Source organism: Eleutherodactylus coqui, chromosome 8 (genome assembly GCF_035609145.1).
Source record: "Eleutherodactylus coqui strain aEleCoq1 chromosome 8, aEleCoq1.hap1, whole genome shotgun sequence".
Lineage (NCBI taxonomy): Eukaryota > Metazoa > Chordata > Amphibia > Anura > Eleutherodactylidae > Eleutherodactylus > Eleutherodactylus coqui.
This window is the reverse complement of record NC_089844.1, coordinates 18,400,497-18,472,585: the sequence shown is the minus strand read 5'-3', so window position 1 is coordinate 18,472,585 and position 72,089 is coordinate 18,400,497. Positions and strand designations below refer to the sequence as shown.

At 46.3% G+C, this 72,089-nt stretch overlaps 1 protein-coding gene across 1 annotated transcript; it reads right to left on the bottom strand.

The window, feature by feature from the left end:
• Positions 1-40,534: 40,534 nt before the first annotated feature.
• LOC136576165 (angio-associated migratory cell protein-like) lies at positions 40,535-56,630 on the bottom strand. Its single transcript, XM_066575236.1, has 10 exons — positions 56,446-56,630; positions 54,607-54,726; positions 54,190-54,329; positions 53,464-53,608; positions 53,219-53,302; positions 52,865-52,980; positions 50,915-51,018; positions 48,339-48,429; positions 45,389-45,543; positions 40,535-42,915 (listed from the first exon to the last, which is right to left on the bottom strand). Exons 1-10 carry the CDS (start codon positions 56,579-56,581, stop codon positions 42,840-42,842), a joined length of 1,167 nt encoding a protein of 388 aa, XP_066431333.1. The 5' UTR covers positions 56,582-56,630; the 3' UTR covers positions 40,535-42,839.
• Between the last annotated feature and the right edge of the window lie 15,459 nt (positions 56,631-72,089).

The window sequence follows — 72,089 nt, the reverse complement described above, 5'->3', positions numbered from 1 at the left end:
ATTCATATCTCTATTATATTGGAAATGTTTACGTTCTTTTAGATAACATGTATATTTCTCAATCGTCAGCTTTAATGCATGTTCTTTCTTCTCATAATCGAAAATGTTTTCATATCTTTAATCATCTCCTCAAGAGCTTTACCATTCTTCACAAGATTTTGTTTTTCTTCTTCTAGCATCAAGTTTATAAGTCTGAAGGAACTCTCCATGACCTCCTTTTCCAATTTACTCATAAAGGGGCCATTTCTCAACTTCGGGGTGGCAATATTTGGAGCATTAGTCCACAGAGCACTATCTTACTATCCAAATAATTGGTGAGTCCCTGCACCTCCCACCATGAACGTACAAACTCTTTATAGACCTTAGTTAGATTCTTAAAGGCTTGATTAATAGACGTGACCTGAGTATGTGTGTCTAATTCTTTATTAGAGAATACCAATACCCTGTTAGCCAGGGTGCGGTGTCTATGCATCCTGACAGAAAACCTGCCATATAAAAAATTACAGTGTTCATTGTGGCAGTATAGTCCTTTAAACCTTCTTATTCTATCACCGAACATAACTGACTAATAACTAAAATATAACCTTTATTATAATTGATTAAAAGGCGTACACACAACAATCTAAAAAGATATGTATCAATTTCCTTTTAATATTAGGAACTAGATAGGTTGAATGATGTTATTCAGAATCTCATAAAGATGATGATATCCACCCAAATGAATTCTGTAAACTGTGTCCATCAGGCACTAGTGACCAATCTTCATTCAACCCACAATCTATATATATATAAAGACGAAAGCCCTTACTGACTCACTCACTCACTCACTCACTGACTCGCCACTAATTCTACAACTTCCCGATGTCGTAGAAACAGGAAATTTGGCACAAGCAAAGATTATGTCCAAAATAGGAAAAGTAAAAAGGTCCTAACTCGATTATTCAATTCTAGTGCAAAAGAATTAGCATCCAAATTTTACTTACGTAATCTAATTCTCTCACTTGCCGATGTCATAGAAACTTGAAATTTGGCACGGGAATTGATTATGTCATAAATAGGAAAAGTTAATGGGTCCCAACTCGCTTATTCAATTATAGCGCAAAAGAATTAGCATCCAAATTTTACTTACGTAATCTAATTCTCTCACTTGCTGATGTCATAGAAACTTGAAATTTGGCACGGGCATTGATTATGTCATAAATAGGAAAAGTTAATGGGTCCCAACTCGATTATTCATTTCTAAGCGCAAAAGAATTAGCGTCCAAATTTTACGTACGGAATCTAATTCTCTCACTTCCCAATATCATAGAAACTTGAAATTTGGCACGAGCATTGATTATGTCATAAATAGGAAAATCTAATTGGTCCCAACTCAATTATTCAATTTTAAGCAGAAAATAATTAGCGTCCTAATTTTACGTATGTAATCCAATTCTCTCACTTCCCAATGCAACAAATAATTACACAAATTTTTACTGCACAAATGTGAAAGTTGCCATGACCATTCTTTGCGTACTAAATATTGGAAATTTAAAGGGTTGCAACTTGATTATTCAATCCTATGCATAAAAGTAAGTGACCCCCTATGTAATGTAACTAATAACACACATCTATACTGCACAAACTTGAAATTTGGCATGACCATTTCTATGTTATATAACTAATAACATATCTGTACCCCGCAATATATGAGACCGTTATCTTCTCAGCAAAATAAAATGCATTTAGAAATATGAGTATATACTGACAGGAATAAAACTGACTGTCGTATGTATGGAAAGGCTGTAAAGTACAAAAGGAAGTGGACATGGACTGCTGGGATGGAGTATGCCTTTAAATATAACAAGGGGCTGCAACTTTTAGTCTGGGTAGGAAATTTGAATAAAAAGGGGTGTTACCTTTCAGGGTAAAAATGAGGAGCGTGTGTGAGATGGAACATTCTGTGGGGTGACATTATCACATACAGTCTGAGATAAATCTCTCTCCTATCAGCCTATACACTGAGAGGAATCTAACTGATCTGTGTGTAATGAGCAGCGTGTGAGAGGAGGACATTTTGTGGAGGGAAATTTTCACACACAGTCTGAGGAAAATCTCTCTCTTTTATCAGCCTATACACTGAAAGAATTTAACTGGCCTGCATGTAATAAACAGCGTGTGTGAGGTGGACATTTTCACATACAGTTTGAGGAAAATCTCTCTTTTATGCCTATACGCTGATAAAACTCTATCTTACCTGTGTGTAATAAACTGCGTGTGTAAGGTGGACATTTTTACATACAGTCTGACAAAAATCTCTTTTCTATTTGCTTACATACTGAGATAAATCTAACTGACCTGTGTGTAATAAATAGCGTGTGAGAGGTGGACATTCTGTGTATTGGCATTTTCACATACAGTCTGAGGAAAATCTCTCTTTTTTTCTGCCTATACACTGAGAAGAATCTGATCTGTGTGTAATGAGCAGCGTGTGAGGTGGACATTTGTGGAGGGAAATTTTTACACACAGTCTGAGGAAAATCTCTCTTTTATCAGCCTATACACTGAAAGAATCTAACTGGCCTGTATGTAATAAACAGTATGTGTGAGGTGGACATTTTCACATACAGTCTGACAAAAATCTCTTTTCTATCTGCTTAACCCCTTAACAACCAGCCCATAGTGTTTTTACGTCCTCCCGAAGTGGGCTTTATTCTCTGAGGATGTAAAAACACGCCTCCTGCAGAGATTAAAGCCCCTCGGGCTGTGGAAGTGACAGCTCCATGCTGTCGGTGCCCGCAGGTAGCCGAGAGCATGGAGCTGTCATCCCGGGCTGCCCCCCCCCGGCATTGCGATCGGCGCTATCCAATGGATATGATATATCCATTGGATATATCATAGACTGAGAAAAATCGTCTTTGCCGTTATACAATGGATAATGGCGATCACGTAAAAGTTTTTTTTTAAAATTGAAGTTTCATCTCCCCTCACCGATGCGATCAGTGAGAGGAGATGAAACTTTTTACTGGAGGCTTCTGTTTTTGCACCCCGATGCGATCCTCATCCGTGAACTTACTCGGATTCTGCATATGTGACTGCCGGCAAAATACCGGACACATGCGCAGGAGTCGGGGAGCCCAGGAAACTTAAAATCTCCTTGCTGGCGAGCCTGGAGCAGTGATGGGTGGCCTCGTTGAGCGGTCCCTGGTCACGTAATAAAAAAGTAGCGCTCTAACATAGGTCGGTCTCACATGACTGGATAGGAATTACGGATTCCGCATGTGTCTGATCCGCGCTAATACGCAGATCAATCGCATTGGATTACACAATTCCGCTCACATTAGTGGGTCGGAATTGCGTAATCCACTCGCAGAAAAGAGAACGCAGCAGGTTCTATTTTACCGTGGATATCCGTAACATAGAGCCCATTGTGCTCCATGGTCGTGGATGTACCCGCTGCCCATACGCAACTACGTTGTGTACGGGCTGCGAGTTCCCGCATCATCGCTAAGCGACAGTGTGGGAAATACAAACAAAAAAAAGGTGTACTGCGCATGACCGCCTGTGTAAATATGCAGTTATACGCAGTACATTACGCGGCCGTATGCAGGGTCACGGCCGGCTCACAGCTGGGATCCGCTGCGGGCCTCCGCAAGTGGATTCCGCCTACGGCTGCGTGAGCCCGGCGTTATTCAGACCGCTACCTGTAATACGTATTTTACAAGAAGCCCCGGGAACGCTCGCCTTCCTGCAGTTCCAGGAGCACCTTGTTTAGCGTCTTCTGTGTGAGAGCGCCGCACCTCATCAAGCTTACGGAGACTCACAGAGCGCCACTTTTCACACCCCATACTACACAGTTCACATTATTACTTTTATCTAAGATTTGCGAACGCCAAAAAGGGCGCGGAGGGGGGGGGGGATTTTTAGGGAATCAATTTTTATTCCGTACAAATAAGCAATGGGGCCTGGGATTTATTCAGTTGTGCCCTGAAATCCAACGGGTGTTCCCTCCTTTATAGGCCTTGCCATGGGTCCTGTAAGTAGATTGGGGCCACAATGGGTATGTTTTTGAACACGGGACAAACGGGGGATCCATTTTGGGGTGAATGTCTTCATTCCTATGTACACTGTACAAAAAAACTGTTTTTAAATTTAAAAAATTGCCAAAAAAATTGAAAATCGTAACTTTTTCCTTCTGCTTTGCTTAGATTCATTCAAATACTGTGGAGTCAAAATATGCAGTACACCCCTAGATGAATTTGTTAATGGGTCTAGTTTTCAAAATGGGGTCATTTGAGGGGATTCTTTATAGTTTAGGCTGCTCAATGGCTCTATAAGTGGGCAATTGGGCCTGGAATGTATTCAGTTGTACCCTGAAATCCAACGGGTATTCCTTTAATTGTAGGCCTAGCCATGTGTCCTGTAAGTCTATTAGGGCCACAATGGGTATGTTTCTGAACACGGGACAAACAGGGGTATCCATTTTGGGGTGAAAGTCTTCATTTATAGGTGTGCTGTACAAAAAAAAACCTGTTTTTAAATTGACGCAATAGCCCAAAAAATGAAAATTGTAATTTTTTCTTACTGCTTCGCTTAGATCTATTCAAAAATTGTAGGGTTAAAATACACAGTACACCCCTAGATAAATTCATTAAGGGGTCTAGTTTTCAAAATGGGGTCATTTGTGGGGGTTCTATATGGTTTTGGGCGCTCAAGAACTCTACAAGTGGGCAATGGGGCCTAAAAGGACTCCAAGCAAAATCTATGTTCTGAAAGCCACCGACTACGCCTTTCATTTTGGGCTCTGTTGTGCATCCAGACATAAGATTAGGGCCACAATGGGTATGTCACTGAACACGGGAAAAACAGGGGTATCCATTTTTGGGTGCAAGTCTTCATTCATATGTGTGCTGTACAAAAAAAGCTGTTTTTAAAATGACAGAAATGCCAAAAAAACGAAAATCACAATTTTTTCCTTCTGATTGGCTTGAATTCATTCAAAAACGGTGGGGTCAAAATATGCAGTACACCCCTAGATAAATTCCTTAAGGGGTCTGGTTTTCAAAATGGGGTCATTTGTGGGGGTTTTCTATGGTTTTGGGCGCTCAAGAACTCTACATGTGTGCTATGGGGTCTAAAAGGACTTCAAGCAAAATTTCTGTTTTGAAAGACACTGACTACTCCTTTCATTGTGGGCCCCGTTGTGGACTCAGATATAACATTAGGGCCACAATTGGTATATGTCTGAACACGGGAGAAACAGGGTATCCATTTTGGGGTGTAAATCCTCATTTTCATGTAAACTATAGGAAAAAAATATGTCTTTAAAATGATAGATTTGCAAAAATATGAAATTTTACTTTTTCTCCTCTAAATTAAATTAATTCCTGAAAAAAAACTGTGGGGTCAAAATACTCATGCACCCCTCAGTGAATACACTAAGGGGTGTAGTTTTTAAAATGGGGTCATTTGTGGGGGTTTCTATTATTCTGACACTCATGAGCCTTTCCAATCTTGGCTTGGTGTAGGAAAAAAAAGTGTTCCTCAAAATGCTAAAAAGTAATGTTAAATTTGTACGTCTCCTAAATGGTTAAAAAAAAAAAAACGAAAGTTTTTCCAATGTGCGCCCAAAATAAAGTAAATGGGTGGAAATATAAATCTTAGCAAAATTTTCTATATTATGTTTGCACATATTTAAGATATTGCAGTTGGAAATGTGAAAAAATGACGATTTTTTTCAAAATCTTCCCAATTTTGGCGCTTTTAATAAATAAACACAAATTCTATCGGTCTAATTTTTCCGCTTAAATGAAGTACAACATGTGGCGAAAAAACAATGTCAGAATCGCTTGGATATGCAAAACCTTTCTGGTGTTTTTCCATGTTAAAGTGACACATGTCAGATTTGCAAAATTTGGCCTGGTCATTAAGGCGCAAACAGGCTTGGTCACTAAGGGGTTAAAGACTGAGAAAAATCTAACTTACCTGTGTATGATAAACAGCGTGTGTGAGGTGGACAATTTGTGTGGAGAAATTTTTACATACAGTTTGAGAAAGATCTCTCTTCTGTCAGCCTATACACTGAGAGGAATCTAACTGGTCTGTATGTAATGAAAAAATCTCTCTTCTATCTGCCTATGCGCTGAAATTCAGCAAGAAATACAATTTATGAGAGAGGGTTTATTTTCAAAAATATATAAAGCCTAGGAAAGTTCTTTTTGGCACACACGCTACCTTTAGGCCTTTAACTTCAGGTAATAGGCAGGCGTTTTTGAGAAATTCATTGTCCATCCGTGATAATTTACAATAAAATTGTGAATCTTGAAAAAAATGTAATTTATTTCCCATTAAACTATTAAATCTATCTTATCTGAATTTATTTGTAAACATTGAATTCATGATTGTTGATGGGCGCGCTACCCCACACAAAGTAGTAAATATTCCTCCAGATGGTTCCTGTCTTTTCCACTCTATCTTATTTACTTTATGGAAATCCAACTAGAAGCAGCTACATCCGCTGTCTTATTGTCAACCATGTACTGTGCTGTTGGCAGAGGTTGAAAGTCTGGACGGATGATGGGAGAGGTAGTAATTATTTAACAGAAGAAGATTACAGGGAGGAAATGTTAAAACCCACTACCTATGGTTGTGCCTGCGAGTTGGTGGCAGCAGGAGAAATATTCCCTTTTTACTTTGAAATTTATTACAATAAAAAACAAACTATGTCATGCTTAAATGATAAGCTATGTCAAGTTATATGATTAAAGATTGCATTTTTAACTAAGTCCTAACTGTAAAGTTCAACTTCCTCCATTTACAGACCTACCCATACTTCTTAATTCCCTTTTCATAGGGGAACATCCTGAAAGTGAACACTTTTTGAATTCAATCCAAAAATACAACAGTGCTTTCCAAATGACTTCTTTTGGAGCTAAGCAGGTTGCGGAAGGAAATTTCATGCCTACCTTCAAAGTTCAAGGACAGGTTTACCACTTAATAGGTAGTTTATTGCCATCTCCTGTACATCAGCATACATGTTTACAAATTTATTTTGTCAGTGATGAAGAACAAATGAATATAAGATGTAAAAATGCATCTGTTGTCAATCCTAATTTGATTCAACAGCTTCAAAGAATGCTTCATGACTGCAACCTGTACATTAAAGACTTTAAATCTGCAGTGGAAAGTCTACCCAGTGATGACAAGGATCAGGTTTAGAGATGAGCGAGCACCAAAATGCTCGAGTGCTCGCTACTCGGGACGAAATCCTCGCGATGCTCGAGGGTTCGTTTCCAGTAACGAACCCCACTGAAGTCAACGGGCGACCCGAGCATTCCCGTATATCGCCGATGCTCGCTATGGTTTCCATTTGTGAAAATCTGGGCAATTCAAGAAAGTGATGGGAACGACACAGCAACGGATAGGGCAGGCGAGGGGCTACATGTTGGGCTGCACCTCAAGTTCCCAGGTCCCACCATTAAGCCACAATAGCGGCAAGAGTGGGCTCCCCCCCCCCGCCTCCCAACAATTTTTACTTCTGAAAAGCCCTCATTAGCAATGCATACCCTAGCCAAGCACCACACTACCTCCAACAAAGCACAACCACCGCCTGCATGACACTCCGCTGCCACTTCTCCCGGGCCACACGCTGCCCAACCCCCCCCCCCCCCCCCCGCACGACCCAGTGTTCACAGCGCACACCAAATCGTCCCTGCGCAGCCTTCAGCTGCCCTCATGCCACTCCACACTCATGTGTATTTATAAGTGCGTCTGCCATGAGAAGGAACTGCAGGCACACACCGCAGAGGGCTGGCACGGCCAGGCAGCGACCCTCCCCAAAAGGGGCGGGGCGATAGCCCACAATGCTGTACAGAAGCAATGAGAAATATAATCCTGTGCCACCGCCATCAGGAGCTGCACACGTGGGCATAGCAATGGGGAACCTATGTGCCACACACTATTCATTCTGTCAAGGTGTCTGCATGCCCCAGTCAGACCGCGTTTTTTTATAAATAGTCACAGGCAGGTAGAACTCCGCAATGGGAATTCCGTGTGCATCCACAGCATGGGTGGCTCCCTGGATCCCACCGGCGGTACATAAATATATCCCATTGCATTGCCCATTACAGCTGAGGTAACGTCAGGTTTAATGCAGGTGGGCTTCGGCCCACACTGCATGCCCCAGTCAGACTGGGGTTCTTTAGAAGTGGACACATGCAGTTACAACTCCGTATGGACCGACAGCATGGGTGGCTCCCTGGAACCCACCGGCTGTACATAAATGTATCCCATTGCAGTGCCCAGGACAGCAGAGCTAACGTCAGATTAAATGCAGGTGGGCTTCGGCCCACACTGCATGCCCCAACCTGACCGGGCTTTTTAATTCATAGACACAGGCAGGTACAACTCCCTATTGTGAAGTCCCTGTGGACCGACAGCATGGGTGGGTGCCAGGAAGCCACCAGCGGCACATAAATATATCCCATAGCATTGCCCATCACAGCTGAGGTAATGTCATGTTTAATGCAGGTGGGCTTCGGCCCACACTGCATGCCCCAGTCAGACTGGGGTTCTTTAGAAGTGGACACATGTAGTTACAACTCCGTGTGGACCGACAGCATGGGTGGCTCCCTGGAACCCACTGTCGGTACATAAATATATCCCCTTGCAGTGCCCAGCACAGCTGATGTAACGTCAGCTGTAATGCAGGTGGGCAAAAAATTAATTGGATTACACTGTAGGCGAGGGCCCAAAAAAATTGGTGTACCAACAGTACCAATGTACCTCAGAAAAATTGCCCATGCCCAACCAAGAGGGCAGGTGAAACCCATTAATCGCTTTGGTTAATGTGGCTTAATTGGTAACTAGGCCTGGAGGCAGCCCAGTTAAAATAAAAATTGGTTCAGGTGAAAGTTTCAACGCTTTAATGAGCATTGAAACGTATAAAAATTGTTTAGAAAAATTATATGACTGAGCCTTGTGGGCCTAAGAAAAATTGCCCGTTCGGCGTGAATATGTGAGGCTTCAGGAGGATGAATATTATACACAGATTGATGAAGCTAAAAGGTCCCCGTTTTTGATGGTGATAGAGAACGATGCTTCCATCCGCGGGTGCAGCCTACGTATTGTTTAGGTATCGCTGCTGTCCGCTGGTGGAGAAGAGAAGTCCGGGGAAACCCAGGCCCCGTTCATCTCGATGAGTGCAAGCCCGTCGGCACTGTCGGCCGACAGGCGGGCACGCCCATCCGTGATGACTCCCCCAGTCGCACCAAACACCCTCTCCGACAAGACGCCAGCCGCAGGACAAGCAAGCACCTCCAGGGCATACAGCGCGAGCCCAGGCCACGTGTCCAGCTTCGACACCCAGCAGCTGCAGGGGGCAGAGGCGCCACCGAGGACGGCCGCGCGATCGGCCACGCACTCCCCCACCATCCCCTCCACAGTGCTCCCGCCAACCCAGCCCCGACCGGGGAGCGGCGACACAGTCCCGCCGGGGAGCCACAAAGCCGGCAAAGGCCCTGGAGAATGCTCCCCCGCCCACGCCGTACACGCTGCCCGATCTCCGCGCCTCCCCCGCCGCCTGGCCCTCGGAACTGCGCCCTCGGCCACCAGCGCTGTCGGATGGGAAGTCCACCATCAGTTTGTCCACCAGCGCTCTGTGAAATAGCATCACTCCCGAACCCCCCCCCCCCTCTCCGGGAACGAGAGTGGAAAGGCCCTCCCCACACCGTGCGCCGAGCAGTGTGTACACCCAGCAATCCGTAGTGGCCAGAATGCGTGTAACGCGAGGGTCACGAGAAAGGCATCCCAACATGAAGTCAGCCATGTGCGCCAGGGTACCCGTATGCAACACATGGCCGTCCCCACTAGGAAGATCACCCCCAGGATCCTCCTCCTCCTCCTCCGGCCACACACGCCGAAAGGATGACAGGCAAGCAGCATGGGTACCCTCAGCAGTGGGCCAAGCCGTCTCTTCCCCCTCCTCCTCATGCTCCTCCCCCTCCTCCTCAACGCACTGAGATATAGACATGAGGGTGCTCCGACCATCCAGCGACACACCGTCCTCCCCCGCCTCCGTTTCCGAGCGCAAAGCGTCTGCCTTTATGCTTTGCAGGGAACCTCTCAAGAGGCACAGCAGAGGAATCGCGACGCCAATGATTGCAGCATCCCCGCTCACCACCTGGGCAGACCCCCCAAAGCCTCCAAGGACCCGGCAGACGTCCGCCAACCAGGCCCACCCCTCCGCAAAGAACCGAGGAGGCTGACTCCCACTACGCCGCCCATGCTGGAGCTAGCACTCCACTATAGCTCCACGCCGCTCATAGAGCCCGGCCAACACGTGGAGCGCAGAGCTCCACCGTGTGGGCACGCCACACAGCAGTCGGTGCACCGGCAGACCAAACCGATGTCGCAGGGTCCGCAGGGCGGCAGCGTCCACCTTGGACCCGCGGAAATGTGCGCCAAGCTGGCGCACCCCTCCGAGCAGGTCCGACAAGCGTGGGCAGCTTCCCAGAAAGCGCTGAACCACCAAACTAAAGACGCGGGCCAGGCATAGCACGTGCATGAGGCTGCCGAGCTGCAGAACCGCCACCAACCTATGGCCGCCGTCACACACGACCACGCCCGGCCGGAGGCCCAGCGGCGCAAGCCAGCGGCGGGTCCGCTCTGCCAGACCCCCCCCGCAGCAGCCCGCGGGCCGTGCGCCTCTTCCCTCCCAAGCTGAGTAGCCTCAGCACGGCCCGCCGACGCCCGGCCACCGCCGTACCGCCACGCCGCGCGACACCGACTGCCGGCGACGCGCTGCTGTTGACACATCCCGATTGCGAGACAGAGGCTGCGTGGGAGGAGGAGGAGGAGGGTGGCCCAGTGGAGGAAGCATACACTACCGCAGACACCAGCACCGAGCTGAGGCCCGCAACTCTGGGGGTGGGTAGGACGTGAGCGGCCCCAGGCTCCGACTCGGCCCCAGCCTCCACCAAATTCACCCAATGCGCCGCCAGGGAGATACAGTGGCCCTGCCCGCCCGCGCCCGTCCACGTGTCCGCCGCCAAGCGGACCCCGGCAGCAACCGCATCGGTGAGGGCGCGTACAATGCCGCGGGAGACGTGGTCGTGCAGGGCTGGGACGGCACACCGGGAAAAGCAGTGGCGACCGGGAACCGAGCAGCGCGGGGCCGCCGCCGCCATCACGCCCCTGAAAGCCTCCATCTCCACAAGCCTACACGGCAGCACCTCCAGGCCGATCACCTTGGCCATGTGCACGTTCAACGCCTGAGCGTGCGGGTGTGTGGCTGCGCACCTGCGCCTGCGCTCAAACACCTGCGCTAGCGACGGCTGGATGGGGCCGAGGACAGCGGAGGTGAGGGTGTGGGCGCAGGCCGGGAGACGGTAGTGCCCGTGTCCTGAGAGGGGGGTTGGATCTCAGTGGCAGGCCGGGGCACAGCGGGAGAGGCAGCGGTGCAAACCGGAGGTGGCGAACCGCCCCCGTCCCACCCCGTGGGGTGCTTGGCCATCACATGTCCGCGCACGCTGGTGGCGGTGAGGCCGGCGGTGGCGGCCCCACGGCCGATCCCGGCGCGACAAACCCTGCACACCACAGTTCGTCGGTCGTCCGCACTCTCAGTGAAAAACTGCCAGACCTTTGAGCACCTCGGTCTCTGCAGGGTGGCATGGCGCGAGGGGGCACCCTGGGAAACAGTTGGTGGACCACTTGGTCTGGCCCTGCCTCTACCCCTGGCCACCGCACCGCCTCCTCCAACCTGCCCCGCTGCCGCACCTGCCTCCCCCTCCGAAGACCCGTCCCCAGCAGGCCCAGCAAACCAGGTGGGGCCAGTCACCCCATCGCCCCGCTGCTCTCCCTCCGAATCCTCTGCGCGCTCCTCCCTCGGACCCACCGCAATCACTACCACCTGAGTGACAGACAACTGTGTCTCATCGTCGTTGTCCTCCTCACCCACCGAAAGCTCCCGAGACAGCCGCCGGAAGTCCCCAGCCCCATCCCCCGGACCCCGGGAACTTTCCAAAGGTTGGGCATCGGCCACGACAAACTCCTCCGGCGGGAGAGGAACCAATGCTGCCCATTCTGGGCAGGGGCCCGAGAACAGTTCCCGGGAGTCCGCCCGCTCCTCAGAATGCGTCACTGTAATGGAGTGAGGAGGCTGGGAGGAAGGAGGAGCAGCAGCCAGAGGACCCAGAGTTGCAGCAGTGGACGGCATAGAACTCTGGGCGGCCGACAGATTGCTGGACGCACCCTCTGCCATCCACGACAGGACCCGCTCACACCGCTCATTTCCCAACAAAGGTCTACCGCGCGGACCCATCAACTATGAGATTAATCTGGGGACGCCAGAAACGTGCCAATCTCCCAATCCCGAAGCAGTCGGCTGCGACACACCTGGATCAGGAGCTCGGCCTGTGCCCACACCCCGACCTGGGCCTCCGCGTCCTCGCCCGCGTCCACGTCCTCTAGGCCTACCCCTACCTCTCAGCATGGTGTATTACCAGTAGTGCAGAAACAGAACGCTGTAAATAAATGTGCCGCTTATTGGCCTGTGGTTGGAGGCTGACTTCGCTTACGGAACGCACAGCAGAGCCAGGAAAGAATTTTGCGCAAGCCTGTAGTGAGACGTAGGTGCGTATGACTGAGCTAGTGGAATTCACAGCGCAGAAGCAGTCAAGTGTCCAAAGGCCACTAGTAGGCCTTAAGTATTTTGCTTCTATTTTTTTAAAGGCTGAGCTAAGACAGCAGACAGATACTGTAGGCAGCGTATATATGTATAGTGTTTCCCTCTGGACGGGATGACGGCGGTGATGTAACGGGCAACACAGAGCCAGGAAAGAATTTTGCGCACGCCTGCTGTAACACTTAGCTGCGTAATAATTAGGACTACTACCCCCAGCAGAGACGCAGTACACTCAAGACGATCACAGGCAACCCAAAGATAGTATTTTTTCCAAATTTGCTTCAAAAAAAGCCCACTGCCTATATAGACAGTATATCTCTTTCCCTGCCTCACCAGTACTGGCCCTATACTATGTACAAGGACTGCAGACTGTTTCCCTCTGGACGGGATGACGGCGGTGATGTAACGGGCAACACAGAGCCAGGAAAGAATTTTGCGCAAGCCTGCTTTAACACTTAGCTGCGTAATAATTAGGACTACTACCCCCAGCAGAGACGCAGTACACTCAAGACGATCACAGGCAGCCCAAAGATAGTATTTTTCCCAAATTTGTTTGAAAAAGCCCACTGCCTATATAGACAGTATATTTCTTTCCCTGCTTCACCAGTACTGGCCCTATACTATGTACAAGGACTGCAGACTGTTTCCCTCTGGACGGGATGACGGCGGTGATGTAACGGGCAACGCAGAGCCAGGAAAGAATTTTGCGCACGCCTGCTGTAACACTTAACTGCGTAATAATTAGGACTACCACCCCCAGCAGGGATGCAGTACACTCAAGACGATCACAGGCAGCCCAAAGATAGTATTTTTCCCAAATTTGTTTGAAAAAGCCCACTGCCTATATAGACAGTATATCTCTTTCCCTGCCTCACCAGTACTGGCCCTATACTATGTACAAGGACTGCAGACTGTTTCCCTCTGGACGGGATGACGGCGGTGATGTAACGGGCAACGCAGAGCCAGGAAAGAATTTTGTGCAAGCCTGCTTTAACACTTAGCTGCGTAATAATTAGGACTACTACCCGCAGCAGAGACGCAGTACACTCAAGACGATCACAGGCAGCCCAAAGATAGTATTTTTCCCAAATTCGCTTGAAAAAGCCCACTGCCTATATAGACAGTATATCTCTTTCCCTGCCTCACCAGTACTGGCCCTATACTATGTACAAGGACTGCAGACTGTTTCCCTCTGGACGGGATGACGGCGGTGATGTAACGGGCAACGCAGAGCCAGGAAAGAACTTTGCGCAAGCCTGCTGTAACACTTAGCTGCTTAATAATTAGGACTACTACCCCCAGCAAAGACGCAGTACACTTAAGACGATCACAGGCAGCCCAAAGATAGTATTTTTCCCAAATTTGTTTGAAAAAGCCCACTGCCTATATAGACAGTATATCTCTTTCCCTGCCTCACCAGTACTGGCCCTATAGTATGTACAAGGACTGCAGACTGAGGACTCAATGCTCTGCACACCCAATATAAAAAATAAAAATAAAAAAAGTGCAACACTGCTCACAGCAGCTTTAACAGTACTGCACACGGTCAGATGTGGCCCCAAGAAGGACCGCCGGGATTCTTCAAGCCTAAAATAACTCCTAACGCTCTCCCTATAGCAGCAGCACCAGCAGCACCACTGTCCCTGATCTTTGTCAGAATGCATCTGTGGCGAGCCGCGGGCGGGGCAGATTTAAATACTCGGGTGACACCTGATCTCGCCAGCCACTCACTGCAGGGGGATGGTATAGGGCTGGAACATCACAGGAGGAAGTTGTAATGCCTTCCCTGTCTTTCTATTGGCCAGAAAAGCGCGCTAATGTCTCAGTGATGAAAGTGAAAGTAACTCGAACATCGCGTGGGGCTCGCCTCGAGCAACGAGCATCACGAACACCCCAACACTCGAACGAGCATCAAGCCCGGACGAGTACGCTCGCTCATCTCTAGTAGTCATGTGAAACATAACCCAACAGGCACTTCATGAGAAACTGATAAACAGTACATTTCTACACTAACACAAGACACAACAACTAAGATATACTTTATGAGAATTGCTGTGCTGGAGATGCTGGTTGCAAGAGAAAATCCATATTCCAACTTGCAAAAAGAATTAGGCTAAAGTTCATGAGATGGCTGACAGGAGACAAGAATGGAGGATAGAACCTGAATCTCAACAATTCCCATGGGAACAGATCTGGCAGGTTTTGGGGAATAGAGTTGCACTGTTTTCCAGATGGCCCAAACCAGGCAGCAAGTCCTTTCTTGAGAGTAGGGTAAAGAGCAGGTGCATGTGCACGCAAGTTTTCCATGTGCCAAAAAAAAAATGCTCACCTGAAAAGGGCTCACCCAATCTACCTGTGTGTTTACACTACCACTATTTGCTACAGTGTTCGGCAGCTTTGTTTAATCTTTTTTCCACGCCCACAGTGGCTGCTATTGTTAATCTAATGTGAATCTAATTGGAAGTCTATATATCTTGCAGTTGCGCATTTGTGGACACACCCAATTAAAGGGCTGCTGGTAATGCTGCCTCTAGTATTTAAATGACATTGTTCTTTTGAAAGTCTGCAGAGTCTGTTATCTGACCTTTCCTGCAAAAAAAAAAAGAGTATGAATCGGCTTCTCCTGGCTATTGAAGTCCAGCCAGCCCTGTAGGACACCAGCTGTCAGGTCTACAAAAATAAGTAATGGAAGGATGCCTTAAGGCTGGAAGTGGCAAAAGTAGTGCATGCTGCTGAGTGGGAAGCTGCTAGTCCTGTGGAGTGCAATGTGTTTGCTGGTATCTTTTGTTTTCTGTTTCACAATAATTAATGTGATAAATAGATAGACATCTATCAGTGCCTAGTCATCAGATAAAACAAAGATGTATAGTAAAGCAGACAAACACTCACCTGGTGCTCGGCGGAACTCCCTCATGTATGGGAATCCACCGACACCTAGTGTCCGGAATTGCCTATGATCCTATTTGGATCCCAAATTCAACCATCTGAAGAGGCATCTCATCTCCGTGCATAAAGCCCACTGGATAACCGAGGCTTAATAAGAACCAATTAAAAAAAAGGAAAAAAGTTTCCCCGTGCTCCTCGACTTGAAAAAGATTGTAATAGATCCTGTGGTCCGTCGGTTACATTAACCAAATTTTAATGGTGCAACGCTTTTCGGCATCTTAAACACGCCTTTCTCAAGCATAAAATACAATTATGACATCATAAACGTTTTTCCGTTTTTGAATAAATTGATATGACATGGCAATATGTAAGCCATATAAGTACAGCCACCTTCTGGGCTTCCTGGACCAGCAAATGGAGATGCCCCTGTAAATATAGTAAGGGTAGGTGTGGGTTGAAAATTGACTTGTTTTTTGCCGATAGAATTTACAGTTCATAGTCGAAATGTGACCTAATCTTGTATTCAGAATCTCCCACTGTATTCTCCACTTTTTTTATATCCCAAAAACTGGCTCTAGTTGCAACTATTATTGCTTTTTGTGTTGGCTTGGCGCTTGGTGTCTTGAAGTTTCTACATCCACAGAAAACGTAGGTGCCCACAAAATGCTCAACTATGGGGGATCCAAGTGCCTGGAGGAAAAATGGGTCATATAAAAGGCACACATCTGTCCCTTTTTGAACATATAGGTGTTTATGTCTGGCTGGAGTTTTTAACGCTAATTTTTGTGCCTGTGTGGTTGACAAAATTTATGTGATTGCACACAGGTAAAGTTGTGATCCCTTTGGGATTTTACAGCCAAAACAAATGTCCTCAATCAACACTGCGTGTTATTGTGGCGGTTGTCTCCAAAGCTCCATCAACTGCAAATTCAGGAAAATTCTGTGTTTTGACTGCTTTTTTCCCCCACAGAATTGCCCCTGTTCAGGACCCTAACCAAGGCTGAGACAGTTAAACTTACATGTATGTTAGGCTGAAGAGAGACAATGTCCAACTAGTTCAGCCTGTTTGCACTCCACCCTCTCCATTGTTGATCCAGAGGAAGGCAAAAACAACCCCAAAGGGCAGGAGCCAAGCTCCCCATTTGGGGGTAAATTGCTTCCCAACTCCATAATGGTTGAGCATAGGCGAGGTGTGAGTGGTTGCGCATAGGCGGCGAGGTGTGAACGGTTGCGCATAAGCGGCGAGGTGTGAGCGGTTGCGCACAGGCGGCAAGGTGTGAGCGGTTGCGCATGGGCGGCAAGGTGTGAATGGTTGCGCATGGGCGGCAAGGTGTGAACGGTTGCGCATGGGCGGCAAGGTGTGAACGGTTGCGCATGGGCGGCAAGGGGTGAACGGTTGCGCATGGGCGGCAAGGTGTGAACGGTTACGCATAGGCAGCGAGGTGTGAGCCGTTGCGCACGGGCGTCGAGGTGTGAGTGGAGTGTGAGCAAGTCTATCTTCACTACTTCCACAAGTAAATTGTAGATACCCATTAGGAGTGTTTAAACTAGGGACTGGGAGGGAGGGTAAAAAGAGAAATAAGGGGGTAGTCAGTGTAGCTAGCGACCTGGGTCTAAGCAATGGGAATGGGGGTCGAGCAGGAGGAGGGGTTAGTACAGTTAGAACTGTCAGATAAGTAAATAGTACTATTAGTAACAAAATGAATTTAATGAACAAAAAAAAACTGTATAAATTGTATGACAACGAATGCAAGAAGTCTGATTAGTAAAGTGGGTGAGCTTGAAGCGAGAAAGACCAATGAAAACTATGATATAGTCGGAATAACGGAAACATGGCTTGATGATAAGTGCGATTGATTGGTGAATTTGCAGGGTTACAGCCTCTTCAGACCGTGGAAACCAGAAAGCGGGAGGGATATGTCTGTACGTTAAAGCATACTTAATGCCGAGGCTGCGGGGGGATATAAGGGCAGGAGGTGTGGAATCTCTATTTGTAGAAATACAGGGAGGAAAAAATAAGAAAATCCTGATAGGGGTCTTCTATAGACCACCAAAAGCAACAGAAGAAACTGAAACCTTACTATTAAGCCAGATAGAAGAGGTGTCAAACCGCAATGAAGTAATTATCATGGGGGACTTTAATTATCCGGATATAACATGGGAAAACGAAACCTGCAAATCTCACAAGGGTGATAAGTTCTTGAGAACTATTTAAGATAACTACCTTATCCAACTTGTACAGGAGCCAACTAGAGGAAGGGCTACTCTGGACGTAGTACTAACTAACAAACCGGACCAAATAATGGGGGTACAGGTTGAGGGACACTTGGGGAACAGTGACCACAATATAATCAACTTCCAGCTGTCATTCAATAAGAAGCCTTATCAGGGAGCGACAAATAAACTAAACTTTAGTAAAGCAAAATTTTATCAGCTCAGAGCTACTATAGGTAACATTAATTGGGACAACATCCTCAAAAATATCAGTACAGAGGACAAATGGGAAAAAGTTTTAAAGCATCCTAATCACTTCATGTGAGCAGTTCATTCCTTTTAAAAATAAAAGAACTTCAAGTAAAAGGAAACCAATGTGGCTCGACAAGATGGCAAGGAGGGCAATAAACAAAAAAAGAAAGCGGTCAAACTACTAAAGCAACAAGGCAGCGAAGAAGCGCTAAAATCATACAGGGAAAAAAACAAAATATGTAAAGATAGGATCAAAATTGCTAAGGATGAGGCTGAAAGACTGATCACCAAAGACAGCGAAAACAGCCCAAAACTATTTTTCAACTATATTAACAGCAAAAGGATTTGCACCAAGAGCACTGGCCCTTTAACAAATAATGCAGGAGAAATCATTGAAGATGATGGAGGGAAGGCAAATCTATTAAATAGTTTATTTTCAAGCGTATTCACAAACGAAAAGGAAATGCCATATGAGATGCAGGGGAATAAAATGAGCCCCTCACAATATATCTCATACTTAACGCAGGAGAAAGTGTGGAACCAGTTAAAGAAGATTAAAATCAGGGGCGTGGCCTGGATGGTGCTAATGGCGGACGCATGTTAGTGTAGCTCCGTCTAACACTCACCTTTAGCGACTGTTAGCGACCTCAGAGGACCGAGTAACTCTTCTCCCTGATGTCAGAGGGCTCCTAGGCCCCTCGCCTCCTGCTGTACCACCTCTAGCTTGGATACAAGATGTGATACGGGGGGGCATGGAGGCTCTAGTGCCCTGTTGTACCGCCTCTAGCTTGGATACAAGATGTGATACTGTCGTCAGATCCCGGACGAGCCCCCACATGCTGAAAAAAAAAAAAAAAGAAGGGCTGTCGTAGAATTCCTTTGCGGAATCACGGCTTACTCAATTTGGAATGTTTACACCCTTCCATATTATTTCTGAATTGATAATGCGCATAAGAAGTTCCCACACTGACACGAAGTTCAGCATGCATAGCTTCCTCAATTCTAACTTTAATAATCGGCGTGTAGCCTATTTTAAGAGTTTAACAAATCCGCCCATCTGAGCAGGTCAAAGATTACATAGATACAACGTATTGTTTAATTATTGGATAAGCATCTTGCAATTCTTCCATCCTCCGGTCATCTGTGATTGGCCATCAGGTGGTGGATGAAATGAGTGGGTTGTCTTGGAGCCACGTGGGGTTCCTTCGATATGATTGGATGTTACATCATGAACTATAAATTGCACAAACCTCCCATGTTATTTGCATACGTTTCCAGTAAAATTGCTTGGGTAATTTCTGCGGTTGTCCATGTCTGATTCCTAGTTCCGTATTAGTGCATGCAGCTGGACAGTCAAATATATTTATACATGTTGGTTACGGGCTAAATTCCATCTTTGTCAGCAGAGTTATGAAAAACAGATATTTCATTGCCTAATAGTATTGTGTAATTGTACGTACACTTCTATAGTTGAATCAAAACAGATTTAAAGCATTTGAATTAACTAGTTTCCCCAAGGCCCACCAAATTCCAATACACAAAGATTTATATATTGGGATTGCCACCACAGACCCCCCTTGAAACTATCTGTTTCACCAGACTCGCCCTGCTCCATTCCACCCCCACCGCTGACTCTAGACTTGTAATGTGTTGTAGACTGGAGCCATTGCTCTCATGGGGGTATAGGATGGTTCGACATCATCACATTCTGGATCCATGATGACGACGGTTGCGCTGACAGTGGGCTTTTTGTTGGACGTCGTAGTGGGACAGGTGGACCAGGCAGTCATCAGGGTCGGAATACACTGTATGCAACAACAGACAGAAATTAGAATGACTATAAAGGTGACAACCATAATTAGGTTAGGAGAGGTGCGACTTTTACTATCTCAGGTAAACACTGCATAACTTGTATAGAACCCCGCCTTCTTGACGTTACCTCGATTCATCAACAAGAGTGCAAAATCAGGACTATCTAATTACTGATCAATATGACTGAACCCCTGTCTTATTAGTACGTGCATGATCATATATATTAGTCTGGAAGGAAAGAGCTACAAGCTGATTATTCCCACTTCCCTTTTCCAGAGGCGGCAAGGTAACAGGACCAGGGGCGTTGTAACACCGGCATGTTGCGTGGACATAAGCAGAGTGCACTGCAGATAAAATAAAGCAAAATCTTAGCGAAAACCTATCACAGTGTTCTAAATACACAATGTTTTAAAACTTATTTTCCTATATTTTTCCTTCTCCCGTTAGGTACCTAACTGAGGAAAACAGACTAAGGTTAGCTCTTTTTAGTTAGTGCGGTCAGCTTCTTAATGGCAACTGCGTCTTTACCTGCGGGTCACGTTTTGTCTGGGATGTAGGTACAAGTCTCCCCTATCATCTTACAGACACTCCCTTTTTTGGCTAAAATCGTACCTAGTGCCATTCTATTTTGAAAAGTCATAGTCGAGGTAGGTCCTATTTGTCGACTAGTCCCTATAAGGCGTCTCTAGTATAATTTATAAACCGCTGTTAATTATAATAAACATAATTAATCCAGTCAACATTTATTTACCCTAATGATCGGGAAAATGGACTCGAATCTAGTTTTAACTTGGTCTCTAATTTTTTTAAAACTTGCCAGGTACCCCCCTTGGCTATTCTATGATGTCAACGTACATGTGTGGGTCAAAACTATCACCAGGAGCCTCTCCTCTCACTCTAATGTGCTGTACTAGAAGTACATACTAGTAGTGTGCACAGGTACGCACGGCGTGGGACTCCTTAATCTTCACCCACACCAATGTCCCTCCTGGAGATAGTCCTAATGGTGAACACGTCCAGTTCGCCTCACCCTTGCGTCAGGGTTTTCCCACTGCCCGTAAGTCCCTACTCCTAGGGGGGGGGGGATCCCTACCTCACCTCAGAGGGAGGCCATGGATTCCCTGGGCTCATTTCCGGGCATCCATACCCTCTATCTGTACAAGTTAACACCCCACAGGGTGTGCCCTCGCCGGAACCTAAGGTCTTCTGCACTATCCCTTGGCAAATGGGAATTCCACTGACAATCCATCTTAGGAGATCGGGGCAGGCACAGTACTAGTACATTTCTCCTTTTCTTTGGTAGCGTATGTGGTTGGCATTATCGGAACTGGCTCTTCATCTTTTTTAAACAAGGGAAATATTGGTGAGTTCCCCAAGAATCTCCCTCTACCCTGCCTAATTGCCTGGCAGGTGTAGTTTCCAGGGTAGTCAGTAATACTCTCTCCGGTGCAAAACACTTAAGTAGTTATAGAGTATTCCTTCTTCCATTTCTCACGGACAGTGTAATTAGCGGAAATGTTCGTGAAGAGACTAATAAACCACTCTTCAGCATCTACAGGGAGATCTAGGGGGACCATGGTTAATGTAAAAACCGCATTAAAACCAAGCAACACTCTAAGTTCAAGACACGGGACCACAGTACAATAGTCGAAGGAATATGCGGCTACTTGAGCATTGAACGAGTTATACTAGAAGGTAACCATACCCCCATATCCTTCCGACTAAGGATTCCAGTTGCCACCCTCCTCTCTCACTAGCCCTATCCAGAGTAATGTCCTTGGCACAACTAAGACTGGTCTCCCGGATCTGAAGCTTTCTTACAGTATGAAGCATGGATGGATCCATGTAAGTCTTTCGGCTAGTTTCACAGCTGTGGCAGTAGTCAGAAGCACCTGGTAGGGGCCATCAAATCGGGGCTCAGGAGGGTGCTTCCTGGGGAACTTCTTGATGCGCACCCAATCCCCAGGCAGCAAGATATGTGTCCCAGTGTCTGCCTCTGAGTCTGGAAGAGAACACCTGTGTACCTTCGTTTACCTCATTCACTTCCGGTACCCTGTATCTGCAGATTACCTCATTCATGAGCTTCTGTGTGGTTATCTGCTCATTTACCTTAGTATCCGGGTGGGCCTCCAACCTGAAAAAGACTCGAGCAACAACAAGCACATATTCATACTCCCCAACAGGTGTGAGCTGAATGTGGTCAAATTGGCAATCTCTGAAATGCGTAGAGTGGTCAAGGCAAGTGTTATATGGCCACCTTACTTCTGTCCGGACTCGCACATGGCAAAGATCATGCTAACTGGACAAATGATGCAGCAGCTACAGAGAACCCAGGTGTCACCCATTCTTGTTCAGTGTCGCCGTCATCGCTGCTTTTGATTCTGTATACCAGCTGGGCCATCATGGGGAACAGGGACCTCTGTAGGCAAGTTCTGTTGATTGTTCGCCATACGCCGTCCTGTGCTGTCGCTCCCGTATTTTAGCCCATCTGCTTTCTTTCCTCGTTGACTTGTATCTGTAAAGTCCTTGACATATCAAAGTCCAAAGGTTTTATCACAGTCCAAAGGTTTTATCAAAGTCCAAAGGTTTTATCAAAGTCCAAAGTCTTATCACTGACTCATGCTGTCAGTATCTATTCTTCTTTCTTCCACGGCTTGAGGGCCGCTACCTTTGCTGTGTTGTCGGCGAGGGTGTCATCTCTCGCTTCTCCGTTGTAGAAATCGGTGTGGATTCTCCATTGCCAGGTAGTAGTAGTAGGGTTTCCATGAGACTCTGCACCGCTGCACCATTCTTAATTGGCTGTCCTACTGAGATAACAAGCTGTCTGGCCTTCCATATTGGGCCATAATCATGAGCTATGCCAAATGCATTCCAGGAGTCAGTGTAAAAAGTTGCCGACTTACCTTCTACCACTCCACACGCCCCAGTGAGGGCCTCCGGTTCCGCTTCTTGCCCTGAGACATGCGGAGGCAGAGCTTCTGCGTTTAGGACATCTTGTTGTGTGACCTCTGCATATCTGGTTCGGAATCATTAATCCTCACCCTGATACCATCTACAAAAGAAAACTCAAAATATGCATCATTAACAGTGTGTACATCACTACAATAATGCTATTTAAAAAATAGCTGATCCGCCATACTCAAATCACCTATGCCTCCCCTCCCCCCACAGGAATACCTGATTAAAAGAAGAGTAGCCGGATTCAAGGTATTACAACATTGGGAAGAAATATTGGGGGAGGCATGGAAAGAGCACATTGTAGTCGGATCTAATAGGCCAGAGATAAGTGCTTGGGTTGCACTTGCATGAGTATGTTCTGGGTGTCATTTGGGGTGTGGACCACTAGGGGGTAGTCCAATACCAACTTAGAAGATTTGTCAACCATTGCCTGTACTGCTGCCACCGCAAAAGCAGATGAGGGAGCTCCTCAAGTCACTGGATCCACCCTCATGGCTGTGGTTGTCCTCCGTGCTTTTGTATCAATACTGTCATATGGCCGGCAGTATGAAACAAGGTCCAGAAAGGTGCGGAATTTGGCAACGGGTGTATGTACAGGTATGGCCTGCAGAACTTGGTTAGTCTTTGGAGGCCTCCAGGCCTTACAGCCTTTTGCAAGAGAAATTAACAGTGAAATTGTGGCCGGTTGGCAGTTTTTTCCAAAGCATCAGCACACAGCACCTAACATGTGTGGCTGACCCTTCACCCTTCTTTTTTTTTTTTTTTATCTAGGGGGATACTATTTGACCCAGGGGTGTGTATCTGGGTCTCGTATATATTATCATGGTCGATACATTCAATTTCCCTATGCCTGTCTTGCAGGTGTCCCATAATTTGTCAGGAACCGTGGAAAGCTGAGTTTGGGACAGGAGAAAAAACAAAACTTTTTCTTCTGGCTATCTATGATTCTTACCCCCTCCTTGGATAAGAGACGTGTTCTTGCATCATCTAGCTCCACCCCTCTGAGTGTGGCTAATCACTTACTTCCTTATTCTCTCATTCAATGTTTGGCAGTCCTTGGGTACACATCACAACTCAATAAAGATAAAGTCTTATGCACCACACAATTTACATTTTACAAATTACGGGTCAATCTGCCCCGTTCCTCCTGTGGATACCTGGCCTTATCGTTACCTGCTTGTTTCCTATTCCTTGGCTTCTCTACCGTTTCTCTTACTCCCTGTAGTTTATTTATTTATTTTATATTGTCTGTGAATATACGTTACTTGTGCTGGGACTACAGGGCAAGTAACTTCCTCTTTTTAAGTCTCTCGCTCATGTGACAGCCCAGCGACAGGATTATAAGGCTAATTTTTACCTTTACAACAGTTTTGTCCCAGACTTCCGGCGACCGGGCAGATGCAGTCTTAGATGCCGGGCATCTCCATCTGATTGGTAATGTACTGCAATTCTTTCTATTCACTAAACTGGTGTCTTTTGGCGTGTATTAATACAGACGCCATTGCAGCCTACCTTCACTTCCTCTTTTCTGACACTTAGGGAAATTCTAACGTCTAATGCATAAATCACATATATTATGTTGTATTATGTCACAGCGGTGACCACCTAACATTGTATGTGGTTACAATTGAATTGGGGACTGCTCACACCTGTTGGGGACTTGGCAAACATAGATGTATTTTCTTGTGGGCATGGTGGGCTACGCAGTCTGTATTCTTAAGAGCCCCCTCAGGATGTGAGTGGCGTATAACTTTTTACATTTATGACGGGCGTATGACAAAGATTAGATTAGATTACATAACAAGACATACTAGTAGTTTTAACATCCAATATTAGTTAAATAACTAACAAATGTTACAGCACAAGAATTGCTCCGCTTCTATTAAGAGTTCCACTTCCTCTTTTTAAATGAAGTTTGCAGCTTTTTTTTTTTTTCTCTAAACAATTACGGGCACAGTTGAGCAGGACTGATACTACTTCTATATGACAGACAAACAAACTATTCCTATATAACAACATGATTATAAAAGTCTCCTCAGACGCCGGACATAATATGCCCCGCCCTAGAGTCTCTAGCATTTTTGTCGCTACACAGTTTATCGATCTACCCTCAGACAGAGGGATCTACTCGTGGACATTTACACGATAAACAAACATTTGTGGACACACACAAATAGACAGAGCACCAGTACGGCTGGCTTAGTCTCACTGCCCCTCGGGATACGTGTCTGACAGCTCCCTTCTCCCGGCCCTACAAGCAGGCCTAGCAGGAGCGGAAATCCCATATCAGACTTTTCTCTGGCAGTCTCTCCCTCCCTGGGCCCTCCAAACGGACCTCAGGACTGCTGAGTCTCTGCGACAGGCCACCTGAACGGCTCCCTCCTCCCTCAGGAGTGGAAACACCCCGTACAGGCCCTCCCGGGGGCAGCTATTGATGTCACCAATTAACTAGTACTCTCAAGACAACAGGCATGCAAACATTCCTTTTATATCTTATGACAGGTTCTTATCGAGTGATCGAGACTTAAAGAAGTACCTGTCGATCGGGTCCAAATCATTCGGCCTGGCACGGCACATAGGCGAGCCTGAACTTAGCCACACAGGTATAGATAATTAATTTATCTCACCGTGTTCTGATGATATTTTGGGCCCACCAAGTCCAAGGTCGCATATGTCCGTGTCTTCTGTCCGAATTCTATGGAACCTGTCGATCACTCCCCGTACGGGCCACCACTGTCGTAGAATTCCTTTGCGGAATCACGGCTTACTCAATTTGGAATGTTTACACCCTTCCATATTATTTCTGAATTGATAATGCGCATAAGAAGTTCCTACACTGACACGAAGTTCAGCATGCATAGCTTCCTCAATTCTAACTTTAATAATCGGCGTGTAGCCTATTTTAAGAGTTTAACAAATCCGCCCATCTGGGCAGGTCAAAGATTACATAGATACAACGTATTGTTTAATTATTGGATAAGCATCTTGCAATTCTTCCATCCTCCGGTCATCTGTGATTGGCCATCAGGTGGTGGATGAAATGAGTGGGTTGTCTTGGAGCCACGTGGGGTTCCTTCGATATGATTGGATGTTACATCATGAACTATAAATTGCACAAACCTCCCATGTTATTTGCATACGTTTCCAGTAAAATTGCTTGGGTAATTTCTGCGGTTGTCCATGTCTGATTCCTAGTTCCGTATTAGTACATGCAGCTGGACAGTCAAATATATTTATACATGTTGGTTACGGGCTAAATTCCATCTTTGTCAGCAGAGTTATGAAAAACAGATATTTCATTGCCTAATAGTATTGTGTAATTGTACGTACACTTCTATAGTTGAATCAAAACAGATTTAAAGCATTTGAATTAATTAGTTTCCCCAAGGCCCACCAAATCCCAATACACAAAGATTTATGTATTGGGATTGCCACCACAATACGGGTGGCATGGAGGCTCTAGTACCCTGTTGTACTGCCTCTAGCTTGGATACAAGATGTGATACGGGCTGGCATGGAATCTCTAGTGCCCTGTTGGGACGCCTCCACCTTTGATATAAGATGTTACTGTTTCCCACAGGAGTTACACTCTTGCATGGTGATTTCTCATCAGCTTTATGGCCACAACTGATAGGAAATAGCCATTATGGCTCCCCTATAAGTGGTTATGCATATATGAGATCTGAATAAATATGAAAACCCTAACAAGACATTTTTCGTGTCTTGGACACAACTGGGTACATGATAGACCCACCTTTAAGTACATAGTTATAATGGAAATATTCATCCAATGTTTATCAATCTTGTGGACAGATCTGCCCATCTGTAGGGATCGGAATCTCTATGCTTGTTTATAATGGACTTTATTTCCACTGTGAAAATCAATAAAATATTTGTTTTAAAAGATGTAATATGGAGAAGGATGGAGGCTCTAGTACCCTGTTGTACCGCCTCTAGCTTGGATACAAGATGTGATACGCGCAGGCATGGAGGCTCTAGTACCCTGTTGTACCGCCTCTAGCTTGGATACAAGATGTGATACAGGCTGGCATGGAGGCTCTAGTACTCTGTTGTACCGCCTCTAGCTTGGATACATGATGTGATACAGGCGGGCATAGAGGCTCTAGTACCCTGTTGTACTGCCTCTAGCTTGGATACAAGATGTGATACGGGTGGGCATGGAGGCTCTAGTACCCTGTGGTACCGCCTCTAACTTGGATACAAGATGTGATACAGGCTGGCATGGAGACTCCAATTCCACTATTGGACCTTCTATAGCTTGGATACAAGATGTGATACAGGCAGCCATGGAGGCTCTAGTACCCTGTTGTACTGCCTCTAGCTTGGATACAAGATGTGACACGGGTGGGCATGGAGGCTCTAGTACCCTGTTGTACCGCCTCTAACTTGGATACAAGATGTGATACAGGTGGGCATGGAGGCTCTGGTACCCTGTTGTACCGCCTCTAACTTGGATACAAGATGTGATACAGGCTGGCATGGAAATTCTAGTACCCTGTGGTACCACCTCTAGCTTGGATACAAGATGTGATACAGGCGGACATGGAGGCTCTAGTACCCTGTTGTACCGCCTCTAACTTGGATACAAGATGTGATACAGGTGGGCATGGAGGCTCTAGTACCCTGTTGTACCGCCTTTAGCTTGGATACAAGATGTGATACGGGTGGGCATGGAGGCTCTAGTACCCTGTTGTACCGCCTCTAACTTGGATACAAGATGTGATACGGGTGGGCATGGAGGCTCTAGTACCCTGTTGTACCACCTCTAGCTTGGATACAAGATGTGATACAGGCTGGCATGGAGACTCTAGTACCCTGTTGTACCACCTCTAGCTTGGATACAAGATGTGATACAGGTGGACATGGAGGCTCTAGTACCCTGTTGTACCGCCTCTAACTTGGATACAAGATGTGATACAGGTGGGCATGGAGGCTCTAGTACCCTGTTGTACTCCCTTTAGCTTGGATACAAGATATGATACACACGGGCATGGAGGCTCTAGTGTGGGGGTGCTAAGAGCATAGTGGTCAGCATAATGCTGGGTTTGGGGGTTCAAATCTCGCCTCAACTGTGAATGGACATCTATGGGATTGTCGAGTGCATGTGTGGTAGGGAAACTGCAGGGTCTATATAAACTTGCAAGCAGTACGCTGTAGACTCCCTGACTTGGATACAGGATGTGATGTGGATGGGGATGGTAGCTCTAGTACCCTGTTGTACCGCCTCTAGCGTGTATACAAGATGTGATACAGGTGGGCATGGAGGCTCTAGTACCCTGTTGTACCGCCTCTAGCTTGGATACAAGATGTGATACAGGCGGGCATGGAGGCTCTAGTACCCTGTTGTACCGCCTCTAGCTTGGATACAAGATGTGATACAGGCGGGCATGGAGGCTCTAGTACCCTGTTGTACCGCCTCTAGCTTGGATACAAGATGTGATACAGGTTGGCATGGAGGCATACAGGTTCTGTATGATATTCTGCAGCAAATTACTTAAACCGAGCCTCTAAATTGTGCAAACTCGTAGGCTGTCGACAGCATCCCAGATTTCCCATACATGTTCTACTGGTGATAAATCTGGTGGCCGGGCAGTCATGGTGTGACAATGTTGTGGGGGCTTCCTGGGACCCCCATGTGTGCGCGGCCGAGCATTATCCTGCTGGAAGCCGCCATGAGAGGAACACATGTGGCTGCAGGATGTCCTGAACATATCGCTGAGCTGTCATTGTCCCTCGTCCCACTACTATGGGTGACTGACTGTCGTATGCGATGCCCCCACCCCCCCAGACTATCACACTAGCAGGGGGCAGTGTGCCGCTCTACAGCAAAGGAAGGATTGAGGCGCTCACCCCGAGGTCTCCAGACACAAACACGTCCGTCGTCAGCGCCCAAACTAACTCTGGATTAATCGCTGAAGACAACCCAATTCCCCTCCGTAGCGTCCAGTTTCATCATTCATGACACCACTGCAAACAGAGTCGTCGGTGAGTGTCAAAGGCTGTACATATAATCGGGGCCGCTAGACCAAATGTTGTTTAGCTACCTGTCTCTGGATGGCGGACAATGAAACAGTTGGAGCTGCTGGTGCTTGTTGGACGATCAGAAGCTCCTCTCTACTGGTGGTCTGTAGGGGGCGTCCTGAGCCCGGTCACCTTGTGTCCCCTCACACATCCACTGGTCCCAACACCTCCTAACAGTCTGGTCAGACGCTCCTCTCTACTGGTGGTCTGTAGGGGGCGTCCTGAGCCCAGTCACCTTGTGTGCCCCCATCCACTGGTCCCAACACCTCCTAACAGTCTGGTCAGACGCTCCTCTCTACTGGTGGTCTGTAGGGGGCATCCTGAGCCCAGTCACCTTCTGTGCCCTCACACATCCACTGGTCCCAACACCTCCTAACAGTCTGGTCAGACGCTCCTCTCTACTGGTGGTCTGTAGGGGGTCCTGAGCCCGGTCACCTTCTGTGCCCTCACACATCCACTGGTCCCAACACCTCCTAACAGTCTGGTCAGACGCTCCTCTCTACTGGTGGTCTGTCGGGGGGTCCTGAGCCCGGTCACCTTCTGTGCCCTCACACATCCACTGGTCCCAACACCCCCTAACAGTCTGGACAGAACGGGGACAATTCATCAATACCCCCTTGTTACAGTCCTGGGTATAAATAAATGATTACTATCCCCTGATATATCTATACATAGTTATTAGGTCGCCCCTCAAATGTTTTTTTCTTGACTAAATAATCCCAATGTTCATACCCTCTCTGGGTGTTGTAGTCACCCATTGCATTTATTAAGTTAGTTGCCGCCTTTGTACCCGCTCAAGCTCTGATATGTCCTTCTTAAGTACCGGTGGCCAAAACTGTCCACAATACTCCATGTGTGGTCGGACCAGTGACTTGTAAAGAGGAAGAACACTGTTCTTGTCATGTGGCCCTAGACCTCTTCTGATGCACCCGATGACCCAATTTACCTTGGCAGCAGCTGCCTGACACTGGTTGCTCCAGTTAACTAAAACCCCCAAGTTCTTCTCCATCTCAGTGTTCCCCAGTGGTTTCCCATTTAGGCCTTAGTCAGACGGGCGTTTTTAGCCGCGATTTGCGCATGCGCATGCGTCCGGCCATTTTACAAAACCATTGCTTTACAATGGTATCGGACACATGAGCGCTTTTTATGCGCTCGTCCGATAAATTATAGAACAAAAAAATCGCAGATCGCACCTATCTGCGATCTGCAATTCCTGTTCTCTTCTCTATATGCGCTCAATGGGGCCGGCGGCAGCAGCGCCGACCCCATTGAGAACATATAGAAGACAAATCATTCTTCTCTGCCACAGCTGTAACAGCTGTGACAGAGAAGAACGATGTTTGCCCATTGAATTCAATGGAGCGGCAATACAGCCGCTCCATTGAAAGCAATGGGCTGCCGGCGTGCGCGGGGTGAATTGTCGGGAAGGGCTTAAATATATAAGCCCTTCCCTGCAATTCATCCAGAAATGTGTTAAAATAAAAAAAAATTGTATACTCACCTTTCCGCTGCAGCCGGAGTCCAGCCGCGGCCACTGTCAGTTCTCCTGAACTGCTTCTCGGCACTATTCAGCCAACGGGGCTTTAAAATCCCCGCCTGCTGAATGATCTGCCTCTGATTGGTCACAGCCCTGACCAATCAGAGGCAGGATTCACTCACACACCCATTCATGAATTCATGAATGGGTGAGTGACTGCTGCCTCTCAGCGCTGAGCCAATCAGGGGCAGGTCTGACTCACATCAATTCATGAATTCATGAATGGGTGTGAGTGAGACATGCCTCTGATTGGCTCAGCGCTGAGCCAATCAGGGGGCAGGTCTGACTCACACCCCCTTCACACCCACTGCAGGACGGCCGCGCGGAGCTCCGGCTGCCGGGAGAAGGTGAGCACATATATATTTTTTATTTTTACACATTTTAGGATGAATTGCAGGGAAGGGCTTATATATTTAAGCCCTTCCCGACAATTCATCCCGGGCTCGCCCGCAGCGCATTGCTTTAAATGGAGCCAGCTCTATTGCCGTCTCCATTGAATGCAATGCGCTGGACAGCTCCGGCCCGTTTCTAATGAAACGCGGCTAGGAGCAGATTTTCGGGCGATTTGCGGCCGACTTGCGCGCACCGGTCACGTGATTTGCGGATGCGCATCCGTCATGCGATCCGCAAATCGCGCAAAAAAACGCCCGTCTGACTAAGGCCTCAGTTTGTAATGGTGACATGTATTTCCTGCCCATCGGCAGAACCGCACATTTATCAGTGTGAAACCTCATTTACAACTTTCCTGTCCCCAATTTATCCAGATCCAACAGTGTACAAATGTATATGTACTTATATACATATTTATATGAGCCCATATACAGCCCTCTCTGGTGTTCATTACTTTACATAGTTTTGTATCATCTGCGAATATTGATATTTTACTGCACAATCCTTTTACCGGGTCATTAATAAATATATTAATAAAAATAGGACGCAAAACCGCCTCCTGCAGTACCCCACTAGTAACCCCTCCAATAGTGCCCCTGTGGGTTCCCCACTAGTAAACCCTTACATACTGCCCACTGTGGTTCCCCACTAGTAACCCCTCCAATAGTGCCCCTGTGGGTTCCCCACTAGTAAACCCTTACATACTGCCCACTGTGGTTCCCCACTAGTAACCCCTCCAATAGTGCCCCTGTGGGTTCCCCACTAGTAAACCCTTACATACTGCCCACTGTGGTTCCCCACTAGTAACCCCTCCAATAGTGCCCCTGTGGGTTCCCCACTAGTAACCCCTCCAATAGTGCCCCTGTGGGTTCCCCACTAGTAAACCCTTACATACTGCCCACTGTGGTTCCCCACTAGTAACCCCTCCAATAGTGCCCCTGTGGGCTTGCCACTAGTAAACCCTTAAATATTGCCCACTGTGGTTCCCGAATAGTAACGGAGACCCCTTCAATACTGACAGCTGTGGTACCCCACTAGTAAGTGACCCGTCCAATACTGCCCTGCATAACCCACTAGTAATGGTGACACTTCTAATACTGCCCCCATGTGGTACCCCACTAGTAACAGTGACACGTCCAATACTGCCCTGTGCACCCTACTAGTAATGGGGATCCCTCCAATACTGGCACCTGTGGTACCCCACTAGCAATGGTGACCTTTTCTAGTACTGCCCCAGCACTATCGCACTAGTAACGCTGACCCATCTAATACTGCCCTGTGTACTCCAATACTAATGGTGAAGACATAAAGTGACCCGGCAGCAACTGATGGCTTTTTTTGCAAAATTAAGAAATAACTTTTATTCCTCCATAAAAGCAAGACAGGAATAAAAGTTATTTCTAAATTTTGCAAAAAAAAGCCATCAGTTGCTGCCGGGTCACTTTATGTCTTCAGCTGATTTTGGTCTTGGATCCGGACCATACTGGGCTCTTGCACATTTCTCCTTGTTACCTCTGCAACAGATAGTTTCTTTGTGGAAACCGGAGTATCATCTTTTTATAACTCTGGCGTGTGCTGCGGTTGCACTTATTCTTCTGAACCAATACCAATACTAATGGTCAACACTCATATACTGACACCTGTGGTATCCCATTAGTAACCCCTCCAATACTGCCCCCTGCAGTATCCCACTCGTAACAGTGACCCCTCTAGTACCGCCCTCTGTGGTACCCCACTAGTAATGGTAACCCAATCAGAGTATGGACCATTTATAACCACCCTCTGCATTCTATCACTGACCAGTTACTTGCCCCCTTACACACATTCTCCCCAGACCAAGCATCTCATCTTATAGACCAACCTGTTATGCAGCTCAATATCAAACACTGTGGAAAACTGCAGATACACAAGATCCGGTGACTCCCCGGTCCAGGATAGAGATTACCTCCTCCCAGAAGCCATAGAAATATTCAGGATCCGAGTTATCTGTTCAGCCAACATACATATAATATGAGGGTCTGCTTGCAGCGCGGAGGGTCTCGCCATTACGCTGAGTTTCATAAAAACGAAGAATCTCCTATTTCTATTATAGCAATTGACTGACTATAGACCTGAGATCTGCAGCGATCGATGGGAAGACTCATCTAGGCCAGAAACATATTGGACCTGCAGACTGCAGAATTTGCAACCAGACGCCTTAACACCTTCAGTGGCAGGTTTATTATCACCATGTCAGCGCAGCCAGCCACGGAGATTTTCCAGAGGTAATTCGAAGTGGCAAACATGTACAGTGGCACAATAACTGCGTGTCCTGGACAGCATTTCAGCACTAGAGCTGTCCACGAAAATCTTCTAGGGTTTAACTGCATGGTCAGTGTAACAAGCCCTGGAGATATTCTGGGCGTGCCACTAAAAGGGTTAAATCAGATGACAAATACACTCTACACAAGCTGAAGAAGAGGTCACTACACACAAGGAGCCTCCGAGAGCCACTTATAGGCCAAGGGGGGAAACACTTTTAGGGTCTCAAGTGACAAGACCGTTCATCTAATCACCACAACTCCCATCATTTACAGGTCTGCCTGAGATGGAACTACATGCCGAGTCTTACAGCAAAACGACAACTTCATCTAGGGGTGGATTGTTTTTACAGAGAGTCCAGATACATATAAAATAATAAGCCTGTTCTAAAATGAGGGATTGTACCGGAAGCTTTACACAAGTGTCTGTAGGGGGTTCAGACCTCCTCTTTTTCCATTTCATTAGTTCAAACAGGTTGTAGACAATCCCAACCACAAATTACCAATATGCAGGTTAGTATGCCTCCCGGTGTAAAGGTATTTTTGTTATCAGACTAGCTCTTTATAAAGAATCCGTAATTTAAAAAACCCTGAAAATTACTAAATTATTTTGCAAGGATATTATAAAAAGAAAAAGCCAATATATCCGATGTGCCAAAAGTCCTGGGATAGCGGTAGGTACATTGATGATGAAGTGGCGTTCCCTCAGGGGACACTTGGGAATGCCCACACCTATACAAGGTGGGAGTGAAAGAAAAATGTCTCAAGACGCAACAACTCCAAAAAATGGTGATGATGGTAAGATATGAAGATTTTATTATATGAGGAGTAAAACCAGCAGAACAAAAGGCGCTTTGAGGAAAAACCTCTTCTTCAGTAATTGCTGGGGCAAGACATGCTACAGAGCATAGAAAAACGTATAGGTTTAAAAATAGTGATAAAATGGAATAGAAGTAGAAAATCAGAAGAAAGGTAGGGAGAAGACATGTCCCAGTGAGGCTCGATTATGTCCTGTTACAGGAGCGAGTATGGCTGGATCGCTCACAGCGCGGCCAGCATGGAGGATGGAGCAGCCGGGGAGCGTTTTACATGTGCACTTGCCTTGTCAATCCCATATTTGGTCATTTTTTCAATAAGTATGGTATGAGATACTTTGTCAAATGATTTACTAAAGTCAAGATATACTATATCCACCGCATTCCCCTTATCAACTCAGTCGGTGATTCTGTCATAGAAGGAAATTAGATTCGTCTGGCATGACTTGCTTGTTACAAACCCATGCTGGCTCTGGTTAATTACTCCAGTCTTATCTAAGTACTTGCATGCATGCTGTTTAATAATTTGTTCAAAGATCTTTCCCGGATTAGAAGTCAGGCTCACAGGCTTGTAATTTCCTGGGTCCACCTTATTCCCTTTTTTGAAGATAGGGACTCCATTTGCCCTTCTCGAATCTTCTGGGACTTCTGTTTTTCAGGAATTTTCAGATTATGGCAAGTGGTTCAGCAATTACCTCCGCTGCTTCCTTTAGTATCCTAGGATGTAATTCATCTGAACCTTGAGACTTGAATTAATTTAAGTTAGCTAAGTGTTCCCTCACCATCTCTCTGCATTCTTTTATTCCCTCAATAGCACAGGGAAGATCAGTTGATGTTTCATCTACTTTCAGAGAGAAAACAGATACAAAAGTAGGAATTCAAAAGTTCAGCCTTCTCAGCATCATTCTAAACAAATTCCCCATTTTCATCTTGTAAGCATCCAATAGCATCTTGGACTTTTCTTTTGCTTTTGACATACCTCCAGATCCTTTTTTATTGCTTTTGGCCTCTGTTGCAAGCCTCAATTCATTATTAGCTTTAGCTCTTCTGACACTTGCCCTACAGTTTCTGCAGACTGTGTTAATAAGGCCGTGCGCATACGAGCGTGTGGCAAGATGCTGTGCAGCCTTTTACAGCCCTGTGGACCCGCATATTGCGGCGATGCGCAGCACATCTCACACTCTCCTCACCGGCCTCCGGGGTTCATTTTTTTAAGAAATGTAATTAGCTTCTCTGACACTTGCCCTACAGTTCTGCAGACCCCATTATATTCTTCTTTAGATATCGCCCCCTCTTTCCATTTGATAAACATATTTTCTTCCTCTTTACCATGTGTACAAGTTCTGTGTTCATCCATCCTGGTCTCTTTAAATGCTTCCCATTCTTCTTCCTTTTAGGGATTGGTAACGATTGTGCTTTGAGAATCTCATTTTGCAATATTTCCCAACCTTCTTGGACATTTCTGTCCTTAAGTACATCCAGCCATTGGATTCTTCCTCTCCTCTTTCGGAGTTCATTGAAATCAGCCTTTCTGAGATCCAACCTTGAGGTCTGAGTTTTCTGTTCTTCCTCCCCTTTTTATCCAACATCCAAGGATATCATGATCACATGATCACTGCCTCCTAAGGTCCCAGCCACCCTTACTCCCACAACCTCCCCCCCCCCCCCCGTTGGTAAGAAGTAGGTCCAAGATAGCAGATCCCCTTGTTTTCTCTTCGACCTTTTGGAAGATAAAGTTGTCAGCAAGAGCGGATAAGAATCTGTTGGATCCATTACTTTTACCTGAGAGAGATTCCCAACAATTGTCTGGATCGGTAAAATCTCCCATGATCACTAGGTTTGGCTTGTTTGAGAGCTTGGCCATCTGATGTAGAAAGAGTTCCTCCATATCTTCTGCTTGTCCCGGCGGCCTATAGTAAATGCCTACAATGGTGTCCTTTCTGTTGTTCTCTCCTTGTATTCTTACCCAAACTGTTTCTAGAGAACTCTCATGCTCTGAAGCTTGAATCTCTGTGGAGATGAATGTTTTCCTAACATACAACACAACACCTCCTCCCCTTTTATTAGGTCTATTTCTTATAAATAAGTTGTATCCTTCAAGCCTTGTGCTCCAATCATGTGTATCATCCCTCCAAGTTTCCGTGATGCCGATGACATCATATTTCTCTTCCCGTGTTCGGAGCTCCAATTCTCCTTGTTTGTTTCCGATGCTCTGGGCATTTGTGTAGAATAATACAGTTAGGGCCAGAAATATTTGGACAGTGACACAAGTTTTGTTATTTTAGCTGTTTACAAAAACATGTTCAGAAATACAATTATATATATAATATGGGCTGAAAGTGCACACTCCCAGCTGCAATATGAGAGTTTCCACATCCAAATCAGAGAAAGGGTTTAGGAATCGTAGCTCTGTAATGCATAGCCTCCTCTTTTTCAAGGGACCAAAAGTAATTGGACAATGGACTCTAAGGGCTGCAATTAACTCAGAAGGAGTCTCCCTCGTTAACGTGTAATCAATTAAGTAGTTAAAAGGTCTGGGGTTGATTCCAGGTGTGTGGTTTTGGATTTGGAAGCTGTTGCTGTGACCAGACAACATGCGGTCAAAGGAACTCTCAATTGAGGTGAAGCAGAACATCCTGAGGCTGAAAAAAAAGAAAAAATCCATCAGAGAGATAGCAGACATGCTTGGAGTAGCAAAATCAACAGTCGGGTACATTCTGAGAAAAAAGGAATTCACTGGTGAGCTTGGGAACTCAAAAAGGCCTGGGCGTCCACGGAAGACAACAGTGGTGGATGATCGCCGCATACTTTCTTTGGTGAAGAAGAACCCATTCACAACATCAACTGAAGCCCAGAACACTCTCAGGGAAGTAGGTGTATCTGTCTCTAAGTCAACAGTAAAGAGAAGACTCCATGAAAGTAAATACAAAGGGTTCACATCTAGATGCAAACCATTAATCAATTCCAAAAATAGACAGGCCAGAGTTAAATTTGCCGAAAAACACCTCAAGAAGCCAGCCCAGTTCTGGAAAAGTATTCTATGGACAGATGAGACAAAGATCAACCTGTACCAGAATGATGGGAAGAAAAAAGTTTGGAGAAGAAAGGGAACGGCACATGATCCAAGGCACACCACATCCTCTGTAAAGCATGGTGGAGGCAACGTGATGGCATGGGCATGCATGGCTTTCAATGGCACTGGGTCACTTGTGTTTATTGATGACATAACAGCAGACAAGAGTAGCCGGATGAATTCTGAAGTGTACCGGGATATACTTTCAGCCCAGATTCAGCCAAATGCTGCAAAGTTGATCGGACGGCGCTTCACAGTACAGATGGACAATGACCCCAAGCATACAGCCAAAGCTACCCAGGAGTTCATGAGTGCAAAAAAGTGGAACATTCTGCAATGGCCAAGTCAATCACCAGATCTTAACCCAATTGAGCATGCATTTCACTTGCTCAAATCCAGACTTCAGACGGAAAGACTCACAAACAAGCAAGACCTGAAGGCTGCGGCTGTAGAGGCCTGGCAAAGCATTAAGAAGGAGGAAACCCAGCGTTTGGTGATGTCCATGGGTTCCAGACTTAAGGCAGTGATTGCCTCCAAAGGATTCGCAACAAAATATTGAGAAAAAAAAAATTTTGTTTGGGTTCTGTTTATTTGTCCAATTACTTTTGAGCTCCTAAAATGTGGAGTGTTTGTAAAGAAATGTGTACAATTCCTACATTTTCTATCAGATATTTTTGTTCAACCCTTTAAATTAAACGTTACAATCTGCACTTGAATTCTGTTGTAGAGGCTTCATTTCAAATCCAATGCGGTGGCATGCAGAGCCCAACTCGCGAAAATTGTGTTACTGTCCAAATATTTCTGGCCCTAACTGTAGGTTAATAACTGGACCCAAGAGTACTGGCAACATGTGGCGTGGTCAGTCACAGTAGGGTTCATGTGTGCTGCAGGCCCCACTAACCCATGGACTCCAGTTGTCAACAAAGCACTGTGCAGGCTGCTGCCGTTCCCATACCGGTTTGGGGTATTCTCACGCATGGGCTGGCTCCACTGATCAACTTAAAAAAAAAGTCATTGACGTGAACATTGCTCTTCCTCTTTACAAGTCACTGGTCAGACCACACATGGAATATTGTTCTGGGCATCGGTAATAAAGGACATATCGGAGCTTGAGAGGGTACAAGGGCGGGCAACAGTACCCAGAGAGGTCATCAAAATTGGGATATAGTTTAGAAAAAAGATGGCCGAGTGGCGACCTAATAACTATGTATAAATATACTGCATCAGGGGTCAGTACAGAGATCTCTCCCATCATCTATTACACCCAGGACTGTAACAAGGGGGCGCTCTAATAACCATGTATAGATATATCAGGGGTCAGTACAGAGATCTCCCCCATCATCTATTATACAGAGGACTGTAACAAGGGGGCGCCCTCTACATCTAGAGGAAAGAAGGTTTCTACACAGACATAGAAGAGGGTTCTTTATTGTAAGAGCAGTAAGACTATGGAACTCTCTGCCTGAAGACAGGGTGTGGTGAGGGAGAACTATCTAAAAGAGTTCAAGAGGGGCCTGTAGTCCAATATGTTATATCACTGATTACTTCAGAAGGGGCGGTGTTCTGGGGATATTCTGATTGAGGCCGCTTCCACACAGGCGACACGATATCGCTGCGAGAAAAATCGCAGTGATCTCTCATCTGTGTGGTGTGCAATATCGCTGGTATTCCCGTGGTGATATCATGATTGTGTCACTACAAAGTTGCACATGACGCTTGAAAAATAAGTCGCATCTGCATTAAAAAAAAAAAAAAAAATTATATATACACACACACACACACACACACAAATAATACACATCACCTATCAGGCACTGTCAACTCCGGCAGACTTCTCTGTAGCCTTCAGGCTACCCTTCCTGGATTGGAGGTTTGAAATCCCCGCCTCCAGGAAGTGCTGGCAGTGATTGGTTCTCGAGCGCAGCGGCTCAGCCAATCAGAACCAGCGCTCATTGAACCAATCACAGCCATCGAAGACTACAGAAAAGTGTGCCGATGCGGACACCGCCCGATAGGTGATGTATCATCTTCTTTTTCCTGATGCAGATAGGGCAGGACTTTCAAATGTGAAAGCTGCATTGCACGAAAACCGCGTTTTCGTGCGATGCAACAGAAAGGAAGGCTCCATAGAGAATCATGGGCTACAAAATATCACAAATTGCATCTGTATAGCACGCCGTGATTTTGTATTCTCACAATGTAGCAGCCTACAAAACATCGCTCATGTGGCAGAACCCATTGGAAAGCATGGGCTTCACATACATGAGATTTGTAGAATTGCCGCATCGTGAGAAAAATAGTATGATTTTGTCACCCGTATGGAAATGGCCTGGCAGATTGGAGGCAGAGAAGAAGAGAGGGAAATTGACTTCTACCTCATTGCTTTTTTTGCCTTCCTCTGGATCAACATGAAGGATGGGTGTGGGGGGGAGGGGTGGCTAGGCTGAACTGGATGGACATGGGGCTTTTTTCAGCCTTACATACAATGTTACTATGACCACTACATTTCCCTGCTTGGTAACCATCTGCCTCCCTTCATGGACATCATGTACCCCCACAATGATGGGATACTCCAGCAGGACATTGCATTGGGCCAACGTTGTCCAGAATTGGTTTGAGAGGCATTATGGAGAGTTTCTACGAATGGGTGAATGTACAGGTCTCACCAACATGAGCCCAACTGAACATTTATGGGAAGTGGTGAGGAGGTCCACTTGCACCAATAATTACCACAGAGCTGTGGGGGGCTATCCTGATGGCTAAACAACCATCCAGACATCTTCTGTCCTCTTGTGGAATCGATGCCATGTCAACTTGTTGGCACTTCGCTGGGCTAGAGGGGGTTCTATACACCAGTGGTCCCCAACCTTTTTGGCACCATGGATCGGCTTCAAGCAAGACCATTTTTACAAGGCCCAGCAGGGTTGGGCGGGACATGGGCGGGGCTTTGGTTATATGGGGCGTGTTTATAAAGGGGGTTGGAGTTTAGTGCATACTTATTTAATTATGACATTTAGAATGTCCTGGCAGTACACACATAGGGCAGTATAATATATCTCCCCCCCGCCTGGCAGCACACGTAAGTGTGCACCGGGATCAGCTCGATTACCAGTGGGGAGCTGCGGCGCCCCCGCTGGTAACCGCTTCAGTGGTAAGCGGCGTCAGCACGCCGCGGGCCACATAACACGACGCAGCGGGCCTTGTGTTTAGAACAAAAATTCCCGGCGGTGCCGTGGACTGGCGCTGAACACCTAAGGGCCCGGCCCCGGTCCGCGGACTGGTGGTTGGGGACCCCTGCTATACACTATTAGTTCCTGTCCCATGACTTTTGGCTCATCAGCGTATAACATTGCTTGGAGTGGTTTTGATTACAGTAAATAGTTGATATTCAAGGGGCCTGATTTATATATACATTTTGGGGAACATTTATCCAAGACTGGCATTTTCCATGCCAATCTCCCATAAGTGATGCTGCAGTAAGATACACTACTGTAATAAGGTGCAATCCACAAAAAAAAAAAAAAAAAAAGTCCCATCATCACCAAACCCATGACCAAACAAAAGAAATTCGAAAATAAAGACAAGACGAATGGCTGTTGTAAGAAAGCTTCCTCTTTAATAGTCTACAGCAACGTTCACACATAGTAATACAAGTCGTATAAATAACCAGTGGAGCTCGTTGCTCTGCGACGGGATCACAGGCGTAATCGGAGGAGTGAAGCCCTCTGTGGAAACCATAGAGAAAAACAGAAGAAGTGGCTTCAACCGCTGGCTGAAATGTTCATCTTAGAATGGCTGAGGTAAGTGCTTCTGCTGCCCAGACAGGAGAGGCGGCCATTCTCCCCAGCAGTCAGGCCTATCACAAGTCGGCATTCACTTCTAATTTAAATTTTTTTTTTTTTTTAACCGAAAAACAGTGATGACTGGGAATTATTTACGTTTTTTCCCGCCAGCATCCAACTTTTTGGGGGGTAAGGGGCAAGTCAAGAGAGAACCCGGAGCTCGGAGAAGGTGTCCGATGCCTCCACTATATTGTAAACAGGTTACTCTGCTATGTACTAGTATATACTGGGGCACATATATAAAATCAGGCCGGTGATGCGACATTTCTGCCCAATAAGGCGGCATTGAAATTATAATCTAGGCATTATACTTTTTTTCAGAGGATGTCAATAAACCACAATTTCCAACAGCGGTTCCTGAAGATATGCTGATTTGCACATTATACATACATATATATATATTTTTCTGGGTTCAGATGCCAAGCCTTATAAATGCAGCAGCAAGCGAGTGAAGAGCCCTTATATGGAAGAGTTAAAAATCCAGTCTCGCTCCCGGTCGTCGTGCTTTGAGTAAATCAGTTTACAAAATATATATATCTTATCCCCATATTAATCCAGTTAACTTCCTGAAAAAATCAGGAAAAGATTGAAACTAGCACTTCATGAAGTTGCCCCACTTCTAACAGTTTTACTGCAGGAAGCAGACAGCACAGTAGATTGTTCAATGGTCCAGGTTGGTACTGCAGTGAATGAACCTGCAGTACCAACTCTGGCCACTGCACAATGTATGGAGCAGTCTGCTTCTGGCAGCAAAACAGCGATAAGTTGGACAGTGGACAGCCCCTTTAAAAAGGGTTGCATAAAGATCCCAATCCCTGTTCATATGTCCTATTAGAGTATATGAACGTCATAGAGAAGGATCCCAGAAAGGGGAGCCAATCAGTAAGAGGGGCTCCCATCCTGGTACTACAGGACGACCATTCATAAGAGCAGCTGTCCTGTAATACTACACTTCCCCTGCAGCGGTCGCTGTCTGGGAAATGTGTAGCTGGCCTAGGCATACCCTGGCAAAACCAACTGGTCGCCCGGGGTGCTGAAAGCAGGACACCAGGTGATCAACCGTTCCCCACCAGCCCCGATTTCTGGAAGGCATTGTGCATCTTTGCACAACCCCTTTAAGTCCCACCCATTGTGATGGCCGCCCTCTTGATCTAAATATATATATTACATGACTTCTACTTATTTTAGAGACACTCAAAGATGATAGCGGGACCCACAGCAGGATCGTGATGGATGCTCTTTGGCATTAGTTTATGCATCTCAGTCTCAGATAGAAGAAAGAACAGTTTCTTCAACAAGAGTGCAGGGGGTAATGTTTCTCCTTGAGGAGAGCATCACAGGATGTAAGGAGTCTTATAGGCCATGCAATGCTCCTTGGGAAAAAAGCTATGCAAATGAGTGATAGAATAATCCTCCAGTGTCACCCGTTGGAAGTTCGCTGCTCTAGGAGTCAATATCCAAACTTTTAGTAGGTCTTGCGTATTCTGGCCATGCTGCACCATGTGACTCATGCGCCGCTACCTTCCAACAGATGGCGCTGTGAAGGTTTATTTCATCGCCGATTTGCTTCACAAAAAACGAAATGTGATCGGATTCAGACACTTTGTGTTATATTGGACTCTCCTGGAAGCGCCCAGCCCTTGAGAACTACTAGTCCCTGCATGCCCTGACTCAAAATGAACCCTAAACGCCATAAGAGTCAGATTAAAGGAATTTTACTAAAATATACATATATTTCTCCTGTCGCTTCATAAAGGGCTATAAACATTATGCCCTCAGCCGTGTCTGGCCGAGAGCTTCCACCGTCTCAGTAGTGGATGCCCTTAAGTCATAGCCTGTAACTTTAAGAACTGCTAACATTTTTCCCTCCCCAACCCCAAAAGAAACTCTTATAGATAGTGTGAAAAATGAGTTCATGTGAGCAGACAACCGCGTTCTATCCACATACATACGGGGAACTCCAACACATCCACACCTATCAAACATGTATAGAACAGCTCCAGCCGCCCAGCAGGGGGTCTGCTCCTTATGGGGAGCGGACGGAGAATCAGATGCACCTAGCGGTCGGGTCTCTGCACGCAGAATACTTTCGCCGTGTGATCCCCAGAGGCGGTTACCACAATGGAGGCGTCCCTGAAACAGAGGAGAAGGTGAAGATACATTGTTGCTGCGTCATGGTGAAAGATTAGAAAGAAAGAAAGAAGTTTATTATTATTTTTTAAAGGGAACCTGTCAGCATTTTTTGCACCTGTTAATTCGCCAACTCCGCTTAGACACCGCCGACTCGTATTTCAGAAGTTATCTCGTTGCCCACCCTGTGCCAAGCATACCCGCAACTGGCAGCTTTTATTTTTCTGATGCCGCATGTAAGTATCGGGTGATTGGGGCGTGACGCAGGGTCTCACAGACTGTCCAGCGGACCAAACATCGCCCCTCACTCTGCAAGTGACCTGGAAATATCACCAAAGTCGTGGCCAAAGTCTGGCGCCAGCACCGTGACCTCGGCGCGTGCAGTCGGAAGACAGTAATCCGCCCACAAGGACAGATGTACTACGTATGCGTCGGGCTCCGAGATCACAGCGTTTGGGCAACATTTGGCTGTAATCACGTGGTGAATGTGTCCAAACGCTTGCAGAGTAGGGGGTAGCATTGGGGGAGGGGTGCAGGGTTTCACAAATTGGTCCGGCCCGATATTTACATGAGGTGCTGGAAAAATAAAGCCGTATGTTTGGCGCAGGGTGGACAAGGTAACTTTTCAAGCACACACGTCAACATGCGGACTGGTTCCCTTTAGGCCTCATGTCCACAGGCACACACGGATTCCACATGGGATATCCCGCACGGAATCGGCCCGTGCCCACGACGGTGACCCTGCGTACCTTGTCTTCTGTACTGTGGATGTGTGCGGAATTGGCGGCCGAAGCACAAGCGCAGTACAGGGGTTTTTTTTAAACTCCCGCTTTCCCATGGAATCCGTGTCCCATCCACAATGTCAATGGAAGCCATGTGTGCGGGAACCGCAGTAAAATGAAGCACGCTGCGATTTTTCATCTGCGAGCGGAAACTGCGATTCGTGTGCATGAAATAAAAAAAATTTAAAAAACACTTTCCATAGTGTGTTATGGAGGGTTATGGCTGCGGAATCTGACGCGGAACACCAGCTCCGGAGCAAACATCCGCCTGTGTGCGCCAGACCTCATCGAGAGTACAGGATCGCCACTGACAAATCCCTCAACTGCTTTTCGCCTCCCCCAAATTTTATTTTGAAAACAAAAAAGGGGGGAAAAAATTATATATATATTTAGTATCGCTACTTATTAAGGCTGACTTCACACAGGCAAGTGCGATGGGCCATGAATAACGACCAGATATTGCGCTCATCAACACATGATTTTCACGTGAATGCGAGTTGTTTTTTTATGTCAAACCCACCTGGCATCACTTCAGGGAATCCGTGATCCTCCAGCGCGGTGGCGGATTGTCTCCCATTGATTTCAATGACGAGACCTTGCATCGCACCGCGCCCACCCATCACGTTGTGCGATCCTGCCGCCGGCCCCATTGAAAACAATGGGAGATGCGATGCCACGTCTAGAGATCAGGCGTGCCGCGATTTATTTACCAATTTAAAGGAACAGAGTTCCTATTTGTGCGAGATTTGCATCCTAATGCGAGATTCACACAGGCGAACGCGATATTGGGCTGAGAAACCAGGTCCGATATCACACTGGTCAACACACAGGAGTATTCCATGGAAAACGCCTCGCATCACTTCTGTGACATTCCGATCCTCCAGCGCTTGTTTCAGGCACGTCGGGGGAGCGGCAAGCGTTTCCTATTGATTTCACGACACGGCATGTGAGGCGTTTGACTTTCCCATTGAAAACAATGAGCGATGCGTTCCGAGGAATGAGAAAAAAAAAAGAAGGACATGCAGCGCGTGAGAATACAGCTCATCAAAATAATGATGGAGATCATTAGATTGACGTGAGAGTTCTGTTCACCTCGCAACGCACAAAACTCACGCTCGTATGAATGTAGCCCAACACTGCAAAATAACTATCATTTACTACTCAGCAGGGGGCGCAGGGTGGAGGAATCCCCTAAAAAAAAGGAAAAAAAGTCAGCTCGGCCAAGCCTGGAGTTCACGATCGCAACCGTCCTCCAATGCTGGAGACGCACGGACGCTCTAACGGGGATCATAACCGATCCTGCGTGTGTCCAGCGTCACCGCTCTTACGCCATGAGCAGCAGAGGCGCGGGTATGATCCCTATCTGGATCGTTTTTATGTCCTGCTGAAAATTATCCTTTTTAGGCTGCACAAAAGCTGTGATCAAAGTGCGACTGCAGCTTCCCACGGGTCGATCATCAGGATCTAGACTGAATTTTACTGCAGGCTGTAAAGTGAGCTGCGTTACTTATTCTTTGCATCAGTCTGCAATGTAATGTTTTGTGGTCAATAAATATGAAACAGCCATCATATTTCATGCAACACAAACCACTCCCCGCTCATAAAAGGTGCATTCTGGTACTTTCCTCTTCATACATCCGCAGGCTTCACATAAACCTTTACCGGTGACTCTTCTGTCCGGGACGATTACTCACTTGTTAAGTGCAAAGTCCAGAATCTCGGCGGTGTGGCCGAAGTATTCGCTGATCATCTTTCCTGATCGTGAGTCCCAGAGCCTGACAGCCCCATCCAAGCTGCAAGTGTAGACCACCGGCGAGTTGTCCTCCCACAGAAGCTGCACGATGCCGGACTAGAGGACAGAGGGGACAGACGTTACACCCCACCCATCATCGCTCTATGCAAGGCTAGGGTCACATGACCACCCACGAAGGGCGCAGAGAGACATCGCAGCTTCACCACCCATGCGTTTACCCCAAGGAAATCTAAATAATTTAGATACGTGGGCCAAACAGGACGTGAACACGAAGCATCAAAAACATCCAACACACCAAAAAAATGAGCAAAATTATTGTAATTACAAACTAGTAAGTCATGATGAAACAAATCCCAAAGACGACCCCCGCTGCACGATCCCATAGTCTTATCCCGTGTCAGAAGGCAATGAAAACAAATCATACCCCATATGAAGACATGTGATATATTGGACCTATTCACATGGATGCAGGGAATGCACTCATAACCCAGTTTCCCTGAAAATAAGACAGGGTCTTATATTAATTTTTGCTCCAAAAGAGCATTTTTAGCTGCCTGAATACTATTTGAACTGACTTTTTAATTACCCATAACTAGGGCTTGTATGTCAAGCATCCTCAAAAATCATGGTATCGTGTCTGCACCGCACAAGAGCGCCACGCCAGCAGGGGCGTAGGGTGGCGTTCACACCAAAGCAGAAAAAACACCCACTTTACTATGCAGAAATAGATCACACCACTCCAGGCACAATAGATGGAAAAAGCCTGTCCCTTTCTAAACAGTGCTTAAAAAACGGGGTAGTCGTCCTGGTAAGGACGGACCCACAGTCTTCACCTAGGACTTGACTTTCCCTGAAGAGTAACCTGGAGGGATGTAAGAAACTGAGAAAAGACTAAGAAAAAGGGAAAACCACCAAAAACTAGCTGAATGTGGAAAGCTTTCATCCAGGACGGAGGTTATAACCTGCTCCAACAATTTCCTTTATTTGAACTGAATCAACAGCAAGGGCAAAAGATAGGGGTAGGAATATAAAGGCCTCCATACCTGCTGATGTGTAGCGCAGAAGGAGCCACACCCCAAACCCTCTCACAGGAATGACTCCCAGATAGCAAAGCAGGATGCAGCGTCCAGGTAAATAGCAGCCACCAGGTCTGTTTCTGCATTGTCGCCACCATGCCACACTGCCATCGCGACTGACACATGCTAGATGTATTGGGTATAGGTAATGCCTTCACAGATGTAGACATGCAATGTTAAATTAGTATGGTTTTTGATGTATGCTCTGGGGTCCCTGCACTCGCCTGCATTACTTTGGCTTCCATTTCTAGCGTCTGTAGTTACGACTGGTCACATGATGCACTCCCGGAAGTGAATGGTGGCACATACTCCGAGGGCATAACCCCGACGGTGATCACGGCAGTGTGCCAATTTCTCAACTACATACACCCAGCTTCCTGTGTCTATGAACGGTTGGTGCAGATATGTGCTTGGGGTTTCCCAGATTCCCTCTGCATGGGTCAAGTCCATTTACTAGAATTCTTGCCCATGCACTTTAGTTCTGCGTTTCTGGTCATCTCCTGCTGGCATCTCCTTCGCACTGGCGCTTTATCTGTATATTCATTTGTCATTTGGGTGCGATTTGTATTCATTGCCTTCTGACATGAGATGAGACTATGGAATCGCGCACCGAGGGTCGTCTTTGGGATTTGTTCCATCACGACTTTATCCTTTTTACTAGTTAGTAATTACAATTAAGATATTTCTATTCATACTATGGCATGATACAGTTTTTCTGCTTGCCGTTTTTCTTGCTGTGTGGCCATCTTATAGGATTGGGCATTTGATGATATTTGTGGTCATCGAATACCCCGCTTGTTTCTGGGTTTAATAACGACGTGAACGCAGCCTGGATAACCCCCTGAGAGATGCAGCTATATCATGCCACACAGCTCCAAACCCCCTGCATAGACATACATTTAAAACAAAGTTCTGGATGCCTGCAGCCGCCACTAGAGGGAGCTCCCTTCATACTGCGTATACAATGAACTTAACAACAGGGAGCTCCTTCTAGTGGCCGCTTCAAATCATTTCCGTAAAGAGGATTTTGAGCTTTGTATCAGAAAAACAGGATTTTTTGTTACTTTTCTCGGATGTTCTGTGGGTTTAGCTGCTGCCACTAGGAGGCGACACGAAGCAAAGGGAGAGTTAACTCCTCCTATCAGCTATACCCCTCCTCTAGTCACTCAGCTAAATCACTTTGTACACGAGCAGGAGGAGTGGGAAAAGCCCAAATGCTAACTGAGTATATAACTTGAAACAATCTTTGACAAAATGAAGAAGTGAAGGGGGTAGCTCAGAACAGAGAAACGTCCGAGTCCCCGAATGGGTGGGTGCTGTGTCCCCCAATGAACATCCGAGAAAAGGATTTAATGGCGAGTAACAAAATCCTGTATTCGCGGCTGTTATTGGGGGGCATTCAATTTACATCCTTGGACGGCAATCCCACGGCACAAACCAACATTTATAGTGCTGCAGTTTCCAAAAGGGCGACTACAAGCATCAAAAACTCCGGTGAATCTAGAATCGCTGGACCCCCTACAGTGCTGCCCATACTCATCAGCCCTTAAAGCGACCCTCCAGTCCTTGACAAACAAAGATGGCGGCACTACCTCTCTGACTACCTGATGCACACTGTGTATTAGCATGCATCATTAGGTTAGGTTTTACTGATTGGCCAGTGCTGCTCACATGAGTAACGTTGGCCAATCAGAGCAGCACTAGTGTCTTAGACAACCAATGCATTCTAATGCACAGTGTGCATCAGGTAGTCTGAGGCCATCTTTGTTTCTCCAGGCCTGAAGGGTCCAGGAGGTGTAGTCAGAGGTCACTCACTTCGTGCTGACACCGGTGTCGCAGAGTCTGTGTTGAGATGTCATAAACTGCCAGAGTTCCATCCAGGTAACCGACTGCGGCCAGAGGCAGCCTGCAAAGACAGGAGAGCATCAGGAGCTTGCAGGAAAGGAAACCTACCACAGAGATCTAAGAGGTCCCCGGATCCTGCAGACTAGTGCTCTGATAATCCAGCAGAAGACAAACTGTGTTACATGCCAGACTATCAGGATTAACTAAAAGGAGGGGTGTCAGAGTAACGGAATTTTATGGTGATCATAGTAAGAACAGAAAAAAGTTCAGGCGACGGAATGCAAGATGTACCAAGACAAGCAAAACGGGAACTCCCGGAAATAGCTTCACCGACTGCATTCTGAAGTTTAGTAAAAACACCCCTTAGATATCTGTAAGCAGCGCTCTAATGATCTAATGATCACCTTTATTTCTATAGCCCCAACATATGCCGAAGCGATGTACACATCAGACATTATATACAGTATTAAACCAACAAAAGGGGGGCACAAGAGCTTACAATCTATGAGAAAATAAGAATGGGGGGGCACAAGAGCTTACAATCTATGAGGAAATAAGGGAGGGGGGGCGCCCAAGAGCTTACAATCTATGAGAAAATAAGGGAGGGGGGCGCCCAAGAGCTTACAATCTATGAGGAAACAGGAGGACTCAAGATGTAGCAGTGCTTGTTCTGTATGATGGTCAGACATCTTTTATATAAACAGGGTTGCATATATGAAGCTGTAGGAGCCGCTCACCAGCTGCTGTGTGTACAGATATGAGGTGTAATAGGGTGTATGGTATGTGGGGATACAATGGGATCAGGTTCTGACAGAAAGTGTAACAGATGGGCAAACAGATAAAGAGTTAGATTAGGGGATGTCGAAGGGTTACTATGTGTTTTCAGGGCTCATTTATAAAACTTAATATTAAAGGGGTTGTCCCGCGGCAGCAAGTGGGTCTATACACTTCTGTATGGCCATATTAATGCACTTTGTAATGTACATTGTGCATTAATTATGAGCCATACAGAAGTTATAAAAAGTTTTATACTTACCTGCTCCATTGCTGGCGTCCTCGTCTCCATGGTGCCGACTAATTTTCGGCCTCTGATGGCCAAATTAGCCGCACTTGCGCAGTCCGGGTCTTCTGCTTTCTTCAATGGAGCCTCTCGTGCAGGATGCCGGCTCCGTGTAGCTCCGCCCCGTCACGTGCCGATTCCAGCCAATCAGGAGGCTGGAATCGGCAATGGACCGCACAGAAGCCCTGCGGTCCACCGAGGGAGAGGATCCCGGCGGCCATCTTCACCGGTAAGTATAGAAGTCACCGGAGCGCGGGGATTCAGGTAAGCGCTCCGGTAAGCTTTCTTTAGGTCCCTGCATCGGGGTTGTCTCGCGCCGAACGGGGGGGGGGGTTGAAAAAAAAAAAAAACCATTTCGGTGCGGGACAACCCCTTTAAGCGTAACAGAATTGTCCAGGGTAGCGCATTCCAGAGAACTGGTGCAGCTTGGGAGAAGTCTTGGAGATGGAAGTATGGAAGAGGTTACTCTGATATTAGCAGAATGGAGAGCTCTGGCAGGGTGCACAAAGATGAGAGGGAGATACAGGGTGGTGCAGCACTGTGGAGAGCTTTATGGATGAGAGTATCGAGTATATATTATATTGTGAATGTAGTGAATAGGCAACGAGGGCAAACCCCCCCCCCTTCCCCCAGGCAACGAGGGCAAACCCCCCCCCCTTCCCCCAGGCAACGAGGGCAAACCCCCCCCCTCTTCCCCCAGGCAACGAGGGCAACCCCCCCCCTTCCCCCAGGCGACGAGGGCAACCCCCCCCCCCTTCCCCCAGGCGACGAGGGCAGCCCCCCCTTCCCCCAGGCAACGAGGGCAGCCCCCCCCCCCCCCGGCAACGAGGGCAGCCCCCCCCCCCCCCGGCAACGAGGGCAGCCCCCCCCCCCCCCGGCAACGAGGGCAGCCCCCCCCCCCCCTCCCCCTGACGCAGGCATCTGTATAGGACAGAAAGAGGAGCCTGGCTGCTGCGCTCAGTATAGATTGGAGAGGCGACAGTTTAGGGAAAAGAGCGTTCAGTAGAAAGTTACAGGAGTCAGGACGAGAATGGATGAGGGCAACACTAAGGAAAGGGCAGATTCTGGAGATGCTTTTGAGGTGCAGGTAACATGCTCGGCCCCACAGCACACCGGACTTCTCTCCCCAGCTGCATACAGGTAACAAAGGCTTTCCTTACTAAACTCTGAAGACATTTCCCATCATCTAAGGAGCGGTTAATGGAACTTTATTACAGCGGTTTCAGAATATGCAGCATGTCTATTTATCTTTTCTTTCCGCCGCGGCCGCGCTCTCCTCTGTGGGAGCGCCAGCCGCAACGGAAAAGCGAGCGGCCGGGCCGCTTCAAAGCCGCTGCGGGTTTTTCCACGGCAGTTCTCCCGGCGGAAATCTCGCGGTTTTTGCTGCGGCCAAACCGCGGGATTTCCGCCGGGAATAGGCCCCGTGTGAACCCAGCCTTAGCGTCTACCAGAAGCCCTTTATCCTCTCAGGCCGCTAGTCACTTACGCGCTGCAGAATCCAACAGTTTCGACCGAATTGGTCTCCGCTTCACCTTCTTCACGTTTAGAGGCTTTGGATACATTACTTTCTGTCCGGAAGACACCAACCACCTACAAACATGGAGTAACAGACTATTAAAACAGACTGCAATACATACATCACAGGAGCCCCAGCAGCGGACCCCGAGAGATCGGTTGGGGGGGGATTGTTAATAAATTTAAAACAACCCCCAATGATTAGCCATTCTCCATAATGGAAACCAAGACGGGTCAGACATTTCACCACTTCCAAGAACCAATGCAATCTACGGCTGGATCAGGTCCGCCAGGGGAGGAGCCCCTCTAACGCAGAAGCACTAGATACAGAATGGGTGTTCATAAGAATCTTTTTTTAGGAGGACCCGTCACTTCTCTTGAAAGGTCTGCCTTAGTACAGACTAGGCGATATACCCACGTGTTACACAGCGATGTAATGAATAGGAGTCCTGGAATCACAGAGCAGCTTTCAGTTTTCCTCCGCAGTATAAAAAAAAATGAAAGCTGCGCTGTGATTGGTTGCTATTGGCAACTAAAATTACAGGGGAAATCAGTGAGTTTTCGATTTTTAATTCTGCCAGTATTTGTCGCCGGGGGCTGAAGAACAATCATGCAAAATTTCACTTAAGTTGGACCAAAACTGTGGATGTGTGTAGGACACAAACAGATTTTTTGTTTTATATACAAGATCTGTATTCTTCAAAAAATAACGATTTTGGATCATCTGCACTTAGATCTCCTAGAAATGTATGAATACATTGACATCTGGGCGTTACCTACAGAATGTGACATTATCCAATTAGTGCCGGCAGTGTAGGAACACAACAAGGAGAACGGTAACACCTAGTTGTCATATTACTCAAAATGTTCAGGAGGAGCAACAGAGGAACGGCACAATATAATAGAGTTATAAAGAAAAAAAGAGGCAAAATAGTCGTTTCATGAAGAATACAAGTAAAACAGATGTGTCAGGAGAGGCAGGGGGCCTTTTTAATGTGTAACTAAACTTTTAGAAAACTTTTGAGGTGTTAGGAGCTTTTATCGGTGGTCCTGGTTCTGAGACCCACTCATCGATCACTAAAACGAAGGGGTAGAAGAAGAGCTCATCTGAAGCGGTGTCTGATCGAGTCTATCGCTCACCAATCATAGCGCTCGATATAGTACGTTCGCCGCTTAGTTTTACGATCAGTAGAGGTCTGAGGACTCAAAGCCCCGCTGGTCAAACTTCTGACATGTCAGGAGTTTTCTAAGTTTAGTGACCCTTTAAGTCTTTGTTCACACAATGCGCTCATTATGCTGCAGGAGTGAAGATGGCATCCCCTGTTCATATGAGCTGTTAGGGCATATCAATGTTATAAGTAGGGGCCCCTGCTTGGTCTCCCCCCCCCCCCCCCCCCCTCCTCTACGGCTATAATGGAGAGCTGCTGTGTGAGACTCACATCTGGGTTGACCATACGCAGCCCTTGTAATTACAGGACAGTCGTCCATGGGAATGACCATACTGTAGTACTAGATTTCCCCTGTAGTAGCTTGCTGACAATAAGCCTTCTTCAGCAGTATCAGCTTGGTGTGAGGGGGGGAGGGGGTACCATTTACCCCAAGCCCGGCGTTTTGAAAAAAGTTGTGCATATTGGCACAACCCCTTGAAAGGGTTACTCCCAAAATCGACTTATATCACCTCTCCACAGGAAAGGTGACAAAAGTCTGATCGGTGGGGGTCTCATTGCTGCGACCCCCACCAATCCCGAGAATGGGAATCCTTTGCCCCCTTTTTCCATCACTGTGAGCTCGCTGCACCCACCCAGCAGTGATCAGACTTATCACCTACTCTATGAACAGGTAATTAAAGGGGTTTTACCAAAATTGCCTTTTAATACTTCTACGGTTACACTACACCGAGCTGACAGAGGGAAATCCTTACCTTCCCAGTGACCACGTTCACCATTTTGGTGTCGCAATCTACAGAACCGGTGAGAATCAGGCTGCCGTCGGCATTAGAGGACACACACGTTAAAGGTCCAGAATGAGCATCAGTACCTAGAGAGCAAGCCACAGAGGAAGACAAATGGTGATCAGCCATCAACACTGCAATCAGCAAGAGGAAGAAATAAAGCCGCAGCATCGGATATCTAATAGAAAGTTCTATCTACGAAAAAAAAATGAAGAAGTTATGCATGAGGTTAAACAAGAAAACTAGACAGGAGTTCCAGTTTAATGCTGTAATTCACCAAAAGTCCACTAGGAGTGCTGCAGTACAGCGATGTATCATATTTACCCTTCAGGACATGCAGAGTGCTCCCCTGCTTGAGGTCCCAAATCCGCACACTTCCATCTTCATAGCCAACAACCGCTTTCTTGCCTTTATCACAAAAACAAAGAGTTAAAGATCCGATACATAAAGGTGAATCTGAGCTGCAGAGATGAACTATTGCAACACATAAAATATATAAACACAGAAGAAAAAAAAACATTTATAGAAAACTATGATAATTAGCCTAAGAAACATCAAGTTATACCCACCATCTGGTAAGAACTGTCCACAGGTAGCCGGGCAGTTGGGTCCTTGGAAAGTTTTACACTCCCCACTGGGTATTTTCCACATCCAGGTATTGCCATCTGCTGTCCCACAAAGCAACACATGGGCACAAGGATGCCACTCCAACCACTGCAAGTAAGCAAACATACAAGAATACAACTCCTATAATACTGCCACCCCACATACAAGAATACAACTCCTATAATACTGCCACCCCACATACAAGAATAGAACTCCAGCAGGAAATGATGTCTTGGAGCCGCAAAGCAGAGGACCCAAATATGTCAATGCATAGAATTAAAGGAATTTCCTCTTTATTGAAGCCACACGGGCATCAAGAATAAAACTCCTGTAATACCACCCCCTATGTACAAGTATATAACTATTATAATACTGCCTCCTATGTACAAGAATATAACTACTATAATACTGCCCCCTATGTACAAGAATATAACTACTATAATAATGCCCCCTATGTACAAGAATATAACTACTATAATACTGCTCCCTATGTACAAGAATATAACTACTATAATACTGCCTCCTATGTACAAGAATATAACTACTATAATACTGCCCCCCTATGTACAAGTATATAACTACTATAATAATGCCCCCTATGTACAAGAATATAACTACTATAATAATGCCCCCTATGTACAAGTATATAACTACTATAATACCGCCCTCTATGTACAATAATCTCTTACCTCTAGGTCAGCCACTTCAAACGACCAGATCTCCTGTGCGTCCTCCACCTTCCACACCTTGATGAGACCGCTCATGTCACCTGTAGCCACCATGGTGGAGTCATGACTGAATGCAGTACAGGTGACAGAGTCCTTGTGACCTGAAACCGTTAACAGACTGTATACTATATGTGGCCCAACACAGGATTCTACAGATTAACCCAGTAATGTATACGCCATAACTCTAATGTCTACGGCTGCAAGATCCAACATGGCTGTGTGCATGCGGCCTTCTGTGCAGATACCCAGAGGAGCCGTGAAGGCGTGGAGTACATGAGGAAGTTTGCGCTTTTGCCCAGGATATGGTACTGAACCCGGCGCAGGAAATGCCTAAGTAAGTTTCCCCCGTTGTAAGAGTCCGCCATACACCCCACTCACCGGCGCACTCAAACAGCGTCTCTCCGTCGCTTATTCTCCACACGCAGGCCTTGTCGTCTTCTCCCCCCGTCACCGCCAGATTGCTGTCCTTGGGGTCCAGACTGACGCAAAATACAGAATCTGATGGGAGAAAAGTGGAGACAGCCGGCAGACATATCAGAAGGGTCATCCGGAGAGGGGGAATCCTTACCTGGACTTACTGGGACCCCCACTCCGGCCCGCCTCACATGCTGTAGACCCCTTTGTGCCCGGCCAACAGAGACTGGGAAGGGGGCTGCTCCATTATTAAAATGAGACAGCCGTTCCCCCCGCCACAATGTGATGGGCACAGAGAGGGGCCACACCATGTGACCCAGCATTGGGGTCAGAAGTGAAGGTCTCGGCACCGCAGGCCCAAGTAAGGGCCGATCTCCGCGGTAGTCCGCACACATTATAAAGGATAGAACATTCGCATATCTGCTCAGAGCGGATGGAGGTTGCGATTTCCACAAGCGGAAATAAAATCGCAGCATGTTCTCTTCTTGTGCCGATTCCGCGTGGACGGCTTCCATCGATGTCAATAGAAGCTGTCCGACCTAGCGGATGGGCTGCGGGGACCCGCATCATCACCTAGCGACGGCGCGGGATATACAAGTATTTACAAAAATCTCTACTTCGCATGACCGACAGCGAGGGTCCGTGGTCATCCGCAGTAAAGATAACTCAGGTACGCGGGGGGGCCGGACGCAGTCAGGGCCGGATTCCGCTGCCGGCTCCCGTTGGTGTGAGAGCGGCCTTAGGTGTTCACCTCCCTGGACAACCATTAGTGTAATACTGGATATGAACACTTGGGGATATCGACTCCCAGATGACACACAAACTACCAGGACAGTGGAGCGGTTTACTGTAGGTGTGTCACAAAGGATTGTCTAGACCTGCGGTATTTGCAGCAAACCCTCAGCTGTGGGACATCATACCGGTCTCGCTTATCAAAACTGTCTAGCAGTAAATCTGCCTTGTTGTCCCTAGCAACCAATCAGAGCACGCCCCTAGCAACCAATCAGAGCTCAGCGTTCATTTCTTAACCTACTGTGGTAAAATGCAAGCTGATCTGTGATTGGTTGCTCAGGGCAACAAGGACATCTTACTGCGAGGGCCCATTCATACCAGCGCATTTTCTGTCCGTGTTCTGTCCGTATTTTTTACTGGGCAAACACAGAAATCTGATGGATACATTAAAGTCTATGAGAGCTTACGAAAACCAGCAAACACGGATGTTACATGCGTGTGCTGCGTTTTCTAGCATGTAGCCAGGAGACAGGGACATCAATTGGCCTTCTTGTGCGTGTAAAAAACGGATGATACGCAGAGCAGCGATAAATACGCAGGCAACGCGCACAACACACAGCGAAATCAGCTACTGTTTCCCCGACCGACATTGCGTCCGCCCGTATGAACGAACCCTCAGGCCGTATTCATGCGGCGCAGAGCGAGTTGCACCCCGAGGTTCTTGGCGCGAGCCGCATCACCTCCTTCCACGAGACTCGGACCGTCAGTCTGACTGAAAAATCACTTGTATGATAACCTGTTTGAGTTCCATCTTTCCGCTCTCGCCATTTCAGACATGGACAGAATCCCGTGGAAAGCTCGGCCGCGTGAGAAGACCGCTTTGATAAAAGAGGCCTGTGCATTCTGGATGTAAACAGCACCGCTCCACCAGCTCATTCACTGACAGCAAGCAATGATCTTGAAAACAGAGGATTAGAAAGATGCAGAACTTGTACTTCCACAAAGCTGGGACTGGAGGAAACTGTCAGCAAGGAGGCGGCTGGGAGTGTGTAAAGCGGTCCCGGCACGTACCGGTGTGGTTGGAGTACGTCAGCTCGCTGTCGTCGTGCGGGTCAGCTCCCTCCTCCACGCCCTCATCTTCCGTCTCCCATTCCTCATCGCCCATTTCTCCATCTTCTGGTTCATCTGCAAAATCCACGTCCTCCATGTCGCTGGCGAGGTCATCTGAGGAGCAGAGAGGAATGTTAGCGGAAGACATCATCACATCCCAAGACCTGTCACAATGACAGAGGTAGTGCCGAAACCCGACTGTGTCTGACACCTCCACCCGCCCTACATGGCCACCTATGACTCTGGACGTAAAGGACAATGTTCTCTTTCACTGACAGCAAGCAGAGGTCTTGAAAATGTTCAGGAAATGAAACACAAAGGGGGAATCTATTAGGGCATTTGGCCAGAATTCTGTAAGAAAGAAAAAAGTTTAAAGTTTTGTTGTGTGTCTGTTTTGGGCAAAACATTTAGAATTTTTTTCCTTTTCTGAAAGGTGGGTGTGGCTTAGTGAAAGTGGTCTCAGTAATCCCCCCCCCCCCCCCCCCCCCCAAAGTCTAACAGGTCTGTATTCACACAGGCTGAATCCAGCATGAACTTCAATTAAAATCGGCATCAGAATTTCATGTTGCTGCCACAGATTTTTTCATAGCAACTCGGTCCAGTAAACTGAAAGTCATCTGTGCCTCACTGTCCAGAGGCAGGGGGGTCTGATAGATCCAGACACCCCTGACCACTGCCCTAATGATCAAGCAGTGCGCTGGTCGATCATCTGCACCGTCCTCCTTGCTCTCCTGCCCAGTGCCCTCCAGCATATAACACTGGGGATCACTCCCACCCCCCGGGGTGCAGGTCCTGCTCTGTACACACAGGGACAGGCAATAGCACAGATCAGAGGGCCTGCAGCAGGACCACAGATGCCATAACCAGCTCATGTATTAATGCACTTGTATGTGGGATGTAGGGTTAATAAAACCAGGGTTTAACACCCTAATTTATCAATTTTTTTCCATAATCGCATTCCAGGAGCCACAACTTGTTTATTTTTCCGTCGGACGAGCCGTATGAGGGCGTGTTTGTCGCGAGACATGGATTTTTTAATGGCATCATTTTGGTCATCTATAATATATTGTGGAACTTATTCATTTAACCCTTTGAGTGGTGGGTTTCCTACCACCCTGTCGTGCCCACCAGTGCAGGTTTTTTAAAATGGTCTAATCACTGAATTTCAACTAATTTTGCCGTTGCGTCTCAAGAGCCATAACTTTTTCATTTTTCCATTGACATGGCCATATAAGGGCTTGTTTTTTGCGGGGCAAGTTGTGATTTTTTTAAACAGGGGGGAGGAAAAAAAGAAATGAGGAAAAAAGAAAAAAAGGGGCCATGTCATTAAGGGGTTAAATAATGTATTAACTTCCTTCTCTGGGTCATTACGACGCATGGATACCACATGTGTGATTGTATTTTTGATTTTTTACAAAGTTAAGGGAGACAAGTGTTTTTATAATTTTTTTTTTTTTGTCCCTTTAGGGGACTTCCACAGGGACCCATCAGGACCCCCTGATCACATTTCGGAGGTCCGATGGTGACAGCCCTTTACATGCTGCAGTGACAGCCCTTTACATACTGCAGTCACATAGACTTAAGAATGAGGCCAAGATTGTTACTTAGCAGAGAAATTTTTCATCTTTGTGTTTCAAAAATCCTGGGAATTTGTTTTTTTGCAGGATTTATATATTTTTTTTTAAGGTACCATTTTGGGAAACCTCTAATCATGAGGTGGTTAAGGCCTACTGGATACGATGATCAGTCTAACCTGCATATACAGTATATATATATTTACCTTGGGGTCTTCTGTCTTTACTAGTATGGTTATCTCTTCTCTCATCCCGCTATTACTGGATCTCACGCCAGCAGCGCCAGAATGTCCTCCACTTTTCCTTCCGTAGTTGTTTTTGTGACGTCCTCCTACGTGATAGAAGCAGACATGTCTGCCAGAGTTCTGCCCGAGCTCCACGACTCCCCCAGGTGAGCAGTATTCCTATTAACGCCGTTCCCATTTTCATTACCGAGGTTTCTGCACTAGGAGGCGCCACGTGTGTTTGCTTTTTGCAGTGTCATAGCTTGTTGCATCTCCCCGTGACTTCTACAGCCTAGCAGTGGCTGCAGAGATGAGGCTGATATGTACGGCATGTGACCGCTGCAGACCATCGCAGGATGCGGTGGTCACGTGATGTTCGTACTGGACCCACCGATGCAACCAATGCTGATATGGCGTGTAGAGAGACTGGAGCGAACGGCGGGAGGTAACAGGTGAGTATGGAGTGTTCTGTCATGGACAATCCGATCACATAGATGCAGCATATTCATCAGTGTACGACTTCAGAGTCTCTGTTCTACCTCTAGTCAGGGCGCCATCATAGGCTGCGGCCACGTCACTGAGAAGGAGACACATCAGGGGAGAGGAATCCACCTATGGCTGCATCAAGATGCCCATAATAAAGCTCCTTGTGGGTGGTGCTACACTAACAATAAAGCTACAGTGTCAGCCAATCACAGCGCTTGCTCAGTGACGTATGCAAATGAGCTGGTGGAATAGACAGATAGGCCGGTGGCAAAGCAACTATTTTTCCAACGGAAATCTCCTGAAGGTTCATCTCAGTTGGCTCTTTCAGGGTTTTCAGCACGCAGAGCTAATATTTTGGCAGGAATTTTCCATTTTCTTGTGATAAGTAAAATGCGTGCGTCTCCCTAAGGACAAAGACTCTGCGGTTGGAGGCATATAAATAGTGCTCAGGCCTACAGTTGTGATTGGGTGGAACTATGGGTCGACCGTTACAACGGCAAGTGGGTGCGGTAGTGGAGTTGTGAGGCCTGATGAGCCAACCCAGGCGAGGGTCAGTGTCACCCATACCCACCTAACATTTTTGGTGGCTAACAGCTTGGTGGCCGTGCAGCGCTAGGGTTATGGTACAGATCACACTTTGCCAACATCTGCACAATGTATATGGCCTGGAATGATTTTCTCTCGTCTTCTATATACAAACTGTTAAGTTGAATGGACGTCTATGGGATTGTCGATAGAGTGCATGTGAGGCAGGGAAACTGCAGGGTCTACATAAACTTTGTTCTGTCGTCCTGATTTCACTATTGATGGTTTTCAATTATTTTTGTGTCCTCTTTAATTAGAGTAAAAGGATGTTAAATGAGGCCTTAATTTAATACAGAGACCAAAAGGCTGCGCCCCGTACAAATAATGTTCTAAAATGAGACCTGTCTTACCTGCTCAAGATTTTGGCAATTTTTTAACCTCATTAACATACCCGTTAAGCACACAGTCTGAGGTAAGACAAATATAAAACACAAGTTTATTTACTCTTTAGTATATGTAAGTAAAATAGTTAATTAACATATAGGCATTGAGATCACATGGGTAACAAAGTTAAGCATCAATACATCACCGGATATTGTAGCATCACTCCGCAATCGGGGGATCTCCAGGTACGATTGGTAGGAGGAATCCGATTAGTACGCCGATACGTCTATCGACCACAACAAAACGAGTCCCGACTCTTCCCTGAAGATCACTGCTATTTATGCCGTTCTTACATTACGTGGCATATCTGCTTCTGCGCAGTTATGGGTATATACGTCATTCTAATATGGCTATTCAGGTTCTAGACATGCGTAGTAGATGATTGGCAACACAATATATTGAATATTTTGTCCATGAAGTTATCACATCTGTGTTATATTATGAGTCATTCTTGCTGTTCTTACCATATATGTTCAAAATATTCTGAATTGAACAAATGTTAGCAGAATATTCAGACGGGTCATTAGTTCATTGAAGTTCTGGTTAACTCATACGGCAACTAGTTATTTGATTACACAATCATCCAGTTCAATCGTATCCCATACGTGTCACAATCGGTCCTTAATCATTCACTATTTGCCGTATGATACCATTAAAACTTTTGGTTTTCTACAGAATACCTTATATGCCATGAAACAATTCCATAGCGATAAAAGTATTACAACTATGGCCAATACCAAAACAGGATGTATTAGCCAATTAAGAGTGGTTTGTGCAGATGATGAATAACCCATAAAGATGTCATACCAATGGTGTGACGTGGCATCAGCAATAGCCGATCCCATCTTTACAATTTTGCCAGCTATTACAGTAGTACTTACAATATGCGTTGCCAAAGATCTATTAAGCAATTTAATATGTTGCTGTACTTCTTCTGTGTCTTCTAACAACTTTTTGAATTTGGTCAAATTTAGATCCCAATTTGACACATTTAAAGGCAGTGGTTGCCAATTGACAGCCACTGTCTTGTCTTGTTCGGGTAATAACACAAAGGTCTCATTTTCCCAAACAAGTGCAGATACGTTTCGCAAGCATCCTGAAAATGGGACAACCATCCCAGGTACAACAGGATGATTACTTGCCAAACATACCTCCTGTGGGGCTATTTCAACCATCATCTTAAAAGTGAGTGGCAGCACAGTCCATTCACATACATTGATCGTATTTTGTAATAAGCATGGTTCATAAACAGCCGATTGGACCTTGCATATGGTCCCTTCTAATGTATCATCACACAATGATAAATCATGAGTTCTATTTTGGTCATCAATGTAAATCCCGTTAAATCTAGGTACCCAGAAATGCATATCTTCTGGAACACCTATAAGTAAGGGGAGAACTACAAACTTACACATCACATTCTTTTTAGTAACATTGTATATGAATATGGTCCCTTTACATAATATATCATTGCAAACCATTTTCTGCGCCTCCAACTGTATCCAATCAGTCTCAGTTATAGTCTGATTGAACACGGTCCTCCACACTTGCTCATTGCCAGTCATGAGCATAGTTTGAAGTGTGTTCTTTTGTTGTTGCTGATAAATGGTCTGCAAGGTACATATTGACCAATTAACATAGTTAGATATGTTAGAATTTATTTCATATGAAAACCTATTAGATGCATCTTGCAAATCAAGCATTATTGTGTCCACATCCGTTTGCATACTAAAGGGCTGCCATATAGTGGGCATCCAGTTAGCCTGCAATGTGAGCACATCTTTAATACCACTTCCCGCGTTATGCATTCGATTAGCTAAAGTCTCTATATCAAAACCATTAATAGTCCCAGAAAGCGCTCCGTAGCCTCCGAGTAAGGTATCATACCAAGCTCGACGGGAACGCTTGGTAGGACAAGTCCTTGAGGGTGGAAACTGCACGGAGGCTTGTATAACAGTCTTTTGAGCATCTCGTCCCACCAGGCGACAGGTGGATGGAACCCTTTTTATATGTCCAGGATCTATTTTAGAAGCATTAATGTTCACGAATACCAGGAACTGGCCCCACATGGCCCGATTCTCGATCTCCGTTGCATTCCCACACGTAATTACTTCTGTCTCATTTAAGGGAAATGAAAACTGCACTCCCGTATTTGTACAATTCTGAACATATTGTATCACCAGGGAGTAATTGAGATATGGCAACTCTTTTGGTCTCTGACAGCAGGACACTTTCACAAGTGACGTAATGTTTATTTGTCCCGTTGCCTTATGCAGTGCATATGAAGGACGGTAGGTCGAACTTATATGCGATAATGGATTTCCACTCCAGATAGTCCCATCAAAGGTAATATTCACGATATAACATTTCTGGTTGGCTTCACAAGTGAAGTTGTCTTGCTTCCTGGTTCGGGTTGAATTCCTCCAGCCCCACGAATAATCATTCCTTCCGGTGTCATTGACGCGGATCCCTGGCGTCCACGCATCACCTACTGCGAACACCGAACACATGACGCCAAGGATTCCAAAAATGATTATGTGATTCTAGAGAAGGCAAGGAAACAAGCATTATTCCCGCAAATAGCACTTTTCTTGTGGGACATATTCCCATTTCTCTACTCCGGGTCGCATAATAAGCAAAGTTCGATCTTTCCCCACAGCAATAACTTCTGCCGGGGAGGGCGGTCCTTGGTGATTCTGAACCCATATTTTGGCCCCTACATTAGTAACATCAGTTGAGCCAAAACCTTTATCTCCTCTTACAGTAAGTTCAGTGGGGGCCACCCCTTCTTCCACTTGTGTCAGATACACTGGTATTAATAGCAGCTGTGCCATGCGCTCCTTTTTCCCTATTATCAGAGGATCTGTTCCTAAATTTATCATGATTACTTTAATTTCCCCCTGATAATCTGCATCTATGACTCCCCCTAGGACTACTGCACTTCTCAGAGCAAAACTTGATCTAGTGGCTATCTGCCCGAAGTGATTCTCCGGGATCTTGCATCCTATCCCTGTGGGAATAGTACTCACCTTTCCCGGGGCTATCACCACCGTATCAAGAGCGTATAGATCCAACCCTGCAGCGGCAGGAGTGGCTCTATAAGGTGCCTGCGCATCTGGATTAATTTTCCAGTATAAGATTGTCTCTACCTTAGCTACATCTATACTGAGATTGGGTGTTAGCATGCGCATTAAGGGTGTCATAGAATCAGTGATGGGCCTGTTGTTGATAATCTGTAAAGCAGCAGTCAGATTATCTCTCCATTGACCATATTTGTCGGTCTCAGTGAGCTTCTTCAGGGTAGATTTTAATAACCCATTCATTCGTTCCACCAGGCCCGCGGCCTGTGGATAGTAGGGCATATGATATACCCATTCTATGTTGTTTTCACTGGCATACTCTTTTACCTGATTTCCGGTAAAATGTGAACCATTGTCTGTCTGGATCTGCAGGGGAGTCCCATAATACTGGGTAATAACTTCCAGAGTACGTAAAGTACTCCATTGTGTTGCTGTTTTACATGGGAATCCCACCATCAGACCTGAGAATGTATCTACTGCTGTACAAATATACTTACATCCTCTGCTCTCAGGGAGGGGCCCTACAAAATCCATCTGCCAAATCTGCGCTGGCAACTGGCCTCTCCCTATGTGTCCCATTACTGTATGAGGCACTTCTCGTTTTTGCACATGTTGACATACTGGACATTGCGCGATTACTTGTTTGATCATGTCCACTGTCAAAGGGATACCTCTTTCTTGTGCCCACCTGTAAGTGGCCTTCTCTCCCAAGTGTCCACTTTTTTGGTGAGCCCAAACAGCTGTACCTTGAAGCCATGCTTCCTTTTCCTTGTCAGGTTCTTGTATGGCAACAGAAATCGATGCTGCCGCATCTGCTTGAGAATTAAATAAACGTTCCAATGAGTCAAGAGGGACATGGGCATCAACATGAAACACTGTACTTTTGGTACTCCTAATGAATTCCTCTATGTCTTGCCAAAGCTCTTTCCCCCACAATTCCTTACCATGAATGTTCCAGTCGTTCTTCTTCCATCCCATGATCCAAGTGGCCAAACCATTGGCAACTGACCATGAGTCCGTATACAAATGACATTCTTGCCCTTGTTCCTGCTTCAGAGCTAAGAATACTGCACAAAGTTCTGCATATTGACTACTCTTACCTTCTCCTTCCATGACCAACGTCTTGTCTAATTTTGGATTAAAGGCTACACTTTTCCATCTACGTCTTCCACTGATATACTTGGCCGAACCATCCGTGAACCAAGCATGCTCTTTTTGGGAGTCTGTCAACTCAGAGTAAGGTATTCCCCACTTTACTGGGGATTCCTCCATTTGCGCTACTGGTGTAACCTGACCATCTGGAGGGATATCAGCTATCTTTTCATGCAGGGCAGCTATCCCTCCTTCACCTTTTTTCGCTCTTTCCGAGATGTACCATTTCCACTTAATGATACTCTGCTCCTGGGCATGTCCTATCCGATTGGACTTTGGATTAGATAATACCCAACTCATGATGGGTATTTGCGGCCTTAGAAGGACTATGTGTCCTGTCGTCAATTGTTCAGTATCCACCAGGGCCCAATAACATGCCAACAGCTGTTGCTCCAGTGGAGTGTATTTTTCTCCTGCATCTGGTAATTTCCGATTCCAGAAGCCTAGTGGCACTCTTTTGCCCCCTTGCTTCTGCCACAATGACCAGTTTGCATACATATGCTGAACTGATACATGAAGTTCTATCTCACCATCTTGTAAAGGCCATAAATCTACAGCCTGTTGTATGGCTTCTTTTACTGCCTCAAATGCAACCTGTTGCTCTTCTCCCCACGTGAACTCGTACTTCTTGCGAGTCACCTTGTAAAGAGGAGCAAGAAGCTGCCCCAGATGCGGAATGTGTTGTCTCCAGAATCCAAACAATCCTATGTAGGATTGTGTTTCCTTCTTGTCTTTCGGAGTGGGAAAATTTAAGATTTTCTGCCTTGCCTTAGGGAGAATCTCCCTATGGCCCTTATTCCATTGAATTCCTAAGAATTTCACCGTCTGAGAGGGGCCCTGCACCTTGCTATCATTTATTTCCCATCCTTTTTCCCGCAAATGATGTAACAGTCTGTCCAATTGTTTCTTTACAGATTGTTCATCCGGTCCCTGAATCATTATATCATCGATATAATGTGAAAACTGCATTTCTGATGGTAAATCAAACTCATCCAAATGTTCTGCCACCGTCCGGTGACAGATGGTTGGACTATGTATCCAACCTTGTGGCAATCGAGTGAACGTATATTGACGTCCTTGCCACGTAAAGGCAAACTGATCTTGTGCCTTTTCTTCTATTGGAATTGTGAAGAACGCTTGTGCGATATCAATCACAGCGTACCATTGTCCACTGTGACTTTGAATCTGCTCCACAATTGTAATGGTGTCTGGGACAGCTGCCGTCAAGGGAGGTGTTTGTTTATTCAACTCCCTGTAATCGACAGTCATCCTCCAAGACCCATCACTTTTCTTCACAGGCCATACCGGATTGTTCCATGCTGTGGTTGCAGGCCTCACAACCCCAGCATCGACCAAATCCTTAATGGTTTCTCCTATTTCCTTGTGACCTCCAGGAATTCTGTATTGCTTCATAGCAACCAGTTTTCCTGCAGGAGGGATGTGTACGGGTGGCATTTTGACCTTTCCCACCGTAACTGGACAAGCTTTTATCCCTATTTTCCTTACGCCAAAGGCAAACTTACCATCTTCGAGGTGTAGTGTCAATCCTTTCAGAATATCTATGCCAATGATATATTCCGGAATAGGTACTACTAACACCGTGTATTTACGTAAGGGCAAATTGCCCAATTTCAAAGTTACCTGTGTCTGTACTCCTTCGGTAACTTTTCCTCCCAATCCTGAAATATTAACTTTTGGACCTTTAAACTTTTTGGGATTTCCATAAATCAGAGTAGCCTCCGCCCCTGTATCTACTAAAGCTGGGACCCTTTGGACATTACCCCCTTTCCAATGTATGGCTAGCGGGACATAGGGTCTGTCATCCCGCCTAACCCAAACAGGGGCTTGGCTTGCTACCTATGCGGAATCAGAATCTGATTCCTCCAGGAGCGGAGCAGATGGCTTCATATGGTCCTGCACTTGGCTAGCTACCATTGCAGCCATCTCCTTCCATGGATAGATCTTTTGAAAATCCTCCCATTCTAATTTCTTAGGTTCTAAATTAGTGACCTGCTTCTCTCTCTTTTTAGAAGCTTTTGGGGCCACTGAATCTTCCCTTTTATCCACCTTTTTGTTGGATAATACCTTCTGTTTATAAAGACGCCACAAATCACCTGTATCTTTTCCATCAATGGCGTCCTTGGAGACTCCAGCTTTCAGGAGAGCCTGAAACATATCTCTACGAGATACCCTTGGCACTCCTGAATCACCAGTCCCCTGGGAACTAGGATTCCTAGACCTATCACGATCTGTTCGCTTTTCCTCTCTATCCCAGTTTCCCATATCTTGCAATTCCCGCATTCTAGCCACAACCGCAGACATTGGCTCATTAGTCATGGATAGAAGTAGGGTCATCATCACGGCTTTATAAGCCGAAGGTGCAGTCTTAATTAAACGATTTCTAACTCCTGCTGTCAGCCGAGTCTCCAAATAATCTTCCATATGCTCGATGATAATTAATGAGACCCTCATAGCTTCCTCCTTCAACCTTTCAATGCCATCCCTGATAGTGTACCAAGGTTTGTCATTGATTGGAATGTCTGCCTCTGTTGGGAATTTATTAAGAAACCCATTGGTTACTATATTAAACAGGGAAATAGCACTTTCTCCTTGATGATTAGGAAAATATTCTCTAAAATTTCTACTGATTACTAGATCTCTAGTTAGAGTAACAAATCTCATTGCATCTTTTGGATCCAACATTACCCCAGTCGCCCCGTGCTCAAATAGACGGACCAACCATGGTATGTCAGATTCCCCAGGCCTTTGCCTAAATCTACTCAGTATATCATCAACTTCTGACTGAGAAAAATCCTCTAGGGTAAGCCTGGTGCGCCTATGTGGCACCAATTCTTCTTGCACCAACAGTCTCCCATCGGCATCGTACATATAGTTTCCCTGATCGTCATACCTGGGCAACCTTTGCCCATCATGACCTACGATAGGCTGGGTATCGGGTCCATATTCAGTAGTTTCCTTCCTTCTGCTAATGGGCTGGGCACGTTTTAAAGCAGGTGGATCAATTATTGGATTGGGTGGGTCTTCCCAATCCCCCTTATGCCAGTCCTCCTCCCCCGAAGAAGATGAGGAATCCCATAAGTCTCCATCCCACTTATCTGGGTCCCAGTTCACAGAAGCAGAAGCTATAGCTTTTGATACCTTTCGCTTATCAACTTTACCTTTACGCCCCTTATATTTATTCTGAGCAACTTTTACAACAGCCTTTTCTGCAATATTCTGGTAATGTTCTATTTTTTCCTTTATCAGCCTTTGGTTACATTCCAACACCACTCTCTTTCCTTCAGATTCTACTAACTTTTGTTCCGTCTGATTAAGTTTTCTTATTAGTTGGGACTTCTTCTTATGGATATTCCTATAGGCTGAGGCCAATACCCAATTTCTCCTACCCAACTGAACTGCGTCACCTGCCTTGGCAGGGGTCTCCTCGAGTACCTTAACGACATCGAGGGGCTCTGAATCTTTTAGCTTACTATCCCATGATTCTGCAAGCCCACTATGCATCAACTCCTGAGCTAATATATCATAGGGACCCTCGGACCAGCCGGGGATGTCTATTTTCTGAACGATTTTAGTTTTATCTTTCTTGGTTCTTTTTCTAAACATATTGTTGTCTTATTGGCAAAATGCCAATTGGTGAAACTTTTTGCGCAGAGTTCCCCCTTACAGAACTCACAAAATTTTGGCAACTTGCCAATTGGTGAAACTTTGCACAGAGGTCCCCTTTACTGCGAGAAACCACCCTGCAAATTGGCACCAATTTCCCAAGTCCTGTCTCAAGGTTACAGAACTCCGAAAGTTTTGGCAACGTGCCAATTTGGTGAAACTCTGCACAGAGTTCCCCTTTACAAAATTTTGGCAACGTGCCAATCTGGTGAAACTTTGCACAGAGGTCCCCTTTACGGCGAGGCACCACCCTGCAAACTGGCACCGATTTCCCGAGTCCTGCCTCAAAGTTACAGAACTCTGAAAATTTTGGCAACGTGCCAATTGGTGAAATTTTGCACAGTGGTCCCCTTTACTGCTAGACACCACCGTGCAAACTGGCACCAATCTCCCAAGTCCTGCTTCAAAGTTACAGAACTTATAATATTTTGGCAGTATGCCAATGGGTTCAACAAGGACTACTTACTGCAACTATCAATTTGTATTTACTATTATTACTCTATCACCTATCAAAGCAAAGTTATAACCATTTGAACCCCTTGGCAATGGGCCAAAAATCTAATATGGCGACAGCAACCCCCCCGTGCACTGAGAAGCACTGTCACAATACCAAATTATACAGTAATATAACCTTACCAAAGACAACAATATCCTGCCAGACTACGCCAATTTATGTCTTACCTGCTCAAGATTTTGGCAATTTTTTAACCTCATTAACATACCCGTTAAGCACACAGTCTGAGGTAAGACAAATATAAAACACAAGTTTATTTACTCTTTAGTATATGTAAGTAAAATAGTTAATTAACATATAGGCATTGAGATCACATGGGTAACAAAGTTAAGCATCAATACATCACCGGATATTGTAGCATCACTCCGCAATCGGGGGATCTCCAGGTACGATTGGTAGGAGGAATCCGATTAGTACGCCGATACGTCTATCGACCACAACAAAACGAGTCCCGACTCTTCCCTGAAGATCACTGCTATTTATGCCGTTCTTACATTACGTGGCATATCTGCTTCTGCGCAGTTATGGGTATATACGTCATTCTAATATGGCTATTCAGGTTCTAGACATGCGTAGTAGATGATTGGCAACACAATATATTGAATATTTTGTCCATGAAGTTATCACATCTGTGTTATATTATGAGTCATTCTTGCTGTTCTTACCATATATGTTCAAAATATTCTGAATTGAACAAATGTTAGCAGAATATTCAGACGGGTCATTAGTTCATTGAAGTTCTGGTTAACTCATACGGCAACTAGTTATTTGATTACACAATCATCCAGTTCAATCGTATCCCATACGTGTCACAAGACCCTAGGCCCCTAGGAACCCACTTAGATCTATAATCATCGGCCGGTGACTAGCGTGGATACAGGATGTGATACGGGGGGCATGGAGGCTCTAGTGCCCTGTTGTACCGCCTCTAGCTTGGATACATGATGTGATACGGGGGGCATGGAGGCTCTAGTACCCTGTTGTACCACCTCTAGCTTGGATACAAGATGTGATACGGGCAGGCATGGAGGCTCTAGTACCCTGTTGTACCGCCTCTAGCTTGGATACAAGATGTGATATGGGCAGGCATGGAGGCTCTAGTACCCTGTTGTACCGCCTCTAGCTTGGATACAAGATGTGATACGGGCTGTCATGGAGGCTCTAGTGCCCTGTTGGGATGCCTCTAGCTTGGATACAAGATGTGATACGGGCTGTCATGGAGGCTCTAGTACCCTGTTGGGATGCCTCTAGCTTGGATACAAGATGTGATACGGGCTGGCATGGAGGCTCTAGTACCCTGTTGTACCGCCTCTAGCTTGGATACAAGATGTGATACGGGCTGGCATGGAATCTCTAGTGCCCTGTTGGGACGCCTCCACCTTTGATATAGGATGTAACTGTTTCCCACAGGAGTTACACTCTTGCATGGTGATTTCTCATCAGCTTTATGGCCACAACTGATAGGAAATAGCCATTATGGCTCCCCTATAAGTGGTTTTGCATATATGAGATCTGAATAAATATGAGAACCCTGACAAGACATTTTTCATGTCTTGGACACAACTGGGTACATGATAGACCCATAGTTATAATGGAAATATTCATCTAATGTTTATCAATCTTGTGGACAGATCTGCACATCTGTAGGGATCGGAATCTCTATGCTTGTTTATAATGGACTTTATTTCCACTGTGAAAATTAATAAAATATTTGTTTTAAAAGATGTAATACGGGGAAGGATGGAGGCTCTAGGACCCTGTTGTATCGCCTCTAGCTTGAATACAAGATGCGATGCGGGAGGCATGGAGGCTCTAGTACCCTGTTGTACCGCCTCTAGCTTGGATACAAGATGTGATACGGGCAGGCATGGAGGCTCTAGTACCCTGTTGTACCGCCTCTAGCTTCGATACAAGATGTGATATGGGCGGGCATGGAGGCTTTAGTACCCTGTTGTACCGCCTCTAGCTTGGATACAAGATGTGATACAGGGGACATGGAGGCTCTAGTACCCTGTTGTACCGCCTCTAGCTTGGATACAAGATGTGATACAGGCAGGCATGGAGGCTCTAGTACCCTGTTGTACCGCCTCTAGCTTGGATACAAGATGTGATACAGGCTGGTATGGAGACTCCAATTCCACTATTGGACCTTCTATAGCTTGGATACAAGATGTGATACGGATGGGCATGGAGACTCTAGTACCGTGTTGTACCGCCTCTAGCTTGGATACAAGATGTGATACAGGCAGGCATGGAGGCTCTAGTACCCTGTTGTACCGCCTCTAGCTTGGATACAAGATGTGATACAGGTGGGCATGGAGGCTCTAGTACCCTGTTGTACCGCCTCTAACTTGGATACAAGATGTGATACAGGCTAGCATGGAGACTCCAATTCCACTATTGGACCTTCTATAGCTTGGATACAAGATGTGATACGGATGGGCATCGAGACTCTAGTACCGTGTTGTACCGCCTCTAGCTTGGATACAAGATGTGATACAGGCAGGCATGGAGGCTCTAGTACCCTGTTGTACCGCCTCTAACTTGGATACAAGATGTGATACAGGCTGGCATGGAGACTCCAATTCCACTATTGGACCTTCTATAGCTTGGATACAAGATGTGATACAGGCTGGCATGGAGACTCCAATTCCACTATTGGACCTTCTATAGCTTGGATACAAGATGTGATACGGATGGGCATGGAGGCTCTAGTACCCTGTTGTACCGCCTCTAACTTGGATACAAGATGTGATACAGGCGGGCATGGAGGCTCTAGTACCCTGTTGTACCGCCTCTAACTTGGATACAAGATGTGATACAGGCAGGCATGGAGGCTCTAGTACCCTGTTGTACCGCCTCTAACTTGGATACAAGATGTGATACAGGTGGGCATGGAGGCTCTAGTACCCTGTTGTACCACCTCTAGCTTGGATACAAGATGTGATACAGGCGGGCATGGAGGCTCTAGTACCCTGTTGTACTGCCTCTAGCTTGGATACAAGATGTTATACGGGCGGGCATGGAGGCTCTAGTACCCTGTTGTACCGCCTCTAACTTGGATACAAGATGTGATACAGGCTGGCATGGAGACTCCAATTCCACTATTGGACCTTCTATAGCTTGGATACAAGATGTGATACGGATGGGCATGGAGGCTCTAGTACCCTGTTGTACCGCCTCTAACTTGGATACAAGATGTGATACAGGCTGGCATGGAGACTCCAATTCCACTATTGGACCTTCTATAGCTTGGATACAAGATGTGATACGGATGGGCATGGAGGCTCTAGTACCCTGTTGTACCGCCTCTAACTTGGATACAGGATGTGATACAGGCTGGCATGGAGACTCCAATTCCACTATTGGACCGTCTATAGCTTGGATACAAGATGTGATACGGATGGGCATAGAGGCTCTGATACCCTGTTGTACCACCTCTAGCTTGGATACAAGATGTGATACAGGTGGGCATGGAGGCTCTAGTACCCTGTTGTACCGCCTCTAACTTGGATACAAGATATGATACACGCGGGCATGGAGGCTCTAGTGTAGGGGTGCTAAGAGCATAGTGGTCAGCATAATGCTGGGTTTGGGGGTTCAAATCTCGCCTCAACTGTGAATGGACATCTATGGGATTGTCGAGTGCATGTGTGGTAGGGAAACTGCAGGGTCTCTATAAACTTGCAAGCAGTACGCTGTAGACTCCCTGACTTGGATACAGAATGTGATGTGGATGGGGATGGTAGCTCTAGCACCCTGTTGTATCGCCTCTAGCTTGGATACAAGATGTGATACAGGCGGGCATGGGGGCTCTAGTACCCTGTTGTACCGCCTCTAGCTTGGATACAAGATGTGATACAGGCGGGCATGGAGGCTCTAGTACCCTGTTGTACGCCTTGTAGCTTGGATACAAGATGTG

Bases quoted from the DNA above. Each gene is read 5' to 3' on its own strand.
- LOC136576165 (XM_066575236.1), bottom strand. From the start codon at position 56,581: ATGGAGGACGTGGATTTTGCAGATGAACCAGAAGATGGAGAAATGGGC. The intron at 53,609-54,189 runs GTAAGAGATTAT...GCTTACTTGCAG, and splicing joins TTGAAGTGGCTGACCTAGAG to TGGTTGGAGTGGCATCCTTG. The intron at 51,019-52,864 runs GTAAGGATTTCC...CCATGTTTGTAG, and splicing joins TGAACGTGGTCACTGGGAAG to GTGGTTGGTGTCTTCCGGAC.